Raw genomic sequence first — 72,089 nt, 5'->3', positions numbered from 1 at the left:
AATAAGTGTCAGGGGCCCGAGACTGTTCAACTGCCTCCCAGCATACATAAGGGGGATTACCAACAGACCCCTGGCAGTCTTCAAGCTGGCACTGGACAAGCACCTAAAGTCGGTTCCTGATCAGCCAGGCTGTGGCTCGTACGTTGGTTTGCGTGCAGCCAGCAGTAATAGCCTGGTTGATCAGGCTCTGATGCACCAGGAGGCCTGGTCACAGACCGGGCCGCGGGGGCAGAACTCTCTCCAGGTAAACTCCAGTCCACAAATTTATATATTTACCAGCATTCCTGGTGATGTATATTTCATTTAATTAATAGGTCCAGAGCAACTTGTGGATATGACAGTTGTAGGTATCGAAGTGGGACATTTTTTGCGACCTAGGTGTCCCAAATTCCTACTTGTCTAATTGATAAATAATAATTATCTTTGTTAACATTTACTTGTATGTATGTAATGAGATTCATCCAAGTGAATGCAATTTTCCACAAAGAGCCTTCTAGTTATGCAATGCATCTCGGGCGTGATAGCTCTTATCTGTCATTGTAAAATGTTACATATAGATTAGGGGTAACTCTGCAATAAAGTATATTTAATTTTTGTGGAAAATTTTTAATTTTCCGAAACTATAGTGCCTAATAGGTGTTTAATGTGTCGATATGAGTCAAAAATATATTTGACAATAGGATAGAACCAAGAGTTCCCTTTCGCATGCGCGGATGTGCGGGGGGAGAGGTCGACTCGGGCCATGGGGGAGGTGGGAGTGTTTTGAATATAGTGAGGAGGCTGGGAAAGCATGGAACCAGGAAATTGGCGTTCACAGCAGCCTAAGGATTAATATAGGCCTCATTTCATAATAGGAAGTGTCGTAACTGTTCCTGGTGGAGAGTGAGGGAACGTGATTTACGGGACCACAGTAATAAAGTGGTAAAATGAGTGAATAAGGGTAGGACCGGGTGACTGGCGTGTCACCATGGACTGTGTCCCGGGGAAAATTACCCTTGGTTTAATCATCACTCATCGGTCTCAGATCTTAATGGAGTGATCTCTAATGTGTATAATAATTATGAGACATTAAATCGTCTTGTGAATTGTAATGTAATTAATGATAATAACACTAAGTTAAGAGAATGCGTGAAGTGAAATAAGTCGCCTTGCTCCGAGTGAACACGTTAGACCTCGTTCCCGGGACGAGGATAATGAAGTTCATTGAGTCATGACTTCTAAACCGGGACAAACCAACGGATACCTCGTCCTGCTGGTATGAGAACCGTGTCGGTGTAGCAGGACATCGAAATGAGATGGTGAATGGAGGAAATAAGGAGTATCAATCACCCACAGTTAAGTAACCCTTCTAGTTATAGCAGACTGATACTGGCCAGTTAGGTATGTTGTAATTGGATAGGTTATGAGTGATCCAGCTACATCAAGTGACCACCAGAGAATATCTGGTAAGTGGAGAGATTATGTACAAGTGTTTTTCCTTGATGGATATATCCATGTGTAACCTACCCCCCCGCTTCATTCAGTTACACTAATATAATCTATACAGTCCACAATTAATTAGTAGCACCGTACTTGTGGGTGCTATCCAATCCATACTGGTCTCGGATAGATATGGATAAGATTGTGAGGTCGAAGGGACCACCTGCCGTGACCAGGGGTGGTTAAGTTTTCTCACATGTCTACACGGGGTGACTACGGTAAACAATATGGTCTCCCAATGAGATTACTTGTATGTATATAATGTTGAGGTACATACAGGTAATCACCCCTAGAAAATTTTCCACATCTGCCCGCTGGTCCTTCCTGAACCGGATGCAATCAGTGAAAAATTAATTGAATTAATTACTTAATAATTAGTGACTGATTGAAGGAAGTGGGTATAGGGTACACAAGTTTAATCGATCGTGTGGTGGATGATAATTAGCCCAATTAATTGCTAGCACATGTGTGGCTAGGATTTATACAAGAGTAAAGTGCAAGAATTACTCTTATAAGGCGCCTACTTAAGTTGTATAATCAGTACTTAATAATTCTCTAACCATGACTGGATCTAATGGAGTTAATGTGGCTGACAAGTCCGTGAATTTTAGAGTAATGAAAGCATCATTACAGGCTATTAAAAGCCATGTGACGAAGGCATTTGATTTAGTGAATCAAAGAACCGTGAACCCTAATGAATTAAAGTTATATTTAGATGTTTTAGAGAGTAGATTTGATTGGTACAAATTGTGGTTTAAAGACTGTAAAAGAGATCTGCTGGAGAATTGTGCAGATGGAATGGAAATGAATGTTTTAATTAATCAACATTACAAATTGGAAGAAAAACTGTCTTGTAAAAGTAAGGCTTTGAATAAATTAAAGGGTGTAAGCCAGGCAGTTGGTCAACCTATTAATGCAAAGGGTGGGTTTGCCAAAACCTCCAGAGTACGGTCTGGAGGAAATCAAACTAGGTCGGCAGGAATTAATTGTTCAATTGCAGTCCAGTCAGCCAAACAGTGTTAAGGATATAACACATAATGACTCTGAAGTATCTGTCAAGTCGCAAAAGGGAAAAATAATCCCAGTGGTAATAATCATAGTTAAGAGTTAAATAGGCACATATCAAGTCAGGAATCAGTAATAGTGGTTCCTCACATCAAGGTAAGAGGAATAAGTACCTCAGTAAGTGTAACCCAGTTAATAAGAGGTCAGGCAAGGAAAAGAGAGACTGCCTCTTCTGCCAGGGTACTCATTTCACTAAAAATTGTAATGCTTATAATTCATGGGATATTAAAGTGGAAAGAATGAAAGAACTTGACAGATTTATCAGATGTCTAGACAATCATAATGTAAAGGATTGCCATACCAAATTGAACAGTTGCTATCAATGCAACAAGGGAAGGCACCATACAGTTATGTGCAGGGTTGTATGTGATTCTTATAATAATGGTGACAATAATGATAATGTTAATAACCCTGACACTACAGTGACTGATGTAAAGGTTGCAGCTAATGGCAATAATGATGGCCTAGCTGAGGTAGCCTTGCCGGCGTTGGATGTAATAATTCAGGATAAAGGGCATAAATCCAAAAGCATGCGGCGTCACTCTCCTCAACACTGGTACGGGCCATGTAATATATGGCAGACTACCGCCTAGTAATAATAACTAGAAGTAGTGAATACAGTCACGGTGTCTTGCTCATAAAAGGTCAACCCAGTACAAGTATTCTTCTATCGAGAATGATGTTGAACCAGTCTAATTTGTGGGAGCTGGACAGCATAGGGATTAATATAAATGAGTTAAGTCCAAATGATTCCTTTACTCAGGAACAATGCCTGAACGATGTTAAATGTGAATCTGGACATTACTGGGTGCGACTTCCGTGGAAGCTCGACCGTCCAGAATTACCTACTAATTATAGGATGGCGTATGGACAGTTAAAGGGCCCAGCTCTGCGAACTGAGCAAGACACCAAAATTGTTGACTGCTTATAATGATATAATTAATAAACAGTTAAATAATAAATTGTTCTTACTTCAGGCGGCGATAAATGCACACCTTAAGTGCACAGGTGGTCCACTGAGCGAAGTAATTGGGTAAATAATCTTATGTGGACAATTTCCGGGCGTGACGTCAACTGAAGAGGAACTAATGAGGATATGTGAAGGGGTTAATGAAATAATGCAGTAAGGTGCTGGGACTGACTTGGGATACTGAGAGAGACTTGTTATTGTTAAAGTCTCATAATTCCAGTATGCCCAATAAATTAATCCAGGGAGCATAGGCTTATGCCCCTGAGAGAATGGAACAGTAATTAGTCCATTTTGAAGGATCAATAAATATGGATGGCCATGGAGTTGAAGTGCCTATGTGCAGTAATGTGCTGGGGCTGACTTGGGATACTGAGAGAGACGTGTTATTGTTAAAGTCTCATAATTCCAGTATGCCCAACAAATTAACCCCGAGAGTATAGACTTAGTGTCACACCTTACAATAAGAGGGAAATTGTTAATACCAGAAGCATGGAGGCTTGAGTGTGCTTTGGATGGAGCTCTACCTGAGGAGTTAACAGGTGGAAAGAATTAATGGGTGATTATGTAAATACCAATGTTGGAGTTCCCAAGCCAGGTGGCCAGTGAAGATGGGAAAATTGTACTCCACATTATGCAAGTCGTCTAGCAACGACCTCCACCCAGCCGCAGTGTAGAAAATTTTTAATTTTCCGAAACTATAGTGCCTAATAGGTGTTTAATGTGTCGATATGAGTCAAAAATATATTTGACAATAGGATAGAACCAAGAGTTCCCTTTGCACATGCGCGGATGTGCAGGGGGAGAGGTCGACTCGGGGCATGGGGATTAGATTTTTTTAGATTTTGCCACCAAAGTGGGTAGTTTATTGTGCACCCCATATCCATCCTATGGACGGTAGCGCGAGAGCATATGGATACACAAAAGGCCTAGGAACTAGGCCCCAAAGGGTTAACAGGAATACATATGGATTTATATCTACATATCTATAGTTCACTTATCTGTTACAAGCAAATTTAGGAAATTTGCTTAGTATATCTGGTATCTTATTTTCATTAATAAGATATCTTGACATGTCACATAGGTTATTATACTGTCTGTCTCTGTATTCCTCAATAAGTGGACAATTAAGCACATAGTGTTCAAGAGAGTGACCATATGCCTGATCACATAATTTACATTTAGTTTGATCATCATCTGTGTGTCTCCCAAACTGCCAGAAGTACTTGTAACCAAGCCTAAGCCTGGCCACTACAACATCAGTCAGTCTGTTCACATTGCAAGTTTCTCCATAAACATACTTATCTACGTTCATGTTATCATAGTGGGTTATAGATCTACTCAGGCTTCTAACTGCATTCCTATAACAATCATTTTCATTATTTACTTCTCTCCTAATATTATTCCTAATGCTAGACACAGTTATACCAAAGTTATATTCTACATTCTCCTTCTGGGTACTCTTCTTGGCTAACATATCAACTTTATCATGAAGGAGTAATCCAATGTGTGATGGGATCCATAGCAATTGTACATTAATTCCTTTGTCCCTAATTTTTGAGTATCTATACCTGGCTTCCCCAATGAGCATGTTGTTGGAGTCATTATATGAGTCAAGAGCCTTCAATGATGACATAGAATCAGTAATGATGATAGAGTCAAGCTCAGTGTCATAGGTTAGCTTTAGCGCCATTAGGATTGCAAACAATTCAGTTTGCAGTGTAGACGCCCAGTTGTTAATTCTTATGCCTAACTCAACAAATTTATTATCGTTCTTAACTAGGGAGGTGGCAACAAGAGAAGATGCAGCCCTGCCAGAAGACTCCTGTTTAGATCCATCAGTGTATATAACTTGTGATAACTTATTACTACCGGCTAGGTGAGAAATTTCTTCTTGAGCAGTTGCTCTAACAAGAGATTTAAGGAAGGGATTACTAGCAATGAGCTTCTTGGGAGGGACTTGTAGGTATGTGATATTAAATGAACACATCTTCCATGGAGGCGGGAGTGTTTTGAATATAGTGAGGAGGCTGGGAAAGCATGGAACCAGGAAATTGGCGTTCACGGCGGCCTAAGGATTAATATAGGCCTCATTTCATAATAGGAAGTGTCGTAACTGTTCCTGGTGGAGAGTGAGGGAACATGATTTACGGGACCACAGTAATAAAGTGGTAAAATGAGTGAATAAGGGTAGGACCGGGTGACTGGCGTGTCACCATGGACTGTGTCCCGGGGAAAATTACCCTTGGTTTAATCATCACTCATCGGTCTCAGATCTTAATGGAGTGATCTCTAATGTGTATAATAATTATGAGACATTAAATCGTCTTGTGAATTGTAATGTAATTAATGATAATAACACTAAGTTAAGAGAATGCGTGAAGTGAAATAAGTCACCTTGCTCCGAGTGAACACGTTAGACCTCGTTCCCGGGACGAGGATAATGAAGTTCATTGAGTCACGACTTCTAAACCGGGACAAACCAACGGATACCTCGTCCTGCTGAAATGAGAACCGTGTCGGTGTAGCAGGACATCGAAATGAGATGGTGAATGGAGGAAATAAGGAGTATCAATCACCCACAGTTAAGTAACCCTTCTAGTTATAGCAGACTGATACTGGCCAGTTAGGTATGTTGTAATTGGATAGGTTATGAATGATCCAGCTACATCAAGTGACCACCAGAGAATATCTGGTAAGTGGAGAGATTATGTACAAGTGTTTTTCCTTGATGGATATATCCATGTGTAACCTACCCCCCCCCCCTTCATTCAGTTACACTAATATAATCTATACAGTCCACAATTAATTAGTAGCACCGTACTTGTGGGTGCTATCCAATCCATACTGGTCTCGGATAGATACGGATAAGATTGTGAGGTCGAAGGGACCACCTTCGTTCCTAGGTTCTCTACACATATGCTGCTATGTATGATAATTCTATGTAACTGTATTGTGTATACCTGAATAAATTTACTTACTTACTTACTTACTTACTTACCTGCCGTGACCAGGGGTGGTTAAGTTTTCTCACATGTCTACACGGGGTGACTACGGTAAACAATATGGTCTCCCAATGATATTACTTGTATGTATATAATGTTGAGGTACATACAGGTAATCACCCCTAGAAAATTTAGAAACAACTCACTCAGAAGTGTTCAAGAAATGGCTAAGTATTTTATCCACAGTGGTATATTACAGACCATTCTGGAGAAATACCCTGACTTTGCTAGCTGTAAATAAAGCATTACCACATATATGCATGTGTGTGTGTGTACTCACCTATTTGTACTCACCTATTTGTGGTTGCAGGGGTCGAGTCATAGCTCCTGGCCCCGCCTCTTCACTGATTGCTACTAGGTCCTCTCTCTCCCTGCTCCATGAGCTTTATCATACCTCGCCTTAAAACTATGTATGGTTCCTGCCTCCACTACTTCACTTTCTAGACTATTCCACGACTTGACTACTCTATGACTGAAGAAATACTTCCTAACATCCCTTTGATTCATCTGAGTCTTCAACTTCCAATTGTGACCTCTTGTGTCTGTGTCCCATCTCTGGAACATCCTGTCTTTGTCCACCTTGTCTATTCTGCGCAGTATTTTATATGTCGTTATCATGTCTCCCCTGACCCTCCTGTCCTCCAGTGTCGTCAGGCCGATTTCCCTCAACCTTTCTTCGTAGGACAATCCCCGTAGCTCTGGGACTAGTCTTGTTGCAAACCTTTGCACTTTCTCTAATTTCTTGACGTGCTTGACTAGGTGTGGATTCCAAACTGGTGCTGCATACTCCAGTATGGGCCTGACGTAAATGGTATACAGAGTCTTAAACGAATCCTTACTGAGGTATCGGAACGCTATCCGTAGGTTTGCCAGGCGCCCGTATGCTGCAGCAGTTATCTGATTGATGTGCGCCTCAGGAGATATGCTCGGTGTTATACTCACCCCCAGATCATTTTCCTTGAGTGAGGTTTGCAGTCTTTGGCCACCTAAACTATATTGTGTCTGCGGTCTTCTTTGCCCTTCCCCAATATTCATGACTGCATTTGGCAGGGTTAAATTCAAGGAGCCAGTTGCTGGACCAGGCTTGTAGCCTGTCCAGGTCTCTTTGTAGTCCTGCCTGATCCTCATCCGATTTGATTCTTCTCATTAACTTCGCATCATCTGCAAACAAGGACACTTCTGAGTCTATCCCTTCCGTTATGTCGTGTGTGTGTGTGTACTCACCTATTTGTACTCACCTATTTGTGGTTGCAGGGGTCGAGTCACAGCTCCTGGCCCCGCCTCTTCGCTGATTGCTACTAGGTCCTCTCTCTCCCTGCCCCATGAGCTCTATCATACCTCGCCTTAAAACTATGTATGGTTCCTGCCTCCACCACATCATTTTCTAGGCTATTCCATGGCCTGACTACTCTATGACTGAAGAAATACTTCCTAACATCCCTTTGATTCATCTGAGTCTTCAACTTCCAATTGTGACCTCTTGTGTCTGTGTCCCATCTCTGGAACATCCCGTCTTTGTCCACCTCGTCTATTCCGCGCAGTATTTTATATGTCGTTATCATGTCTCCCCTGACCCTCCTGGCCTCCAGTGTCGTCAGGCCGATTTCCCTCAACCTTTCTTCATAGGACAATCCCCGTAGCTCTGGGACTAGTCTTGTTGCAAACCTTTGCACTTTCTCTAATTTCTTGACGTGCTTGACTAGGTGTGGATTCCAAACTGGTGCTGCATACTCCAGTATGGGCCTGACGTAGATGGTGTACAGAGTCTTAAACGAATCCTTACTGAGGTATCGGAACGCTATCCGTAGGTTTGCCAGGCGCCCGTATGCTGCAGCAGTTATCTGATTGATGTGCGCCTCAGGAGATATGCTCGGTGTTATACTCACCCCCAGATCTTTTTCCTTTAGTGAGGTTTGCAGTCTTTGGCCATCTAAACTATATTGTGTCTGCGGTCTTCTTTGCCCTTCCCCAATCTTCATGACTTTGCATTTGGCAGGGTTAAATTCAAGGAGCCAGTTGCTGGACCAGGCTTGTAGCCTGTCCAGATCTCTTTGTAGTCCTGCCTGATCCTCGTCCGATTCGATTCTTCTCATTAACTTCACATCGTCTGCAAACAAGGACACTTCTGAGTCTATCCCTTCCGTTATGTCGTTCACGTATACCAAGAACAGCACAGGTCCACTACGACAAGGTCCTAAATGCACTAGAAGACAAAAAGAATGCAGATGTAATATATACAGACTTTGCAAAAGCCTTCGACAAGTGTGACCATGGCGTAATAGCGCACAAAATGCGTGCTAAAGGAATAACAGGAAAAGTCGGTCGATGGATCTATAATTTCCTCACTAACAGAACACAGAGAGTAGTCGTCAACAGAGTAAAGTCCGAGGCAGCTACGGTGAAAAGCTCTGTTCCACAAGGCACAGTACTCGCTCCCATCTTGTTCCTCATCCTTATATCCGACATAGACAAGGATGTCAGCCACAGCACCGTGTCTTCCTTTGCAGATGACACCCGAATCTGCATGACAGTGTCTTCCATTGCAGACACTGCAAAGCTCCAGGCAGACATCAACCAAATCTTTCAGTGGGCTGCAGAAAACAATATGAAGTTCAACGATGAGAAATTTCAATTACTCAGATATGGTAAACATGAGGAAATTAAATCTTCATCAGAGTACAAAACAAATTCTGGCCACAAAATAGAGCGAAACACCAACGTCAAAGACCTGGGAGTGATCATGTCGGAGGATCTCACCTTCAAGGACCATAACATTGTATCAATCGCATCTGCTAGAAAAATGACAGGATGGATAATGAGAACCTTCAAAACTAGGGAGGCCAAGCCCATGATGACACTCTTCAGGTCACTTGTTCTATCTAGGCTGGAATATTGCTGCACACTAACAGCACCTTTCAAGGCAGGTGAAATTGCCGACCTAGAAAATGTACAGAGAACTTTCACGGCGCGCATAACGGAGATAAAACACCTCAATTATTGGGAGTGCTTGAGGTTCCTAAACCTGTATTCCCTGGAACGCAGGAGGGAAAGATACATGATTATATACACCTGGAAAATCCTAGAGGGACTAGTACCGAACTTGCACACGAAAATCACTCACTACGAAAGCAAAAGACTTGGCAGACGATGCACCATCCCCCCAATGAAAAGCAGGGGTGTCACTAGCACGTTAAGAGACCATACAATAAGTGTCAGGGGCCCGAGACTGTTCAACTGCCTCCCAGCACACATAAGGGGGATTACCAACAGACCCCTGGCAGTCTTCAAGCTGGAACTGGACAAGTACCTAAAGTCAGTTCCGGATCAGCCGGGCTGTGGCACGTATGTTGGTTTGCGTGCAGCCAGCAGCAACAGCCTGGTTGATCAGGCTCTGATCCACCAGGAGGCCTGGTCTCAGACCGGGCCGCGGGGGCGTTGACCCCCGGAACTCTCTCCAGGTAAACTCCAGGTCCTAGGACTGACCCCTGTGGAACCCCGCTTGTCACAGGCGCCCACTCTGACACCTCGTCGCGTACCATGACTCGTTGTTTCCTCCCTGTCAGATATTCTCTGATCCATTGCAGTGCTTTTCCTGTTATGTGTGCCTGGTCCTCTAGCTTTTGCAGTAACCTCTTGTGAGGAACTGTGTCGAAAGCCTTCTTGCAGTCCAAAAATACGCAGTCGATCCACCCCTCTCTCTCTCTTGTCTTACTTCTGTCACCTTGTCATAAAACTCTAGTAGGTTTGTGACACAGGATTTTCCTTCCCTGAAACCGTGCTGGTTGTCAATTATACACTTGTTTCTTTCCAGGTGCCCCACCACTCTCCTCCTGATGATCTTCTCCATGACCTTGCATACTATACACGTTAGAGATACAGGTCTGTAGTTTAGTGCCTCATGCCTGTCTCCCTTTTTAAAAATTGGGACTACATTTGCCATTTTCCATACCTCAGGGAGTTGCCCAGTTTCAAATGATGTGTTGAAGATCTTTGTTAATGGCTCACACAATATCTCTGCTCCCTCTTTAAGGACCCATGGAGAGATGTTGTCTGGTCCCACCACCTTTGAGGTGTCAAGTTCGCATAGCAGCTTCTTCACCTCCTCCTTGGTTATATGTACCTCATCCAGCACTTGCTGGTGTGCCCCCCTGTTCTGATTTCTTGGAGTCCTACTGGTTTCCACTGTAAATACCTCTTTAAATCTTGTGTTGAGCTCCTGACATACCTCTCGGTCGTTTCTTGTGAATTCCCCATCACCCTTCCTCAGTCTGATTACCTGGTCCTTGACTGTTGTTTTCCTCCTGATGTGGCTGTACAACAGCTTCGGGTCAGTCTTTACTTTTGATGCTATGTCATTTTCATATTGTCTCTGAGCCTCCCTTCTTATCTGTGCATATTCGTTTCTGGCTCTTCGGCTGATTTCTTTATTTTCCTGAGTTCTCTGTCTTCTGTACCTTTTCCATTCTCTAGTACACCTAGTTTTTGCCTCCCTACACCTTTGGGTGAACCAAGGACTCGTTCTGTTCTTCCCATTATTTCTGTTTCCCTTGGGAACAAACCTCTCCTCTGCCTCCTTGCATTTTGTTGCTACATAGTCCATCATTTCTTGTACTGGTTTTCCTGTCAGTTCCCTCTCCCACTGAATGTCTTGAAGGAAGTTCCTCATGCCTGAGTAGTTCCCCCTTTTGTAGTTTGGTTTTTCCCAGCCTATTCCTGCTACTCTCTCCACTTGGAGCTCAACTATGTAGTCGAAGCACAGAACCACATGATCACTAGCTCCCAGGGGCCTTTCATACATGATACCCTCGATGTCCGAACTACTCATGGTGAATACAAGGTCCAACCTTGCTGGTTCATCCTCTCCTCTCTCTCTGGTAGTGTCTCTAACATGTTGATGCATGAGGTTCTCCAGTACCACATCCATCATCTTGGCTCTCCATGTGTGTGTGTGTGTGTGTGTGTGTGTGTGTGTGTGTGTGTGTGTGTGTGTGTGTGTGTGTGTGTGTGTGTGTGTGTGTGTGTGTGTGTGTGTGTGAGTGTGTGTGTGTGTGTGTGTGTTTTGTGTGTATGTGTGTGAGTGTGTGAATGTGTGTGTGTGTGTGTGTGTGTGTGTGTGTGTGTGTGTGTGTGTGTGTGTGTGTGTGTGTGTGAGTATGAGTGTGTGTGTGTGTATGAGTGTGTGTGTGTGTGTATGAGTGTGTGTGTGTGTGTATGAGTGTGTGTGCGTGTGTGTGTATGAGTTTGTGTACTCACCTATTTGTACTCACCTATTTGTGGTTGCAGGGGTCGAGTCCTAGCTCCTGGCCCCGCCTCTTCACCGGTTGCTACTAGGCCCTCTCTCTCCCCGCTCCATGAGCTTTATCAAACCTCGTCTTAAAACTGTGTATGGTTCCTGCCTCCACTACGTCATTTTCTAGGCTATTCCACTGCCTTACAACTCTATGACTGAAGAAATACTTCCTACTATCTCTCTGACTCATTTGTGTCTTCAACTTCCAATTGTGGCCTCTTGTTTCTGTGTCCCCTCCCTGGAACATCCTGTCTTTGTCCACCTTGTCTATTCCACGCAGTATTTTATATGTCGTTATCATGTCTCCCCTGACCCTCCTGTCCTCCAGTGTGGTCAGGCCGATTTCCCTTAATCTTTCCTCATAGGACATTCCCCTTAGCTCTGGAACTAACCTTGTCGCAAACCTTTGTACTTTCTCTAGTTTCTTGACGTGCTTTATCAAGTGCGGGTTCCAAACAGGTGCTGCATACTCCAGTATGGGCCTGACATACACGGTGTACAGTGTCTTGAATGATTCCTTACTAAGGTATCGGAATGCTGTTCTCAGGTTTGCCAGGCGCCCATATGCTGCAGCAGTTATCTGATTGATGTGTGCTTCCGGAGACATGCTCGGTGTTATACTCACCCCAAGATCTTTCTCCTTGAGTGAGGTTTGCAGTCTTTGGCCACCTAGCCTATACTCTGTCTGTGGTCTTCTGTGCCCCTCCCCCATCTTCATGACTTTGCATTTGGCAGGATTAAATTCGAGAAGCCATTTGCTGGACCAGGTGTCCAGTCTGTCCAGGTCTCTTTGAAGTCCTGCCTGGTCCTCATCAGATTTAATTCTCCTCATTAACTTCACATCATCTGCAAACAGGGACACTTCTGAGTCTAACCCTTCCGTCATGTCGTTCACATATACCAAAAATAGCACTGGTCCTAGGACCGACCCCTGTGGGACCCCGCTCGTCACAGGTGCCCACTGTGATACATCATTACGTACCATGACTCGTTGTTGCCTCCCTGTCAGGTATTCTCTGATCCATTGCAGTGCCCTTCCTGTTATATGCGCCTGATGCTCTAGCTTCTGCACTAATCTCTTGTGAGGAACTGTGTCAAAGGTCTTCTTGCAGTCCAAGAAGATGCAATCAACCCACCCCTCTCTCTCTTGTCTTACTTCTGTTATTTTATCATAAAACTCCAGAAGGTTTGTGACACAGGATTTGCCTTCCGTGAATCTGTGCTGGTTGGCATTTATACTCCTGTTCCGTTCCAGGTGCTCCACCACTCTCCTCCTGATAATCTTCTCCATAATTTTGCATACTATACACGTCAATGACACAGGTCTATAGTTTAGTGCCTCTTTTCTGTCTCCTTTTTTAAAAATGGGAACTACATTTGCCGTCTTCCATACCTCAGGTAGTTGCCCAGTTTCCAGGGATGTGTTGAAGATTGTGGTAAGTGGCACGCACAACATATCTGCTCCCTCTCTAAGGACCCACGGGGAGATGTTGTCTGGTCCCATTGCCTTTGAGGTATCGATGTCCCTTAGCAGTTTCTTCACCTGTGTGTGTGTGTGTGTGTGTGTGTGTGTGTGTGTGTGTGTGTGTGTGTGTGTGTGTGTGTGTGTGTGTTTATGTGTGTGTGTGTATGAATTTGTATGTGTGTGTGTGTGTGTGTGTTTGTGTGTGAGAGAGAGACTCAGCAATCAACATTTGCACCAATAACTCACTACAGTTGTGACCGGGTGTGGAAGTGTGAATTGCTCATTACTCTAAAATTTGTTCATGATTGCAGCCATGTATAAACGTAAGTAACCATTCTTACAGTATTCATTACCTTTGTAACTTGTGAGTTCATTACCTTTGTAACTTGTGAGTTCATTACCTTTGTAACTTGTGAGTTCATTACCTTGTACCTAGTTCAGCCATCAAAACTTTGGAGCCCGGTCCCTGGACCCATTGTGTACCTCTGTAATCTGTAAATACCTTTGTAACTTGTCATGATTGTGACTAGACCTACCTGGAGTTCATTACCTTTGTAAATTGTGAGTTCATTACCTTTGTAAATTGTGAATTCATTACCTCTGTAACTTGCTCAGCTATCAAAACTTTGAGGTCCAGTCCCTGGACCAATTATGTACCTCTGTAATCTTTTGACTAACGCCCACAGGATGGGTATGGGGTGCATAATAAACATATTAAACTAACTATTAAACTAACTAAAAAAAATATTACTCTATAAATTAAGTTGGGTTAGGTAGGTAGCTGGAACTTTTGGGCATCTGACTAAGGCCTTCCACTGGCTTACCCCTCCACCCGTTTAAAAATTATGGTTATGATTATAACCATATATTCTGGCCTTATATAAACAGGTACCTCTTACCGGTTATCTTGATTCTAATCCTTAATTTTAATGTTCGTATCCCTTCAGCTCAGTCACTGACGACGCTATATAAACAGATTGCAGAAATTAATAATAGAAAAGCCATTGCATTGAATAAACTTAGTTGGTATTAGTTTTATAAGGAAATATTTATGAAATTTGCAAAAAGGAGAAGAGAAATAAATAGAAGATTGTTCTCAATGAGATTGAAATATAAATTCTCAGTTGATTGTTTATGACGGAGGCATCAGTGGAGTCGTGTTTCTCTGTTTATCTGGACGAAGCTTTTCTCTTGAGACTTTTATGTAAGAGTTTGTGTCAAGACAGAAGCTTGCCACAGGTACTGGATACATCAGAAGGAGCACAAAAAGCACGCAATCACCACCAGAGGGGAGACATGGACGACGAGAGTAGAACAGTGTGGGTGGGCAACTTCGACCCTGAGAGAGTAACGCAAGAACTTTTGTACGAGCTCTTCCTACAGGTAATATCTTCCCTTGCTCATTCAAGGGAGGTTCCTTGACGCCGGTGATGGGGCTCTTCATCTAAAGAACTGGACCTGAGCTCCTTGCAGCGAATCCGAATGCCTTCCATTCCCCCCCAGGCGTTGTATGATCCCTACGGGTTTAGGACTCCCTTTGGGTTGAAGTTCATTGTCTTGCTTTCCCCAGGCAATATACGACTCTCAAGAACGTTTTGCCATGAATAAAATAAAAAGCAATAACAAAATGATATTGACAGGTCTAGCTCGATTGTTAGTACACTCGTCTCACACTAATGAGGCATCACACTATGGGCCCAACATTGGCTTCAAAGCCGTGATACAACAGGACTGTCACTGAAAGTGTTAAAAATGATGTACCATTGAAGACGGTGCAACGAAAAAAAAAAAAAATGCCCCCACTCCATAAGGGCATTTCTCCCCAAATTAAAAATTTGACACCCTGTGTAGCCTAAAATCTTTGCCTTGGTATTAAGATGCTTGTGACAAAATTTGGCTGCACTGGCTTCTCTGGGGATTGAGTTATAAAACACAATCCAAGAAACACACACTTGCAGTTATATACAGTAGGGCCCCACTTATACAGCAGGATAGGTTCCAGGCTATCGCCATAAAGCAAAAATTGCTGTCAGGTGGAACGCCCTTTTTTTCCACTCATAAATGCATATAAATGCTAGATAACACGTTTACACTAACATATATTAAGTTAGCAATAGAACTAGGCATTAAAAACCAATAAAAAAGTAAAATACACATATAATACACTCATTACTTACCTTAAAATATTTGTAGTCTTAATGTAGGGTGAGATGAGTAGTATTTATTGTAAGAAGTCAGGTGTGGTAGTTATGGTAGTTAGGCCAGGCCACCCTGCCCACATGTAATATACTAAGACATTTAAAGTGTCCCTGAACAATAAAATGCATATACAGTTCACTCATTACTTATCTTAAAGTATTTGTTGTCTTAATGAGGTGTGAGAGGTGAGTAAACGAGATAAAACAAATAAACGAGAGAGAGGGAGAGTGAGTAAATGAGAGAGGACAAAGACGCGGACTATGTAAACAAACAGACGAATGCATGTGGGTTTGGTTCATACATGTTTGTATTATACCATAATACAAACACTTTACATTGTGTCCAACTTGTCTCCATGTTGGTATAGTAGAATATTCAAAGAGCAACACTCCCATTCTCATGTCACACCATTTTTAGAAGAAATGATGCTCTGAGTGGAGGCATATGAAAGGAATAATTTTCTACAGTTACCCCAGTAATATTATTGTGTACACATTTACTTTGGTGTTGAACTATAGAAAATGTTATTCTTTCTGACACTCTGACATGATGATTGGAGAAACATCTCATATTTATGTTAATTTATTCTACTGTGGGGTGTATTTGTCATGTTTATATGTTATGTAGTGTGCTTATTATATAATTTTGAAAAAAATATCATAGATGAATTAATGAAAATGTGTATATTAACCCTTTGACTGTTTCAGGCCCCTTTCTGAAACTGTCATTCTATGTCGCTCAATTTTTGAAAAAAAAAAAAAAATTTTTTCTTATGAAATGATAGAGAATCTTTTCCCGATGGTAATGACACCAAAAGTTCGAAATTTGGTCGAAAACTCATGGAATTATGCTCCCGCGAAGTTAGCGGTCTCGGCGACATATGCGTATCGGCGATTTCGCCGACTTTGAGCCCTATTTTCAGCCAATTCCATTGTTCCAGTTGACCAAACTCATAGCTATTTCTTTAGAACTCCATTTTATCTATCAGCTGAGTACAAGAAACCTCCCATTTACTAATTTGGACTACCCAATATGGTGGTCAGAAATTGGCAATTTGGCCAATTTCACGCAAACTAAAAAAGATGCCAATTTCAAAATAGGGTCCAGAATAAACAAGGTAGACATTCGTGGCACTAAAATAACATATGCTCTGTTCATTAGTCACATCTCTAGGCCCCTCTTATATTATTATTGCTTTCTATTTTGATTTTTTATTCATACAAAAAATACAAAATTTACTGTTATGCAGACTACTGCATTATTGTAAAAATGGTATAAATAATATCAGTGCACTAGTGAAAGAATATTAGACTCCCCAGTTGACGTGTATTGGACGTGTGGTGTGATTTATTTACTCCTGAACATTGGTAAAAATCGAACATTTCCGCTACTTTGAGCTCAGTTTCAAGGTCGTTTTCATCGTCAAAGTAATGAGAATCATCTCTATTTCTGTAATATGTTTTCCATTTTATCACCTAAGACCATGAAAACGCGAATACAACGATAAATACTATACGAAAATACACCTCAAAGTCGGCGTTTTATTCCAAAAAAACGATCAGTTTTTTTTTCTCATTACGCAATGTGTGCTGCAGGATTTTTTTTTATGTGGTGCACACTGACCACACAGACCCATTCTCTCACATGTGGGCCTACCAGCTTTCTCCCGCTTGATTTGAAGCCGCTAGAATTATTGAGTATATATACGTCAGAAACATTGGCTCGTAAGACGTATTTATACGTCGAAAACAGTCAAAGGGTTAATGTAATGTATGACATTTAATGTGCCTCAGAGTGATTATAATTATTATTGAGTATTATTATTATTATTATCATTATTAACCCTTAAACGGTCCAAACGTATATATACGTTCACTCGCGTAGTGCCCCAAATTTTTTGAGGAAAAAAAAAAATCTTTTTTTTTTAAAAGGAAAAAAGAGCATATGGTACCCAGGCATCCCCAATTATTTTAATATGGCACACAGTGAGTGCGCACACCCATTCTCTCATGTCTAGGTGACTCAGGCTTATCGTGGCAATGTTGAATGAATGACAAAGAAAACGTATATATACGTTTGGGGCGCTACGTGTGTGAACGTATATATATGTTTGGACCGTTTAAGGGTTAATATGGCATCCTCAAGACATAAGACACTTAGTGATTTTAATGTGTACCTGCATGTCAGCACAGTATGTAAGTTTACTTAGGTACAGGTACACATAAGTATTATTATCAGAGTGTAGCCTCTCCTCACTTAGCGACGTACTCGTTTACTGATGACTAGGACTTACACCGGGCTCTGACCAGTATGCATCCCCATGTAATGTATATTAGAGCTGATTTCCTGTATTCTGTTTATTACAATATACAGTACACTACTGTATAAACATTTAAAAATATACCAGAAATGTTATAAATGGTGCAAAGGTGACATTAAAACAATATCAAAGATGGTTGACAAACCCACTACCATTAGAGTATGCTCCTCACTTAGTGATGAATTCGTTTACCAACGTGGTCTTAGGAACGAAACTCCGTTGTTAAGTGAGGAGAGGTTATACGTATACACCTACCATCCGACTTACGACCAAGCTTGGTTCCGACCAACCAGTCGTAAGTCGAAATGGACGTAAGTCGAACCTTTGAAAATTGCCGACATATTGGGTAGGGCATAATGTCAAAACTTTCCTATATAAACTACCTACATAATACTGTAATGTAATGTACAATCATTATTTCATTCTTTTTACCATAATTTACTTCTATTGTTGTATTTTAATTATTTATGTACTGTATATAATGTATACATGGTAGTGATATGTATTGTAAATTTTACATCGCATGCAGTATCATATGTTACTATTATCTTTATGTATTGTCGACACAATGGAATGGGAGAATACCACTGGTAGTGTCATCCTGGCAGAATGTTGTGTAACCTATACCCTAAGTAAAGAGAAACAACTCTGGAACGTGTGTAATAAGTATCCGGCTGGCTGGCTGGGTCTGTGGCTGGCTGGCTGGATGGGTGGGGTGGCTGGATGGATGATGGGTGGCTGGATGGATGATGGGTGGGTGGCTGGATGATGGGTGGGTGGCTGGATGGGTGGGTGGGTAGTTGGCTGACTGGCTGACCGAATGTGGCTGTCTCTCTGTATCTCTCTCTCTGTATCTCTCTCTCTGTATCTCTCTCTCTGTATCTCTCTCTCTGTATCTCCTCTCTATCTCTCTCTCTGTATCTCTCTCTCTGTATCTCTCTCTCTGTATCTCTCTCTCTGTATCTCTCTCTCTGTATCTCTCTCTCTGTATCTCTCTCTCTGTATCTCTCTCTCTTTCTCTCTCTCTCTTTCTCTCTCTCTCTCTCTCTCTCTCTCTCTCTCTCTCTCTCTCTCTATCTCTTTCTCTTTCTCTCTCTTTCTCTCTATTTCTCTCTATCTCTCTCTCTCTTTCTCTCTCTCTCTCTCTCTCTCTCTCTCTCTCTCTCTCTCTCTCTCTCTCTCTCTCTCTCTCTCACTGGTACACGCAAGTCAAGTTATCATACATATTATAAATTACCTAGGATAACCCAAAAAATCCAGACAAAGTGCTATACAGTGGATCTGTGCTCCAGTGCCCTAAATTAATAATAATATTATTATTATTACAATAATACATGTGTACTAATATTAATATTATTATTATTAAGCTATAATATAATAATCGTGTCCACTCATTACTTACCTTAAAATATCTGTAGTTTTAATATAGAGTGACAGGTGAGTACCTGGAGGTTACCTGGAGGTTATTCCGGGGATCAACGCCCCCGCAGCCCGGTCCATGACCAGGCCTCCCGATGGATCAGGGCCTGATCAACTAGGCTGTTACTGCTGGCCGCACGCAGTCCAACGTACGAGCCACAGCCCGGCTGATCCGGCACTGACTTTAGGTATCTGTCCAGCTCTCTCTTGAAGGCAGCCAGGGGTTTATTGGCAATTCCCCTAATGCTTGATGGGAGGCTGTTGAACAGTTTTGGGCCCCGGACACTTATGGTGTTTTCTCTTAGTGTACCAATGGCGCCCCTACTTTTTATTGGGGGCATTTTGCATCGCCTGCCCAGTCTTTTACTTTCGTAGGGAGTGATTTCTGTGTGCAGATTTGGGACCATTCCTTCCAAGATTTTCCAAGTGTAGATTATGATATATCTCTCCCTCCTGCGTTCCAACGAGTACAAGTCAAGTGCTTCCAAGCGTTCCCAGTAGTTAAGGTGCTTGACAGAACTTATACGTGCAGTAAAGGATCTCTGTACACTCTCTAGATCTGCGATTTCACCTGCTTTGAATGGAGATGTTAATGTACAGCAGTATTCCAGCCTAGAGAGAACAAGTGATTTGAAAAGGAACATCATGGGCTTGGCATCTCTCGTTTTGAAAGTTCTCATTATCCATCCTATAATTTTCTTTGCACGTGCGATCGTGGCACTGTTGTGATCCTTGAAAGTGAGATCCTCAGACATTACTACTCCCAGGTTCCTTACAATATTTTTCCGCTCTATTGTATGGCCGGAGTCAGTAGTATACTCTGTTCTAGTTATTATCTCCTCCAGTTTTCCATGACGGAGTAGTTGGAATTTGTCCTCATTGAACATCATATTGTTTACCGTTGCCCACTGGAAAACTTTGTTTATATCTTCTTGGAGGTTAACCGCGTCCTCAGCAGATGACAGCCTCATGCAGATCCTAGTATCATCCGCAAAGGATGATACGGTGCTGTGGTGTATATCTCTGTTTATGTCTGATATGAGGATAAGGAATAAGATGGGGGCGAGTACTGTGCCTTGTGGAACAGAGCTCTTCACTATGTGACACCACCTATGACTGCTGCACCTCTCCTGCCATACGGTTTATAAGCTGCTTCTCCGCTCATCTGCCGTATTCTACTCAAGATTGATGGACTGAACACATCGACTCAAGGTTGAGGGACTGATTACCTCATTCTCCTCCTGTTCTTCAAGTTTCTCCTATGTATGGACTGATGAAGCCACTGTGTGGGGAAACGTTTCCTCAATAAAGATACCCAAGAGTTGCACATGTGTCTAATTTATCAACATGTCGGTTCTCTGAACCATTCATCTACAAACCTGTCAGACACTGCAACTTCTTGGGATCTTAATACTTAGGAATTCTTCGCTTGCCTAATTCTTGGGCACAACCTACTTCCTCATTGAACAAATGTGACACCACCTATGACTGCTGCACCTCTCCTGCCATACGGTTTATAAGCTGCTTCTCCGCTCATCTGCCGTATTCTACTCAAGATTGATGGACTGAACACATCGACTCAAGGTTGAGGGACTGATTACCTCATTCTCCTCCTGTTCTTCAAGTTTCTCCTATGTATGGACTGATGAAGCCACTGTGTGGCGAAACGTTTCCTCAATAAAGATACCCAAGAGTTGCACATGTGTCTAATTTATCAATGTAGAATGTTCACGAGTTATGTAAACAAACGTTGTTGCTGTTGTTGTTGTTACCAGCCCGGACACGAACGATTCCTGTTCACTGTCAAGCCGACCAGAAAAACATCTCATATTTGTTAATTTATATGTTATGTAGCATGTTTATTATATAATTTTGAAAAAAAAAATACCATAGATGGATTAAGCAAAATGTCTATATTAACGTTTTATGCACATTTAATGCGCCTCAGTGATTATTATTGTTATTATCATTATTAATATGGCGTCTTCAAGACCAAGTACACTCTTAATGAGTGGCTCTGAGACAGACAAGCAGACAAAGACAGACACACAGGTAGACAGAAAGACAGACACACTAGTAGACAGACAGACAAACACACACACACAGATACAGTCAGATATACAGGCACACAGATACAGACAGGTTTATGTGCAACAGTGAAAACAAATAAGAGAGTTTGAGAGGAAGAGCCTTTCTTGTCACAATCTCCAGTGCAAGATTCAGACTTCATCTTAGGGGCCATGGTGAAATTTACTGTCCAGTTAGTACAGTTAATACAGTATGATGCTGCTGATAGGACAGGGTTACTCAAACTGATGCTGCCTGCATGATGCATTGCCGCCGCGAGTACTGTCAAATATTGTACAGTGGTGTGCATCAGCCGGCCCAGCCCAGCTGCCAGATTCGTGGTCGTAAGTCGAGTGGACGTATGTTGAGCAGGTCGTAAGTCGGATGGTAGGTGTATATAAAATATGAAATAACTTTAAAACACTGGAAATTTTTGAAAGTTTCCAGACATAATGGAAAGACGCAGAGCTTATGGAGAATGTAGACAAACCAGTGACCGTATTAGAAAGTCAGGTGGGGGGGGGGCTGTAAAGTGAATTTTGGTCATAATTTGAAATGTCCATATTAGTGGAATGCCATAAAATGAAGTGTCCATATTAGTGGAATGCCGTAAAGTGGGGCCCTACTATATGTATAGGATTCTAATGTTAATTGAACAGTGTCAGGTAATAAACATTGGTGTGTCCATAACATCTGCCATGGTGTAATAGACATACTAGACATGGATAATTAATATATTAAATGGTAATTAAGGTTTATATACAGTAGAGTACATACATGTATATAGTACTGTATGTATTAATAACCAAATACATTACCATTCTGAAAGCTTTTTGGTGTTGCATAAAAACTGACTAGAATACATTTTTCACCATTTTTTTTTTTTTGCGTAATACTACTGTACATGACAAACATGTACAGTAGGGCCCCACTGCACTGCGTTCTGCTAATATGGCGATTTCAAATTACAGTGGACCCTTGGGTGAAGGCGTCATTGGCTAGCACCAAACTCGGCTAACAGCTCGCTTTGGCGTAAAAATATTGGCTCAGCTAACACCAAATAACTGGGCGAAGGGCTTTCGTCCCGAACGTGTCTGCGCGGCCTGAGCAAGCCCGGCCACTCCATACTCCTTGTACAGCCAGTGTGCCATTGTCTACAAAGCCAGTGAGGACGATTCCATGCATATACTATATGATATACAGTGGAACCCCGCCTTACGATGGCATCATGTTACGTTAAATCCGCCATACGATACATTTTAACGTAAAATTTTTGCCTCGCCTCACGCTAAAAATCTCACCTTACGTGATTCGTCCAGGACACATCCCACATGTGGCCTCAGCGCCAGTGTTTACAAGCCAGCCAGTGTGGTCGCATCTATGCATACATTCGGTACATTTCACATTATCACAGTGTTTTTAGAGCTTGTAACTGCAAAATAAGTCACCATGGACCCCAAGAAAGCTTCTAGTGCCATCCCTGTGGTAAAAAGGGTGAGAATTAGTATGGAATTGAAAAAAGAGATCAAGGAAATGTGTGCAAAGTGGCTTGAAGTGCAAACCTTTATGGATGAAAATCAACCTCACACAGCTATTGCAAGCCGTGCTGGTGACTATTACAATGACAATGTTGTGAACCACTTTAGACAAATCATAAAGGAACGAGAGGTACAGAGCTCTATGGACAGATATGTTGTGCGACAGAGGTCCAGTGACTCTCAAGCTGGTCCTAGTGGCATTAAAAGAAGAAGGGAAGTAACCCCGGAAAAGGACTTGATACCTCAAGTCCTAATGGAAGGGGTAAGTGTCATGTATTCTATTCTTAGTAGAGTATTAACTGTGCATCTCTTCTTCAGTTTGTGTGTATTAAAATTAATATTTCAGGTGGTAAAATAATTTTCATACTTTTGGGTATCTTGCACAGATTAATTTGATTTCCATTATTTCTTATGGGGAAAATTAATTCGCCTTATGATAATTTCGGCATACGATGAGCTCTCAGGAACAGATTAATATCGTAAGGTGGGGGTCCACTGTATTTTGTATTACATATTCCATTGTTTTTAGTGCTTGTAACTGCTAAATAAGCCACCATGGACCCAAAGAAAGTTTCTAGTGCCAGCCCTGTGATAAAGAAGGAAAGAAACAAAAAAATTCAAGAAAAAACTTGTAGCAAAGTACCAAAGTGGAGGAGGAAGAGAGGGGGTGAATGTGCCTTCTGCAGTGATACGGTGATTCTGCGATATGTACGATACTAAAGCAGCAGGTATCGATAAGGGCAATAGTGCCAACCAGTGATAAAGTGTATAATTAACAGTGTAGCAAGTAAGTTAAGTGAGTAAGCGATAGAAAAACGACACGAAAGTAACTCTCCAGTGTTGTTGAATGTGTATCGGGCCGCTGAACATACGCTGCCCTGCTACGTATCTTCGACCACCCTAAACCTCTGCCAGCATCTCCTCCATCAAACTAACTAATTAAACTAACATCTCCTCCAAGGTAAGTGTAAATATAAAAGTGTAAGTATAAAAGTAAATATAAGTGTAAATATAAAAGGACCTCAATGGAAATACGTAAGTTACTCTGACTTTTTTGGTTTATCCTAGGTACTTTACACATATGCTGCTATGTATGATAATCTATGTACGTAACTGTATTTGTGTACACCTGAATAAACTTACTTATTTTAAAATTAAAATGTAAATATTTTTTATTTATAAATTAAAATGTAAATATTTCTTATTTATAAATTAAAATGTAAATACACCTACCATCTGACTTACGACCTGCTCGACATACGACCACTTGACTTATGACCATGATTTTTATGCCAAATTTCTGGGAAATAAACAAATGTTTGTGTTGTACACAGTGTTTATCCTAAATCTTACAGTATAAAATACAGTACTAACAGCATAGAAAGTAAAGTAAAACATGAAATACCAAAATAAAACAAAGTCATTACAAAAATGTTATGTTGATATTCAGTAGTAAAGTTTGAGTTACGTCCATTTCAACTTACGACCAGTTTCTCAGAGCCGAACTCGGTCGTAAGTTGGATGGTACCTGTATTTCTTATTTATAAATTACATACATTGTTTAAGTGTGATAGTGGTGGTGGGTTCTGCTGGTGCCTCCACCTCCACGGCTTCCCTCAGTGGCTGTTATAAACCCAAAAACAACACTTACACCGTTTACTCCTCATACATTATGACATATTTTATTCATTCTGTGTTATTAATATTGTTTATAATGTCATATTAGATGAATTGTGATAGATAAATAAGCTGTAGAGGTGATATTAGCATCATATTGAAGCATAATAAACTTGCCTTCCTCTTGCCTCCTACATGTCTTCCATACACCAACAAGTCAAGTCAAGTCAATAAAGGTAAGTGTGATGTTAAATGTTCATTTATCCATTTTATTAGTGCTTTATATTTATTTGTCATTGTTTTCTGTATGTATACACCTACCATTCGACTTACGACCGAGTTCGGTTCCGAGAAACTGGTTGCAAGTCGAAATGGTCGTAAGTCGAACTTTACTACTGAATATCAACAAAACATTTATGTAATGAATTTATTTTATTGTTTTATTTTGGTATTTCATGTTTTACTTTACTTTTTATGCTGTTAGTACTGTATTTTATACTGTAAGGTTTAGGATAAACACTGTGTACAACACAAATAGTTGTTTATTTCCCAGAAATTTGGCATAAAAAACACGGTCGTAAGTCGAGTGGTCGTAAGTCGAGCAGGTCGTAAGTTGGATGGTAGGTGTACTTGTATTTAATCCTTAAAAAAAATAATTTTTTTTTAATACTTTTGGCTGTCTGAAACGGATTAATTGGATTTTCATTATTTCTTATGGGGAAAATTAATTCGACTAAAGGCTAAATCGGCTAAAGGCTAGCTCTCTGGAACGGATTAAAGGCATTATCCGAGGGTCCACTGTATGACCAAAATTTGCTGTATGGCGAGTGGTCTTTCAAATACGGTGCTCCCCACCCGGTTTGTTTATATTCTCCGTAAGCATATACAGTGGACCCTCGGCTAACGCTTTTAATCCATTCGAGAGAGCTAACCTTTAGTCGATTTAGCCTTTAGCCAAATTAATTTTCCCCGTAAGAAATAATGGAAATCCAATTAATCTGTTCCAGACACCCAAAAGTATTAAATAAAAAAATTTTTTTTACATGAAATGTACATTTTCCTACACAGAAAACAATGATACATGCACAATAAACAATATTGAAATGACACTTACCTTTACAGTGGACCCCCGCATACCTTCGGCATCACATAACGTACAATCCGCATACCGCTCGCTTTTATCGCAAAAATTTTGCCTCGCATACCGCTCAAAAACCCGCTCACCGCTCTTCGTCCGAGACGCGTCCAATGTGCGCCCTTAGCCAGCCTCACATGTGCCGCCGGTGGCATTGTTTACCAGCCAGCCTCCGCGGTAACATCCAAGCATACAATCGGAACATTTCGTATTATTACAGTGTTTTTGGTGATTTTATCTGCAAAATAAGTGACCATGGGCCCCAAGAAAGCTTCTAGTGCCAACCCTACAGCAATAAGGGTGAGAATTACTATAGAGATGAAGAAAAAGATCATTGATAAGTATGAAAGTGGAGTGCATGTCTCCGAGCTGGCCAGGTTGTATAATAAACCCCAATCAACCATCGCTACTATTGGTGGTACAGCTGCTGCTGCTGCTGTACCACTGTCAGCTGCTGCTGCTTCTGTAGTACCATCTGCTGCTGCTGTAGCATCGTCTGCTGCTGCTGCTGTAGCACTGTCAGCTGCTGCTGCTGTTGTACCACCGTCAGCTGCTGCTGCTGCTGCTGTTGTAGTACCGTCTGCTGCTGCTGTAGTACCGTCTGCTGCTGCTGTAGCATCGTCTGCTGCTGCTGTAGCATCGTCTGCTGCTGCTGTAGCACTGTCAGCTGCTGCTACTGTTGTACCACCGTCAGCTGCTGCTGCTGCTGTTGTAGTACCGTCTGCTGCTGCTGTAGTACCGTCTGCTGCTGCTGTAGTACCGTCTGCTGCTGCTGTAGCATCGTCTGCTGCTGCTGTAGCACTGTCAGCTGCTGCTGCTGTTGTACCACCGTCAGCTGCTGCTGCTGCTGTTGTAGTACCGTCTGCTGCTGCTGTAGTACCGTCTGCTGCTGCTGTAGCATCGTCTGCTGCTGCTGTAGCATCGTCTGCTGCTGCTGTAGCACTGTCAGCTGCTGCTGCTGCTGTACCACTGTCAGCTGCTGCTGCTGCTGTAGTACCAGCTGCTGCTGCTGCTGTAGTACCATCTGCTGCTGCTGTAGCATCGTCTGCTGCTGCTGTAGCATTGTCTGCTGCTGCTGTAGCATCGTCTGCTGCTGCTGTAGCACTGTCAGCTGCTGCTGCTGCTGCTGTAGCACCGTTGTTGGTGTGGCTTATTGAGAATACCAAGAAACAATTAACCCCAGAGGATTTGCCACCCAGGATAACCCAAAAAAGTCAGTGTCATCGAAGACTGTCTAACTTATTTCCATTGGGGTCCTTAATCTTGTCTCCCAGGATGCAACCCACACCAGTCGACTAACACCCAGGTGAACAGGGAAAAATGCCTGGAACTAGTGCTCATATTGGTGAATTTAAAGCCAGCAAAGGTTGGTTTGAGAGATTTAGGAATCGTAGTGGCATACACAGTGTGATAAGGCCTGTTCTGGAAGAAAATGCCAAACAGGACCTACAGTACTCAGGAGGAAAAGGCACTCCCAGGACACAGTGTCTCATCAGTCATTGCTGCATCTTCAATAAAGGTAATTGTCATTTATTCTTCATTTAGTAGAGTAGTGCATGCACAATATATATTGTGCATGTACTACTCTACTATTGTGCATGTATCCTTCTCTCTGTGTGTAGGAAAATGTATATTTCATGTGGTAAATTTTTTTTTTTCATACTTTTGGGTGTCTTGCACGGATTAATTTGATTTCCATTATTTCTTATGGGGAAAATTCATTCGCATACCGATCATTTCGCATAACAATGAGCCCTCTTGCACGGATTAAAGTCGCTATGCGGGGGTCCACTGTATTGTGGACTTGTTGATGAGTGATGAGATGGGAGGAGGGGAGAGGATGAAGGTGTTCTATTGTTTGGAAAGGGAATCCCCTTCCATAAATACTTCAGGTATCAAGTCCTTTCCTGGGGTTACCACCCTTCTTTGTTTTTTAATGCCACTATGACAGCTTGAGAGTCACTGGACCACCCTCTATCACCATCACAACCACTACCACCCTCTACCACCATCACAACCACTACCACCCTTTACCACCATTCTCAGTAGTAGTACCAGTTCCTAGTAACCAGTTACCAGTAACCACTACCACCCTCTACCACCATCACATCCACTACTGCCCTCTTCCACCATCACTACCACCCTCTACCACCATCACTACCACCCTCTACCACCATCACTACCACCCTCTACCACCATCACTATCACCCTCTACCACCATCACAACCACTACCACCATCACTACCACCCTCTACCACCACCACTTCCAGCACCACCCCCCTCCCCCCATCACTACCACCCTCTACCACCATTGCATCCACTACCACCATCACAACTACCACCACCTTCTACTACCATCACTAAACCCTCTACCACCATCACAGCTACCACCACCTTCTACCACCATCACTACCACCCTCTACCACCATCACTACCACCCTCTACCACCACCACTTTTGTATTTTTCTACAAACTTTTTCTTGAATTTTATCATGTTTCTCATATTCTTTACCAAAGGGCTGGCACTAGAAGCTTTCTTTGGACCCATGGGGACTTATTTAGCAGTTGCAAGCACTAAAAACAATGGAATAATACAAAATATATCGCATGTACACGTGGAATCATCCTCACTGGCTTTGTAAACAATGGCACACTGGCTGTACAAGGAGTATGAAGTGGCCGGGCCTGCTCAGGCCACGTGGACACGCTTAGGACGAAAGCCCTTAGCCGAGTTTTTTGGCATTGGCCGAGCCACTATTTTGACGCCAAAGAGAGCCGTTAGCTGATTTTGGCGTTAGCCGATGCAGCTGTTAGTTAAGGGTCCACTGTATCTCTATTATGTCTGGAAATTTTCCAAAATTTTAAGTGTTTTAAAGTTATTGCATATTTTATATGTACTCTGATAATTATACTTATGTGTACCTGTATCTAAATATACTTACACACTGTGCTGGCATGCAGGTACACATTAAAATCACTACAAGTGTCTCTACACTTGATGCCATATTAATAATAATACATGTAATCTCTTGGGCTCATTAAATGTCGTATATTACGCTAATATAGACATTTCTATTAAGCCATCTGTGATATTTTTTCAAAATTACATAAACACGCTATATAACATATAAACATGATACATACACCCACAGTATAAAAATTAACATTAATATAAGATTTGTTTATCAAGCGGTCAGAAGAATTACATTTTCTCTAGTCAAACACAGTAACTTAAGTAGAAATTTATTACTTTCATATGCCTTCACTCTATCTATAGCTATTCACGACCCTTGTGGGTTTAGCACTTCTTTTTTATTATGATTATAATAATAACTTGTAATAATAATAACTTGTAATAATAATTTATAAGGATAATTTGTCAGTACATCATTCCTTCTAAAAATTACATGAGAATGGAAGTGTTGGTCTTTATTTATTCTACTGTACCATTGTGGAGACAACTTGTACACATTGTAAGGTGTCTATATGAATGTTTATGAACCATAATCAGATGCCTCGTCAGTTTGTTTACATAGTAGGTGGGGTGGCCAGGTGGGCTACCCTATCCTACCTCCCATACGACTTTCTACAAATAAATGCTTTTCACCTCTCACCCTACATTTAGGCCATTAAGACTACAAATATTTTAAAGTAAATAATGAGTGTACTGTATATGCATTTTATCACTCTAGGGAACTTTAAGTGTTGCAGTATATTATGTGTGGGTGGGGTGGCCAAGAGGGCTACCACACCTGTCTTCTTTGCCCTACGTTAAGACTGTTACGACTTACTCTTTACCGTAACAATAGGGGTATAATTACTTCTCCAGTTTTTAAGTTAGTTTTATTTATTACCAATCATTAGTTTTATTGGTATCTGGTTAGTGAATTAAAATGACAATTCATTATTATCACTGAAATGAGGCTGTACAACGAGGAACCTAATCTTATGTTCAAATTCTTATTAACCGGGTATCATACAATAATTTCAATGAATAGTCAAAGTGGGAATTGATAGTTTACTAATCCCACCATTCAACATTTCTAGAGAGGTCTGGGGTAACAGAATAGTTGCCTTTCATAAGTGAAATGAATTACCAGACTTAGGAAATTAATAGCAAAGACATGGCAATGGACTTGATATAAAGTTCTAGATTGAGCTAAGAGCTCTGGGTTGAAGACCCAATCAGAGTCAGAGCTAGGAGCTGACTGACTTGCTCAAATACTCCATGGTCTGACGTCAGCTCGGTCAGAAGGCGACGCGTGGCGTCAATTCTGGAACCACCATTCGGTCCCTACAGTAGTGGTTACACATTTGTAATAACTAACCTATTATAATACAATACTAATACCTTACGAATAACAGACATCTTATTGAGTACAACCTTGCTTGAGAGTACCTTTTATGATTTATACCGTACCCGATAATAATACAGTGGACCCTCGGTTAACGAACTTTTTTCATTCCAGTAGTATGTTCAGGTGCCAGTACTGACCGAATTTTTTCCCATAAGGAATATTGTGAAGTAGATTAGTCCATTTCAGACCCCCAAACATACACGTACAAACGCACTTACATAAATACACTTACATAATTGGTCGCGTTTGGAGGTGATCGTTAAGCGGGGGTCCACTGTATATAGTCGAACCCACTTTATCTAACTAGTAATAAAGTGGTTTGCGATATATTATTACAGAACTTATTTTAACCAGACCTTTTTATTTTTTGTATACCATGGAGCATAAGGGAGTGGCGTGTAACAAAGACTAAAATATTTTGAGGTAAATAATGAGTGTACTGTGTGTTTTAATGTTACCTTTGTACCATTTATAACATTTCTGGTATATTTTTAAATGTTTATACAATAGTTTACTTCATGTTATAATAAACAGAATAGAGGAAATCAGCTCTAATATTCATTATTTTGGTATGCATACTGGTCAGAGAGCCCGTCGTAAGTCCTAGTCATCGGTAAACGAAAATGTCGCTAAGTGAGGAGAGGCTGTATTGTGATATGATTAAGAATCACATACGGATATTAGAATATCACCATTGAATTTAATGAGTGAGAAAGGATGCAGTTAAGAAGGACCTGTCTCTTCATTTGTCCAGTATGTGTTCAGAAGTGCATCTTGGTTTATAATACGAATATAACGCATTGTGTTCATAAATGGCAGTGTTATTGTATTCATAAAAAAGCACTTGGTTGTAATCCAGAGGCATCAGCTGATCACAAACTCTTCATTGTTTTTTAATGCCTGGTTCTATTTCTAACTTATTACAGTGGCACCCCGAGTTTCATATTGCTCCCAACTCGAACAGTTATGTAAGTGTATTATTGTAAGTGCTTTTGTAAGTGTATTTTTGGGAGTCTGAAACTGACTAATGTAATTTACATTATTCCTAATGGGAACAAATTCATTCGGTAATGGCATTCAAACAGCCTTCTGGAACGAATTATGTACGAAACTTGGGGTACCACTGTATGTATATGTTAGTGTAAACGTGTTATGTGTTATGTGTAGGAAAGAGGGAAATTTTTTCCCAGTAAAAGTAGGCCTTAGACAAGGATGTGTGATGTCACCGTGGTTGTTTAATATATTTATAGATGGGGTTGTAAGAGAAGTAAATGCGAGGGTCTTGGCAAGAGGCGTGGAGTTAAAAGATAAAGAATCACACACAAAGTGGGAGTTGTCACAGCTGCTCTTTGCTGATGACACTGTGCTCTTGGGAGATTCTGAAGAGAAGTTGCAGAGATTGGTGGATGAATTTGGTAGGGTGTGCAAAAGAAGAAAATTAAAGGTGAATACAGGAAAGAGTAAGGTTATGAGGATAACAAAAAGATTAGGTGATGAAAGATTGAATATCAGATTGGAGGGAGAGAGTATGGAGGAGGTGAACGTATTCAGATATTTGGGAGTGGACGTGTCAGCGGATGGGTCTATGAAAGATGAGGTGAATCATAGAATTGAGGAGGGAAAAAGAGTGAGTGGTGCACTTAGGAGTCTGTGGAGACAAAGAACTTTGTCCTTGGAGGCAAAGAGGGGAATGTATGAGAGTATAGTTTTACCAACGCTCTTATATGGGTGTGAAGCGTGGGTGATGAATGTTGCAGCGAGGAGAAGGCTGGAGGCAGTGGAGATGTCATGTCTGAGGGCAATGTGTGGTGTGAATATAATGCAGAGAATTCGTAGTTTGGAAGTTAGGAGGAGGTGCGGGATTACCAAAACTGTTGTCCAGAGGGCTGAGGAAGGGTTGTTGAGGTGGTTCGGACATGTAGAGAGAATGGAGCGAAACAGAATGACTTCAAGAGTGTATCAGTCTGTAGTGGAAGGAAGGCGGGGTAGGGGTCGGCCAAGGAAGGGTTGGAGGGAGGGGGTAAAGGAGGTTTTGTGTGCGAGGGGCTTGGACTTCCAGCAGGCATGCTTGAGCGTGTTTGATAGGAATCGGCCGGTGTGATAAAAAAAAAAAAAAAAAAAAAAAAAAACGTGTTATCTGGCATTTATATGCATTTATAAGTGGAAAAAAATGGCGTTCTGCTTTCCGGCGATGTCTGCTTTCTGGCAGTAGCCTGGAACCTAACCTGCCATATAAGTGGGGCCCAATTGTATTTCAGTGCCACATAAATTAATGAAATACTTTCTGTATTTAATTACAGAGAAGTACACTGTACAGAAATCACATGTCAGTACATGTATTGATAAAGAATAAATTCACAATAATGCAATGATATTAATAAAGAAATTAATTAATACATTTTTGTACAGTACAGCCTCTCCTCACTTAACGACGGAGTTCCGTTCCTGAGACCTCGTCGGTAAATGAATTTGTTGCTAAGTGAGGAGCATACTATAATGGTAGCGAGTTTGTGCCAGCCATCTTTGATATTGTTTTAATGTCACCTTTGCACCATTTATAACATTTCTGGTATATTTTTAAATGTTTATACAGTAGTTTACTGTATATTGTAATAAACAGAATAGAGGAAATCAGCTCTAATATTCATTATTTTGGTATGCATACTGGTCAGAGAGCCCATTGTAAGTCCTAGTCATCGGTAAACGAGTATGTCGCTAAGTGAGGAGAGGCTGTATTGTGATATTAAGAATCACATAAGGATATTAGAATATCACCATTGGAATTAATGAGTGAGAAGGGATGCACTTGAGAAGGACCTGTCTCTTCATTTGTCCAGTAGGTGTGTTCGGAAGTGCATCTCGGTTTATAATATCAATATAATGCATCATGTTCATAAATGGCAGTGTTATTGTATTCATAAAAAAGCACTTGGTTGTAATCCAGAGGCATCAGCTGATCTCAAACTCAGTTGTATGAAGGAGGCTCATAGACTACTGTTTCAGTGTTTTAATTGCTGCGTCTTTGATTTTTGCTGCCTTATTTTGTGTCTTCATTAGAAGTACTATTATTGCATTTGGAGACATAGCTACAACTCTAATGAGTCAATGCTGAGGAGAAATTATTGCAGTAAATAGTGGTGGTTTAGGCTACACTGCCATTCTTAGCTGTGTCATCAGTATGTATGCATACTCGGTTGTTCATCCACCACAAAACCACTACGTATCTGAGTTAATTTTGCAACTCTTAATTTATTATGATACATGCTTAACTAGCCAGTAATGCAGTTTAACCTTTACAACACATACTTAACTAGCTAATAATACAGTTTATTGGAGGAAGGGTACATCTAGTTACTAAAACTGGTCACCACCACTGCTATAACCACCCCGTGATTGAGAAACATGTGTACTGAATTTGTACTTTTGTTAATGAGGAAAGAGAGATATATGATAAATATGTGCTTGAGGGCTAGTCCCAAATTTGCACATTACTATAACAAAGTACTGGAGTGAGAGATATGGGAGGAAGTGTAAAATAAATGCAGGAAAAAGCAGTGGTATTATAATCATGGCCTATGGACTTTGGCTATTCATCTAGCAGATATCGTGAACATTTCCAGAACAGTTATAGAGGTTTTCAAGAGGAAACTTGATCACAACTTCTGCCAAGTGCCAGACCCACCAAGTTGTGAGTGATATGTGGACCATTTTGCTACTAATAGCAATGACTTAGTTGGCCATGAAAGTAGCAGACAAGCCAGGCCCCAGGCCAGGCTGTGGGAGTGGGAAGATTCGCAAAACTGGTCACGTGTATAGCACAAGGGTTGCGTAAGATACAACTGGAGGGAATGGGATTGAGGGAGGTTCAAATACAAAGACAAGTATTGTAGTACAGTACATTATGGTAATCCCATTCAAATTTGCAGGAGGTTATGTGCCTGGAGGTCCACAAACTAAAATCTGTGAATACAAAATTGTCAGCATAAAAAATGTTTCAAATGTGGGCTCAGTTTGCATTTCAGAGACCATATCTCTGTAATATATCACAACATTTATTAAGCATTCAGATAATCCAAATTCAGCAATACAGCTATGAAATTCAATCAGTTTTAATTAAGTCCTAGTTTTAGTGTGCCTGAAAGGCTCTGCGTAATAGGGACTTCTCATAATATTTGAAACGAATGTTACCATATTTATTATCACACACCGGCCGATTCCCACCAAGGCAGGGTGGCCCGAAAAAGAAAAACTTTCACCATCATTCACTCCATCACTGTCTTGCCAGAAGGGTGCTTTACACTACAGTTTTTAAACTGCAACATTAACACCCCTCCTTCAGAGTGCAGGCACTGTACTTCCCATCTCCAGGACTCAAGTCCGGCCTGCCGGTTTCCCTGAATCCCTTCATAAATGTTACTTTGCTCACACTCCAACAGCACGTCAAGTATTAAAAACCATTTGTCTCCATTCACTCCTATCAAACACGCTCACGCATGCCTGCTGGAAGTCCAAGCCCCTCGCACACAAAACCTCCTTTACCCCCTCCCTCCAACCCTTCCTAGGCCGACCCCTACCCCGCCTTCCTTCCACTACAGACTGATACACTCTTGAAGTCATTCTGTTTCGCTCCATTCTCTCTACATGTCCGAACCACCTCAACAACCCTTCCTCAGCCCTCTGGACAACAGTTTTGGTAATCCCGCACCTCCTCCTAACTTCCAAACTACGAATTCTCTGCATTATATTCACACCACACATTGCCCTCAGACATGACATCTCCACTGCCTCCAGCCTTCTCCTCGCTGCAACATTCATCACCCACGCTTCACACCCATATAAGAGCGTTGGTAAAACTATACTCTCATACATTCCCCTCTTTGCCTCCAAGGACAAAGTTCTTTGTCTCCACAGACTCCTAAGTGCACCACTCACTCTTTTTCCCTCATCAATTCTATGATTCACCTCATCTTTCATAGACCCATCCGCTGACACGTCCACTCCCAAATATCTGAATACGTTCACCTCCTCCATACTCTCTCCCTCCAATCTGATATTCAATCTTTCATCACCTAATCTTTTTGTTATCCTCATAACCTTACTCTTTCCTGTATTCACCTTTAATTTTCTTCTTTTGCACACCCTACCAAATTCATCCACCAATCTCTGCAACTTCTCTTCAGAATCTCCCAAGAGCACAGTGTCATCGGCAAAGAGCAGCTGTGACAACTCCCACTTTGTGTGTGATTCTTTATCTTTTAACTCCACGCCTCTTGCCAAGACCCTCGCATTTACTTCTCTTACAACCCCATCTATAAATATATTAAACAACCACGGTGACATCACACATCCTTGTCTAAGGCCTACTTTTACTGGGAAAAAATTTCCCTCTTTCCTACATACTCTAACTTGAGCCTCACTATCCTCGTAAAAACTCTTCACTGCTTTCAGTAACCTACCTCCTACACCATACACTTGCAACATCTGCCACATTGCCCCCCTATCCACCCTGTCATACGCCTTTTCCAAATCCATAAATGCCACAAAGACCTCTTTAGCCTTATCTAAATACTGTTCACTTATATGTTTCACTGTAAACACCTGGTCCACACACCCCCTACCTTTCCTAAAGCCTCCTTGTTCATCTGCTATCCTATTCTCCGTCTTACTCTTAATTCTTTCAATTATAACTCTACCATACACTTTACCAGGTACACTCAACAGACTTATCCCCCTATAATTTTTGCACTCTCTTTTATCCCCTTTGCCTTTATACAAAGGAACTATGCATGCTCTCTGCCAATCCCTAGGTACCTTACCCTCTTCCATACATTTATTAAATAATTGCACCAACCACTCCAAAACTATATCCCCACCTGCTTTTAACATTTCTATCTTTATCCCATCAATCCCGGCTGCCTTACCCCCTTTCATTTTACCTACTGCCTCACGAACTTCCCCCACACTCACAACTGGCTCTTCCTCACTCCTACAAGATGTTATTCCTCCTTGCCCTATACACGAAATCACAGCTTCCCTATCTTCATCAACATTTAACAATTCCTCAAAATATTCCTTCCATCTTCCCAATACCTCTACCTCTCCATTTAATAACTCTCCTCTCCTATTTTTAACTGACAAATCCATTTGTTCTCTAGGCTTTCTTAACTTGTTAATCTCACTCCAAAACTTTTTCTTATTTTCAACAAAATTTGTTGATAACATCTCACCCACTCTCTCATTTGCTCTCTTTTTACATTGCTTCACCACTCTCTTAACTTCTCTCTTTTTCTCCATATACTCTTCCCTCCTTGCATCACTTCTACTTTGTAAAAACTTCTCATATGCTAACTTTTTCTCCCTTACTACTCTCTTTACATCATCATTCCACCAATCGCTCCTCTTCCCTCCTGCACCCACTTTCCTGTAACCACAAACTTCTGCTGAACACTCTAACACTACATTTTTAAACCTACCCCATACCTCTTCGACCCCATTGCCTATGCTCTCATTAGCCCATCTATCCTCCAATAGCTGTTTATATCTTACCCTAACTGCCTCCTCTTTTAGTTTATAAACCTTCACCTCTCTCTTCCCTGATGCTTCTATTCTCCTTGTATCCCATATTATGGAAATAAAAGTTTTTTATGTAATACTATTTACCAGTAAGCCATTGATCATGGTTTAGGTGAAATCTCAAGTATAGTTAGTTTCAAATTTATGGATTGTATGTCAAGTTTGAAAATAATGGGCACCCGGAAATCAAAACTCTGCTAAGGAAGCCCAGAGATCATAGGGATGATTGAACAGTATGTATGTAGTTTAATTAAGTTTTCATCGTAAACAAAAAAACAAATAAATTAAATTTGAAAAGTTATTGTCCTTGTCTGAATCTTTAGTTTTACTATAGAAGTAATGGGGAATTGGGATTTTCTTAATTTTTGATTAATTAACCCTTAAACTGTCCAAACGTAGATTATATGTTTTCACTGCCAGCGCTCCGAATACTATTTTGAAAAATAAAAAAAAATATTTTTTTTTTTAAATTAAAGAGGGCAATTTTCTGTGTGTTATAAGACCAAGAAAAATATTTCAGGACTAGTACTTACTGAGATATAAGACCGCAAAGATGGTGTTAGATGCTCACCTGACAGCAACATCGATTCTTGCCGCTTGCAGAAGTGTTGCTGATATACCTTTTTTTCTCGTTTTTATTTTAATTTATATAATTTTTATGTTCTGATAATTACAATTTATAATAGTTCTTGTGATTTCATAGCCAATCTATGTTCTGACACTAATATTAGGTACTGAAATAGTATTCAGATAGTCACAGTCACCAGCAGGTGTACATTTTCACCTGTCTTGGTTATTTACTATTGTCTAGAAATATATACAAAGTATTTATAGGTCTCAGCAATGTTTTAGACATGCTGGAGTATATATGAAACTTCTGGAAGCATTGTTTATGACAAGTGTCGCTAAACTGCTGACAGGGTAAGCAGTGGAGTGATACAAAGATAGTGAACTGCTGCAGGGAACCTTGGCTTTATTTGTTTACATGGTTACACACAAACATGTATGTCTGTTTGTCTATCTCTGTCTATCTGTATGTCTGTCTATCTTTGCTTTCTCTCTGCCTGTGTCTGTGTCTGTCTTTCTGTCTGCCTGTGTGTGTCTGCTTTCTATCTGCCTGGGTGTCTCGGTCTTTTTGTCTGCCTGTGTGTGTGTGTCTGTCTGCCTGTGTGTGTGTGTCTGTCTGCCTGTGTGTGTGTGTGTCTGTCTGCCTGTGTGTGTGTGTCTGTCTGCCTGTGTGTGTGTGTCTGTCTGCCTGTGTGTCTCGGTCTTTGTCTGCCTGTGTGTATCTGTCTGCTTGTGTGTATCTGTTTTTCTGTCTGCTTGTGTGTCTCGGTCTTTGTTTGCCTGTGTGTTTGTGTCGTTTTGTCTGCCTGTGTGTCTCGGTCTTTCTATCTGCCTGTGTGTGTCTTTCTGTCTGCTTGTCTTTCAGTCTTAGAGAGCGGCTGGTAAACCAACAGGTATTACACACGATGCAGTAGTCACGTCTGATTCCTGATGAAGTGAAAATGTGCATTACTTGCCACTGAGTTGCCAGTCATGAATATTATGTCTTATATCTACAAGCACTGTATGGCACTTTGCCTGGAATTTTTGGGTTATCCTAGGTAATTTACACTATGTATAACTGTACTTATGTGTACATGTGACAGAGATATAGACAGATACTGACAGAGACAGCCAGTGGTATCGAAAATGAAGGATGTTGCACAGATGTTACACATGGGTTATTATCGAGGTTTTTGATATTTCCACGACCCCTTGTGGCCACATCCATAACTTTCCTCTTAAAAAGGGAGTGTTAATATGACATGACATGAGTGAATCCCTGGTGTTTGCAATGCTATTTTCTCTAGCTGGCCCTCAATTGAACTGGTGATCCCACAAGGTACTAAGTGCTTCCATATTTTTTTAATACTGCACACACTGAGCATTATGACCCATTCTATACTGACCAGGCATCTCAGGCCAATCATGCCAAATTTGGAGGCAGGAAAAATAAAACGTAGATCTACATTTGGAGTGCTAGCGGTGCAAACGTTCAGTTCAATTCAATTCAATTCAAAGTTTATTCTCTATAAGGATTACAATGCTGAGTTTACAGAATTTGGTTATTGTGTGGTTTACATGTAGTAAAATAATAATTACAGAGTGTACCACTAGAACACCTAGCATGGCTAGGCATTTCGGGCAGACTTACATTAAATCTTAAGTTTAAAATATTACAAAATTATGAGGTAAGTTGGTATTATGGCTAAGTGACTAAATACTAGTTGTGAGTTTAGCAATGTGAATGCTTTTGTTTTGGCACTATACATAGTTTCAGTATTGGAGTATCACAGGCCAACTTATGACTAGTTAAGATTCATTATTTTGAGATTGAGATTGAAATTTCTGTTTATGGTCAAATGGGTGAGTGAGTGTAAGTGTGAACCACCAGGTAGTATTCGTATTATTAGTTGACAGGGTGTATCAGGGAGATAAGATGTTTTCTGATGGTAGTTTTGAAGGTGATGAATGTGTCTGCAGTTTTGGAATTTTCAGGTAGGGTGTTCCAGATTTTAGGGCCTTTGACATACATTGAATTTTTGTAAAGGTTTAGTCGGACACGGGGAATGTCATAGAGATGTTTGTGTCTGGTGTTGTGCCTGTGGGTTCTGTCACAACTATCAAGAAAGCGTTTTAGGTCGAGGTTAATATTGGAATTTAAGGTCCTGTAGATGTAGATTGCACAGTAGTAAGTGTGGATGTACTGAACAGGGAGTAAGTTTAGATCTATGAAGAGTGGGGGGCTGTGTTGCCAGGGATGGGATTTAGTGATTATTCTTACTGCAGTTTTTTGTTGGGTTATTATTGGCTTTAGGTGTGTTGTTGCAGTTGAACCCCAAGCACAGATAGCATAGGTGAGGTATGGATATATAAGAGAATGGTATAGTGTGAGAAGGGCAGTTTGCGGCACGTAGTATCGTATCTTGGAGAGGATCCAAACCGTTTTGGATACTTTTTTGGTTATGTGTTGGTTATGGGTGCTGAAGTTCAGGTTGTTGTCGAGGTATAGGCCTAGGAATTTGCCCTCATTATGCCTGGCAATTAGAGTGTTGTCGATCTTAATGTTAATTTGCGCATCTCCTGTTCTGCTACCAAACATAATGTAGTAGGTTTTGTCAACGTTAAGCGTAAGTTTATTGGCTGTCATCCAAGTCGATATTTTGATCAGCTCCTCATTAACAATGGTGTTGAGGGTGGCAAGATTAGGGTGAGAGATGACATAAGTCGTGTTGTCAGCAAAGAGAATGGGGTTCAGGTGTCGAGATACGTTTGGAAGATCATTGATGTATATGAGGAAGAGCAGGGGACCAAGGACACTTCCCTGCGGAACTCCAGTATCAAGTGGCTGTGTTGTTGATGCTGTGTCTTTAATGGTGACATACTGATACCTATTAGTAAGGTAAGATTTGAAATATGCAAGCGCATGGCCTCTTATACCATAATGGTCAAGTTTGTGGAGTAGGATGCCGTGGTCTACTGTGTCAAAAGCTTTTCTTAGGTCAATAAAAATTCCTAGTGGATATTCCTTATTTTCCAATGCTGTGTAAAGCAGATCTAGCATTTTTATGATTGCATCGTTAGTGCTTTTATTTTTCCTGAATCCAAATTGGCAGGGGTTGAGTATGTTTTGTGACGTTATAAATGAATACCAATTATGTCTCCTGTGCACAAGTTTCAGTCAAACATACTTCTGATTTTGGATAGCAATGGTAAGTTTGATATTGGCCTATAGTTGTTTAAATCTGTAGGGTCACCACCTTTATGTATTGGTGTAACCCTTGCCGTCTTGAGTAATTTCGGGAAGGTGCTAGTTTCTAGTGACTTGTTAAAAAGTAATGAGATAATATGCGAGAGGACATGGGCCACTCTCTTGTACAATAATGGTGGGACATGAGACAGATTCCCTGAGTTATTTTTAAGTGACTTTATAATCTCGGTGACTTCCGTGGGCTCAGTTGGAGCAAGATAGAAGGAATTTGGGAAATTTCCATCTAGGTAGTCCCCGGCATGGGCATTGGTACGTGGGATTTTATTGGCGAGATTAGAACCTATGGTTGAGAAGAAGTCGTTTATCTTGTTAGCTGTGTCAGTGGGTTGCAGTGGTGTTTCATTAGGTTTAGTTAGGACAATATTCTTGGTTTTTTTTTCAGTTTGTGGGTCCCTAGAATCTGAGAGAGTGTTTTCCAGGTCTTTTTTATATCTCCTCTTGTGTCAGTGAATCTACTGGAGTAGTATAGTTGTTTGGCTTTCTTTATTACTTTGGTGAGGACTGATGAATAGTGTTTAAGAATATCTTTGTGTATTAAGCCCTGTCTATATTGCTTTTCATATTGGTGTTTCTTATCAATGGATTTCAGAATGGTGCTGGTTAGCCATGGGCAACCAAGCCGTTTGTTTGTGATCTGTTTTGTTTTTATAGGACAATGTTTGTTGTATAGTCTAAGTAGTTTGTTAAGAAAAATGTCTGTCCAGTCATCAATACCATTGGCCTTGGAGAATTCTGTAGGCCAGTCAACAGTCTCTAGGTCAGCTGTGAACTTCCTTATTGAGGCCTCATCATGGAGTCTAAATGAGACTTTGTTGTATTCAAGTGGTGGTTTACTAATGTTTGTCAAGAGGAAGGTAGGGTAGTGGTCTGTAGTGCTATCTGTGATTATCCCTGATTTAAGGGGGGCTAGTATATTGGTCCATATGTGGTCTATTATAGTTGCACTTGTTTCAGTGAGCCTGGTTGGTTTAGTTATTGTTGGTATGAGAAGTGTGTTGTTCATATTGTTGATGAAATCAGTTACAGGCTGATCATCTAGTAGGCCAAGGTTGATGTTGAAGTCTCCAGCTAAGAGAAGGTGGTGCTTATTCATTTGTCTGTTTGTTATTAGTGCCTTTAATTTCTCACTGAAGTTTGGGATGTTTGTGTGGGGTATCCGGTAAATGGCACCGATTGTTATAGGCGTCTTAAGGTTTTTTACAGTAAAATTAGCAAAAATGTATTCTCCATATTCATCACTAAAGCAATTGGTGCTAATACAAGATAATTGATTAGAGTAATAGATTGCAATACCACCCTCAACTTGGTATAGTCTGCAGTTGTGGATTGCTGTGTATCCTGGTAGAGGGTAGATATCTATTGTGTCCTGTTTAAGCCAGGTCTCAGTAAGAATAATGCAGGAGAAGGGTGTCTTTAGTGATTCAAGGAGTGCCAGGAGGTCATCATAGTGTTTGCTTAAGGACCTGATGTTGTAGTTAAGTACTGATAGACTTTTATCATTGTTTAGGATAGTGCTGGCTTGTGATGCTGTGTAGTAAAGGCAGTTACTTTCCAATAGGTTTTGATTGTGTGTCAGATTATGTACGTTTAGATCAGGGTCAATGTGATCAATCATCTTCTAGGTTTAAATTATGGTTATTTATATCCTGAGTTGTGTGTTGAGTTTTAGTACTGATATCTGTAGTGGTGGGAAGTTTGGACAAGTATATAGCTATAGCATTTTGGTCATGTAGAGTATAGTCACTAATACACATAATGAAGTTGGTATTGTCTATGTGTTGTGCTGGAATGAGCTAAAGTACAACTAGGTATAAACTAATAATATAAAAATACAAATTAAAAATAGCACAAGACTCTCACTAATTGTAATCTAATGTAATGACTCTGGTATAGTCTATGTATTGAGCTAGAATGAGCTAAGTACAACTAAATCTAATAATATAAAAATACAAATTAAAAATAGCACCAGGCTCTCACTAGTAATTACACTATGGTACTTTGGTACTGACTATGTATTGAGCTAGAATGAGCTATAATACAACTGAGTTTAATCTAATGATATAAAAAAGGCACAAGACTCTCAGTTGTAATTGCACTAAGGTGTTATATAAGTTGTTTACAAGAATTAGAGTATAACTAGATTTAAATTGATAAGATAAAATATACAAGTTTAAGGTAGCAAAAGAATAAAAAAAGTAGGGAAAAAAAAATATATGAGGTAGTTGGTACTAGTTAGCAAAAGATAGTTAAGGGCCTTGAACAATAATATAATTGAAATATACACTAATTGCACACACAATATAGTCACTAAGATATGAAAACAATCTTAGAATAGGACTTATAATATAAACTTATAATATAAAAATACAAATTGAAATGGTACTTGCAATTGCACTAGAGTCTGGTATAGGTTGTTGACAAGATCAAGAGTATAACTAGATTTAAATTGACAAAATAAAATTCACAATTAAAGTACCAAAAGAATAATAGTAAAAAATAACAATGGTAATGTCTTGGTTATAATATGATAGTAAGATGGTAGACAGGTACACAGGTACAAAGGATAATATAAAGGTTGGAGTTGAATATACAAACTTGAAAAACAAAATTTGGCAACTGGTAAAATGTTATGGGATACAAAAAAAGTGAAAAAGTAATGTTTATTTCATTCAGTATTGCACTGGTAGTTATACTTGAGGTTATTTGGCAGTATAAGGTAATTAAGAGTACTCTAAGATAGTAAATGTGGTATTAAAACAGGTAAAGGTAATTAGACAAGTAATGGTTATTAAATGTTAAAAATGTTAAGAGTAAATTGAAATTATAGTAAAAATGGTAATTATTAATTTTAGTAAGTAATATCAGTTGATAGTATTTAAAAAAATATGAGGTAGTAATATGGACAGAGAAAGTATCAATTCAGCTAATGTTTAAGCAAACAATAGTAAATAAGAAAATTACATAAGGTGACTTATGCTTACTAGTAAAATCACAAAATGAGGTAGTTGATTATTTAATTACTAAGAGATTGTACAATGAAATTTGAACAATAATGGAGCAAAACATACACTACATTACGTAGGCTTTTAGGTTGGACATTGTTTAGTTATTCTCTGTAAGATTAGTATCCCTGAGAAATCGTGATAGATCATTCTCATTCGTGATACGTGTACGTAGATCTAGGTTTGGACAGCTTAAGGGTTAATAAGCCATTTCTCCTATCCTTATCTCTCATTAAATGAAGATTGGCTGAAAAAATAAAATAAAATAAAATAAATAAAAATAAATATTGTAAAGATGATTATTTTTAAAGCTGGCACATACTATGTTTGGACATGTACTTAACACACTTTATTTTTTCAGGCTGGCCCTCTTCACTATGTTAGAATTCCTAAAGACAGAGCAACAGGAAAACTAAAAAATTTTGCATTTGTCTGTTATCGGCATGATGTGTCTGTGGCATATGCCATAGAGCTACTGAATGGAATCCAGCTCTTCAAACGCAATCTAAAGGTACAGAGTCGATACCTTCAAAATCTGCAACAATCAGGTGCTGCTTCAGGACCAGGAGGCATACATACTCTTGATCCATTTTGTTCAACTAATGCACACATTGCCATACCTCAGAGATGTGTGCAGCAGTCCCTCATGGGTGCTGCTTCAGGTTTTCTGGGAGCACCAGCAGGTAATATACCCATAAATGTTCTACAAATGGCTCAGAAACAGGTGCTTTTGCTTGCTGCTAATCAGCCTATCCTGCTCTCTGACAACCCAATGCTAAATGCTCCCAGGCATCAGACATTTGATAGAGATGGTTCAGTAAATTATGGCAGACATTATCCAAGTCAGAGAGAAATTCACTATGGAGGGCAAAATCGATATCATGGCAACAGTACTGGAAGGCCAAGATCTCTTGATAATGAAACTATGCAAGCTATGAAGTCTCACTTCAACAGACAAGCTGAGGATAATTCTAAAATGTTGGCTCAAATACATCAACAACAAGGTCGATTTGACTACAGCAGATTGGGCCCTCCGAGAACTGAGCACAGTAACAGGCAGAATGATGACAGATATAGCAGGCACAATGATGATCGGTATAGCAGGCACAATGATGATCGGTATAGCAGGCACAATGAAAGGCATGACAGTGCTTCTCGACACCAGAGGTACAGTGATAATTATGGTGGTTTTCACAACCACAATGACAGGTCTGGTAGGAATCGTCATGATCCATACAGTAGAAGTTCCAGACACTGATTTACCCATGCTTTTATTATATATTTTAATATTTTTGAGGACAACTTTGAAAAATTGTCAACTTGTATGGGAAAGGAAGAGGGGAGGAAGGTGGATTAGAATATACAGTAATACTCTATGGGTTACTCTTTAATTTCTTTTATTGTTTAATATGAATCATTTAAAGGCGAGAGAATTTGCCATGGCATTTTAGAGTTCGGATGTACATTTTTAATATTTAAATTTTTATTGCTATGTAAAATTCTGCCCACTGTGTGACTTTAAAAGGGCTAGTAATTATTTCTGATATGACATATGGAGTTACATGAAACTTCTATTGACTATAAGGAACAAAAAAGGCACAATACTGTGACTGGAACAATACACAAATGATCTACACATAGGAAAGAGAAGCTTATGATGATGTTTTGTGTGACTTTGTAAGTGGTCGAAGTTGGACCGAAACGTCATCATAAGCTTCTCTCTCCCTTGTGTGCAGGTTATTTGTGTACAGTGGAACCCCTGATTTAGGCCGTAATCCGTTCCAGAAGGTCGGCCTAAATCCAAAAAGGCTGAAAACCGAAGTAATATTTCCCATAAGAATTAGTGTAAATACAATTAATCCGTTCCAGACATCCAAAAATATATAAAAAAAAAAAAATACATTTTTTTTAAAGATTATCTATAGTTTTACATACACAGAAAAAATGAGAACTAAATAAAATGACTAATGGATAAATGAACATTTAACATCACATTAACCTTTATTGAAGATTCTTGTTGGCATATGGAAGACAGGGAAGAGGAGAGAGGGACAACTGATTATTGTTTGGAAGGGGATTCCCCATTCATAACGACTTCAGGTATCAAGTCCCTATCCTGGGTTACTTCCTTTCTTTGTCTTGTACTGGCACTAGGACCAGCTTGAGAGTCACTGCACCCCTGTCGCACAAAAAAACTGTCCAGAGAAGTCTGTTACTGGCGTCTCTTTAAGATTTATCTGAAGTGGGACATGGTTTTGTCACTGAATTCTGTTGTGTTTCTCACTTTCTTTACCAAAGGGCTGGCACTAGGAGCTTTCTTTGGGCCCATGGTGGCTTATTTCGCAGTCGCACTCAATAAACAACCACAAAAAAACAATGGATTATAAAGAAATGTTTGGGTGAATGTGTGGAGTGTTGCTCACTCACCGAGAGACACGGCCAATCTGACTCACGCATGCGACGTGGCGGGTGGACGTGTCTAATATGGCTGATTTTCAAGTTGCCAGCCGAAATCCAGGATAGAATTTCAGCCAAAAAAGCGGCTGAAATCCAATTTGGCTGATATCCGCACCGGCTGATATCCGGGGGTCCACTGTAATTTTATTGACTATGTTGCACTCGCTGTGTCGGCGGAACATTGTTGAATGAAGTTCAGTATTACTGCATGTGTGTCACCTTACCATGGAAGGCAAGTCAGAAGTTATTATATAACATCAATATATGTGGGTAAATGAAAGCCAGATTGGTATCGTGTATTATTTAGCTTTTATGGTACAGTACTGTATTGTAAGGAGAGCCTTGCAGTAATTATGGTAGTTCTGCAGTTTTTTAATTTACATTCAGTAGCTACTTTTTTAACCGTTAACTTGTTTAACACTGCAGAAGTAACTAATAGTAACATCTCTTATTCAGAATACTCTTAGTTGGAGATTATGGAAGATTTGGAATTTAAATTTGAAATTCGGAATGGTCTCTGAAATTCAGATTTTTCTGAAGAACAATTTTGAATTTCAAATTTGTGTCCAGTCTGGCAGTTAATATGCATTGGTTATACACATCCTAAACTCTTCATCTAAGTTTGCAGATGACTTTTATGTTGTGTCATATTGATATACGAATTTTGATATATTATAGAATTTATTATTGCTAATCCATATCTGTGCTGTATCTCAAGCATGACAGACTTTCATTTATGACATTTGTATTATAGGACATTAATAAACACAGTCTTAGAATACCAGATCTCTAGCAGCTATATAATATAAACAACATGGAAATGTTGCACAATTTCAGACATCTTTCATTGATCATTACAATATTGGTTTACAATACCAACAAGATGATGAATTAGACACATGAAACCTCAGGGTATCTTTGTTTGAAGATGTTTTGCCAGCCAGTGGTTTTACCAGTTCAGAACACAGGTATTTGAAGGTATTTCACCACCTTCAGATATTTCTGTATTGAGTTGATAAAGTCACAGGTTGGTGAAATGTCTTCAAGTAAAGATGCCCAGGTGTTGTGTGTGTGTCTAATTTCTCAACTTTTCATTGAATTTTATATAGAAATAATATATGCAGACCTGTAGGCTGAACAAATGCTTGGGGCAAACAAGATTGGGAAGGGAAGGAAAGCTACATTCTAAATACAGTAGACTTATTGCTCAAGTAACAGTAACTTAGGGCCTAAGTCTATAGACCTAATTTGTAAGCCAAGTTCCACTGTCAAGTGGTGCTGTAGGATGGCTTAATTTATTATGAAAATATATTTAATTTTTTTACAGATACACTTTTGGCTTCAAAATTCTAGAGAATGCAATTGACTTTCTTCTTGTGTATTTGAACAACCTGATATTACACTATTTCAGACTTTGAGCCAGTTTAGAATACAGTGGATGCTTGATTATCTGACCTAAGGTAGTTAGGGCTATATTAGGATATTAAGAAATTCATATATAGAACTGTAATAAAAAAGGGTTGGACCAAAATATTCTATACCCTTTCTTCAGACACCCTTAGTGTGTTAACTTCCCTGTCTTCAACTGCTGGTCTTTCTCATAACACTCAAGCCCCTAGTATACCGTGGTGGAAGCAGAGGTCCATCGGCACCCAACATTTGGGGGGGGGGGCCACCCCAGCCAGTGTGGGTCAGAAGATAGACCTTAGAATGGCTCTACCTGCCTGTGATATACTGTGTGGAACCATCTCATTGTCCTTTTTTTGTGAACATCTAGTGGTGTAAATTATATCTATCTCTCTTCAGTTCCAGTCCTTCTCAGAGCCTTTATTTTCCCCAGTATGGTGGTTGAGGTGTAAATTCCGTGTTTTCCTATCCTCCGACACCTAATGAAAGAGGACACCAAACCTGTGTTTCTACCCTTGCCATTGTTGAAAGATTAAATCTCAGAAGAGTTCTTTCTGCTTATTTTGCACTGCTGCCAGTACTTGGTCAGCTGCACCTACCTACTGTCTGTCATCACTAACTATTTGCTATTTTAAATGTTGTCCATGATGTGTCTGAGGTAGAGACTGGAAAGCAGTGCTGTTTTTGTTGAAGCTTGTAAAAATGTGGAGGCACTTAGGAGTAATCTTTTCTTTTCCTCTGAGTGAATAACTGTAGAAGGGTTACAACTTCCATGGCTGTGGTTTCATTGTTTTTTAATTTCTTTCCTTTGGTTTTTCTTGTCAGCATCCATATTACTAATTGGTGTTTTGTCTGTCCTTACACATGGATCTCTTCATGTATCATATGCTTTACTGTTACTTCCTGATTTCCCTGGTTTTGATTGATTTTTCAGTCTAGTCTATTTAGTATCCAGTGGATAGGAGTGAGTGGAGGCAAGTGATTTTTTTGACTCAACATGCTATTGGAGTATGAGCAAAGTAACATTTATGAAGAGATTTAAGGAAACTGGTTAATCAGACTTGAGTCTTGGAAGTGGGAAGTACAGTGCCTGCACTCTGAAGAAGGTGGGGATAATTGCAGTTTTTAACTGTAGTATCAGCACCCATCTTGTAAGACAGTGATACTGAAAGTGTTTCTTCTTTTTTTGGGGTCACCCTAACTTGGTGGGTGATGACTGGTATGTTAAAAAAACAATAAAAATATTCTAAAAATACTTCAAATCACAGAATGGGTGGGATTCATATCCATGGCAGGCGAGTCCTAAAATTTATTTATTTCCATGGGTTCAAATCACTTGTTCTGTTATTTGTTTGTAATCATGGTGATTACAATTTTGAGAGTCTAGAAACACTTCAGTTATTGATCACCCAGTTTTCTCGATTTATACTCTTAACCCCTTGACGGTCGCAACCCCAAATCCTAAGGTGTCTCCTGGTGTCGCAAAATTTCCGAAAAAAAAATTATTTTTTTCTTTTGAAATGATAGAGAATCTTTTTCCGATTGTAATGACACCAAAAGAATGAAATTTGATGGAAAACTGATGGAATTACGCTCTCGCGAAGTTAGTGACCTCGGCGATATTTACAAATTGGCAATTTCGCCCACTTTGAGCCCTATTTTCGGCTAATTCCATTGTTCCAGCTGACAAAACTCATAGCTATTTCTTTAGAACTCCGTTTTTTCTATTGGTTGAGTACAAGAAACTGCCCATTTACTGATTTCAACTATCCAATAATGTGGTCAGAAATTTGCCATTTGGCCAATTTCACGAAAATTAAAAAATATGACAATTTCAAAATAGGGTCCAGAATGAATAATGCAGACATTCCTGGCTCTAAAATAACATTTTCTTTGTTCATCAGTCACATCTCCAGGCCCTTCTGATATTACTCTTGCTTTCTATATTGAATTTTTATTCAAACAAAAAATAGAAGATTTACTGTTATGCAGACTTCTGCAATATTGTAATAATTGTATAAATAATGTCAACCCATTCATGACTGCATATTAGAATGGCTACTTGGACATTTATTGGAAAATGACATCATTTGTTTACTTTTGAACATCAGCAAAAATCAAACATTTTCCCTACTTTAAGCTCCATTTCAAGGTTCTTTACATAGTAAAACCAATCAAAATCACCTCTATTTCTATAATATGTTTTCCATTCTATCAAATGAGACCAAGAAAACGAGAATACAACCATAAATACTACACGCAAATAGACCACAAAGTCGGCATTTTAATTAAAAAAAAAAAGGTCAGTCTTTTTTTTTATTATTATGCACTGTGTGCTGCAGGATTTTTTTATATGGTGCACACTGACCACACAGACCCATTCTCTCACATGTCGACCTACCAGCTTTCTCCTGCTTGATTTGAAGCCGCTAGAATTTATGAGTACACGTATATGTACGTCAAAAATGGTGCTTGTAAGACGTATATATACGACCGAAACAGTCAAAGGGTTAAAAATCTGTTGACTCGTATCCTAATGCCTTGAGCAGTGGAAGTGCAATTCTTGTTCATGTTAGATCCATGTCCTCTTCATCTGAGTATGCCATCATTTCAAACAATTTCTTAAATACCCTCTTAGTCTTGCTCTTACCTCTGATGGTTCCACCCTTAGTGCAGATTTTTTTATTTCAGCACATGTGTGCAATAATTGTCAGGTTTTGCTGACAGCTAAAAATTTTTTGAGTGTTCTGTTTTTCAAAGTTCACACAGACCTCATTTCCAACCTCTTTTTCAATGCTTTGATGCCCTCACCTTGGCAGTCTTTCCCTTAAAAAGTGCTACCTTCAATTCAAATACTTTCTCTGCCTTCTTAACAGAAACTAACCTACACTTAGGAGAGGAAGCACTGTTAGTGTCAGTAAGGCACTACTTTGGTTAAACTGTTCTCTCTCAGACATTTAAGGAGCACAAGAGAAGTGTTTATTTTGCTGACAAACAGTGCTCTGCTGTCGTGTTTAGCAATCACAGCTATCCTATTAACTGGCCCTCTGCTATAGCTGTCTACTCTTCTATCCTTCACAAATGCTGTCTTGTTGAATCATCCCTTATACACAGCATTCCTAACATGAACCTTGCTCCTGTCTTTGTTTTGATAGATGCTAACCTTTCTCAATATATTGCCAAATACTCATCTTCTGAATAATTGTTACTTGACCTGATCTTTGCTACCTCATTTCCATTCCTCTTGATCTGCCTTTTGTATTTTCTTTGCTTTTCCTTTCCTCTGACTTTCCCCTTTCTTGCTCCTTTCCTTTTCTTTCATTGGCAGTTTACCTACTGCAATGCTCATGTTCCCTTGAGTACAGGTGTTAGAGTGCTAAGGTACTTTGATTACCTTGAGATGAATTTACTTTTATTACTCTGTTCAGTTACTGTACTACTACTGGTATTACTACTAGCAATTCTTTCACTAATGATGCTCTCTTCAGTACAGTGGACCCTCAGTTAATGGCGGCATCGGCTAACGGCAAAATTGGTTAGTGGCACGTTTTTGCGTCAAAATATTGGCTCGGCTAATGCCCAAGAACTTGGTTAAGGGCGAATGTGTCCGCACGGCCTGAGCTGCCACGGCTGCCTATCTCCATGTAGTGTGCCATTGTTTACAAGCCAGTGAGGACGATTCCATGCGTACATGCGATATATTTTGTATTATTCCATTGCTTTTACTGCTTGTAACTGCTAAATAAATGGGCCCAAAGAAAGCTTCTAGTGCCAGCCCTGTGGTAAAGAAGGAAAGAAGCACAATAGAATAAAAGAAACAACTCGTAGCAAAGTACCAAAGTGGAGGAGGAAGAGAGGGGAGAATGTGCCTTCTACAGTGATTCAGTGATTCTATAATATGTGCGATACTAAAGCAGCAGGTATTGATAAAGGCTATAGTGCCAGCCAGTGATAAAGTTTAGAATTAACAGTGTAGCAAGTAAGTTAAGCGAGTGAGTGATAGAAAAACGACACGAAAGTAACTCTCCAATGTTGTTGGATGTGTATAGGGCCACTGAACATACGCCGCCCTGCTACATATCTTCGACCACCCTAAACCTCTGCCAGCATCTCCTCTGTCAAACTAACTAATTAAACTAACATCTCCTCCAAAGTAAGTGTAAATATAAAAGTGTAAGTATAAAAGTAAATATAAGTGTAAATGTAAAAAGAACCCCAATGGAAATACATAAGTCACTCTGACTTTTTTGGGTTATTCTAGGTACTTTACACATATGCTGCTATGTATGATAATCTATGTATGTAACTGTATTTGTGTATACCTGAATAAACTTACTTGTTTATAAGTTAAAATGTAAATATTTCTTATTTTTAAATTAAAATGTAAATACAGCAGGGCCCCGCTTTACGGCGTTCCGCTAATACGGTCATTTCAAATTATGACCAAAACTCGCTATACGGCTCCCCCCACCTGACTTTCTAATACGGTCACCGCGCCCCACCTTGTTTGTTTACATTCTTCGTGAGCTCAGTAAGCACTAAGTCTCTCCATTTTGTCTGGAAACTCCAAAATTTCAAATGTTTTTAAAAGTTATTTCATATTTTATATATACTCTGATAATTATACTTATGTATACCTGTACTTAAATAAACTTACATACTGTGCTGGCGTGCAGGTACACATTAAAATCAGTAAGAGTGTCTTATGTCTCCAGACGTCATATTAGTAATGATAATAATAATCATCGAGTCTCATTTAAATGTCGTATATTATGTTAAATACACATTTTCATTAATCCATCTATGATATTTTTTCAAAATTATATAATAAACACGATACATAACATAAAAAGATGATAAATACACCCCACAATAGAATAAATAAACATAAATATGAGATGTGGTAGCAGACGACTTGCACAAGTGACGCCATATTAGAAATGCTTATGATAATAATAATCACCGAGTCTCATTAAATGTTGTATATTACGTTAATATACACATTTTCATTAATCCATCCATGATATTTTTTTCAAAATTATATAATAAACATGATACATAACATAAAAAGATGATAAATACACCCTACAATAGAATAAATAAACATAAATATGAGATGTGGTAGCCAGATAACTTGTACAAGTGATGCCAAGAATAACATTTTCTCTAATCTAACATAAGAGAAAATGTGTTACTGGGGGTAACTGTAGAAAATTATTCCTTTTGTATGTATGTAAGTAAGTTTATTCAGGTATACACAAATACAGTTACATAGATTATCATACATAACAACGTATGTGTAGAGAACCTAGGATAACCCAAAAAAGTCAGAGTGACTTATTTCCATTGCCTTCACTCAGAGCATCATTTCTTCTCAAAATGATGTTACATGAGAATGGGAGTGTTCTTCTTTATTTATTCTACCGTATCAATGTAGAGACAACCTGTACACAATGTAACTTGTACACAAACCAGACGTGTACACTTCGTTTACAAAACTTACCTTCGCCTGGTTTGTTTACATAACTGCGCCTGTCCTCTCTCATGCACTCATTCTTTCTCTCTCTCATTTATTTGTTTTATCTCATTTACTTACTCCTGACCCTACATTAAGACTACAAATATTTTAAGGTAACTAATGAGTGAACTGTATATACATTTTATCACTCTGGGATGCTTAAATGTAATAGAATATTATGTGTAGGTGGGTTGGCCTGGTATGGTAGCCCGGCTGACTACCATACATACCACACTTGATTTTTTACAATAAATACTACTCATCTCGCCCTATATTTTAAGGTAAGTAATGAGTGAACTGTATATACATTTTATCGCTCTGGGATGCTTAAATATCATAGAATTGTATGTGTGGGTGGGGTGGCCTGGTATGGTAGCCTGGCTGACTACCATACATACCACACTTGATTTCTTACAATAAATACTACTTGTCTCACCCTAGATTAAGACTATAAATATTTTAAGGTAAGTAATGAGTGCACTATGTGTGTATTGTACTTTTTTATTGTTTTTTGATGCCTGGTTCTATTGCTAACTTAATATATGTTAGTGTAAACTTGTTATCTAGTGTTTGTATGCATTTGTAAGTGGAAAAAAAGGGTGTTCCACTTTACGGAGGTTTCCGCTTTATAGCGGTAGCCTGGAACCTAACCAGCCGTATAAGTGGGGCCTTCCTGTACAGTGTATTTCTTATTTATAAATTAAAATGTAAATATTTCCTATTTATAAATTAAAATGTAAATATTTCTTATTTATAAATTATGAACATTAACCTTTTCGGGGTTTCGGCCGTACTAGTATGGCTTACGCACCAGGGTTTTTGACGTACTAGTATGCATAAATTCTAGCGCCCTCAAATCTAGCAAGAGAAAGCTGGTAGGCCTACATATGAAAGAATGGGTCTATGTGGTCAGTGTGCACAGTATAAAAAAAATCCTGCAGCACACAGTGCGTAATGAGAAAAAAAAAAACTTTGACCGTGTTTTTGGTTTAAAACAGTGACCTTACACTGTATTTTCGTATGGTATTTATTGTTGTATTCTAGTTTTCCTGGTTTCATCGTGTAGAATGGAAGACATATTACAGAAATTGAGATGATTTTGACTGGTTTTATAATTAAAAGTACCTTGAAATTGAGCTCAAAGTAGCAGAAATGTTCGATTTTTACCAAAGTTCAAAAGTAAACAAATCATGCTAAGCGTCCAATACACGTCAACAGGTGAGTCTAATATTCTTTCACAAGTGCGCTGATATTATTTATACCATTTCTACACTAATGCAGTAGTCTGCATAACAGTAAATCTTAATTTTTTTGTGAGAAAAAATCAAAGTGGAAAGCAAAAGAAATGTAAGAGGGGCCTGGGGATGTGACTAATGAACAGAGGAAATGTTATTTTAGTGCCAGGAATGTCTTTCTTGTTTATTCAGGACCCTATTTGGAAATTGGCATCTTTTGAAATTTGTGTGAAATTGGCAAAACTGCTAAATTCTGACCACTTTATTGGATAGTTGAAATCTGTAAATGGGTGGTTTCTTGTACTCACTCGATAGAAAAAACAGAGTTCTAGCAAAATAGTTATAATTTTTGTCAACTAGTACACTGGAATTGGCCGAAAATAGGGCTCAAAGTGGGCAAAATCGCCGATGCGTAAACATTGTCGAGACTGCTAACTTCGCGAGAGCATAATTCCATAAGTTTTCCACCAAATTTCATACTTTTGGTGTCATTATGAACAGGAAAAGATTCTCTATCTTTTCATAAGAAAAAATAGTTTTTTTTTTTTTTTTGAAATTTTGGTGACCCTGAGAACATGTCTCTGAGAGGGCCTGGTGACCCCCAAAGGGTTAAGTGTGAACAGTGGTGGTGGGTTCTGCTGGTGCCTCTACCACCACCACCACCACTATGTATGGCTTCTCTCAGTGGCCCTTATAAACCCAACAACAACACTTCCACCACTTACTCCTCACATACATTATGACATATTTTATTCATTTTAGAGTATATACATGTTGTTAGGTAAGACACATATGCAACAGTTAGACAACTTTATTCCGAAACGTTTCGCCTACACAGTAGGCTTCTTCAGTCGAATACAGAAAGTAGGCAGGAACAGTAGAGATGTGAAGACGATGTAATCAGTCCATCACCCTTAAAGTCGTAGAATTTGAGGTTGTCAGTCCCTCGGCCTGGAGAAGTTCAGTTCCATAGTCAGGAACTATCTGAAGATCAAGCGACAGTGCGGAGACTTAAATACTGTCGGAAGGAGAGGTGCAGGGTAGTAGTAGTAGTAGTAGTAGTAGTAGTGAGAGGCCACTGAGAGGTCATGTCCCTCTCAGATCCAACACTTCTCACTTGCAAAGCTTGTCCAAGGTGTTTTCTGTACCAAGATGCCACGTGTTGCAGTGTCTGACAAGATGAACATCAAAATGGTATACAATACCGACAGGTTGTTAGGTAAGACACATATGCAACAGTTAGACAACTTTATTCCGAAACGTTTCGCCTACACAGTAGGCTTCTTCAGTCGAATACAGAAAGTAGGCAGGAACAGTAGAGATGTGAAGACGATGTAATCAGTCCATCACCCTTAAAGTCGTAGAATTTGAGGTTGTCAGTCCCTCGGCCTGGAGAAGTTCAGTTCCATAGTCAGGAACTATCTGAAGATCAAGCAACAGTGCGGAGACTTAAATACTGTCGGAAGGAGAGGTGCAGGGTAGTAGTAGTAGTGAGAGGTCATGTCCCTCTCAGATCCAACACTTCTCACTTGCAAAGCTTGTCCAAGGTGTTTTCTGTACCAAGATGCCACGTGTTGCATGAACATCCAAGCTTTGCAAGTGAGAAGTGTTGGATCTGAGAGGGACATGACCTCTCAGATCCAACACTTCTCACTTGCAAAGCTTGTCCAAGGTGTTTTCTGTACCAAGATGCCACGTGTTGCATTTTGATGTTCATCTTGTCAGACACTGCAACACGTGGCATCTTGGTACAGAAAACACCTTGGACAAGCTTTGCAAGTGAGAAGTGTTGGATCTGAGAGGGACATGACCTCTCAGTGGCCTCTCACTACTACTACTACTACTACCCTGCACCTCTCCTTCCGACAGTATTTAAGTCTCCGCACTGTCGCTTGATCTTCAGATAGTTCCTGACTATGGAACTGAACTTCTCCAGGCCGAGGGACTGACAACCTCAAATTCTACGACTTTAAGGGTGATGGACTGATTACATCGTCTTCACATCTCTACTGTTCCTGCCTACTTTCTGTATTCGACTGAAGAAGCCTACTGTGTAGGCGAAACGTTTCGGAATAAAGTTGTCTAACTGTTGCATATGTGTCTTACCTAACAACCTGTCGGTATTGTATACCATTTTGATGTTCAGAGTATATACATGTATCATGTTTCTATATTATTAATATTGTTTATGTCATCTTAGATGAATTGTGATAGATAAATAAGCCGTAGAGATGATATTAGCATCATATTGAAGCATAATAAACTCGCCTTCATTTTGCCTCCTTTGTGTCTTCCATATACCAACAAGAGTCAATAAAGGTAAGTGTGATGTTAAATGTTCATTTATCCATTTTATTAGTGTTTCATATTTATTGTCATTGTTTTCTGTATGTATATCTATATTTAATCTTTAAAAAAAAAAAATTGTTGATACTTTTGGCCGCCTGAAACGGATTAATTGGATTTCCATTATTTCTTATGGGGAAAATTAATTCAGATAATGTCAAAATCGGTAAAAGGCAAGCTCTCTGGAATGGATTAATGCCATTAACTGAGGGTTCACTGTAGTTAGTAGTAGTAGTAGTATAGTAGTAGTATAATAGTAGTATAATAGTATGTAGTAGTATAGAAGTAGTAATATAGCAGCAGTAGTAGTAGTAGTATAGTAGTAGTAGTAGTAATAGTAGTAGTAGTAGTAATAGTAGTAGTAGTAATAGTAGTAGTAATAGTAGTAGTAGTAATAGTAGTAGTAGTAATAGTAATAGTAGTAATAGTAGTAGTACCACCACTACTACTATTATACTACTACTATTATATGACTACTACTACTATTATACTACTACTTCTACTATTTCTACTACTACTATTACTACTACTATTACTACTACTACTATTACTACTACTATTACTACTACTACTATTACTACTACTACTATTACTACTACTATTATTACTACTACTAGTACTACTACTATTAATATTACTACTACTACTATTACTACTACCACTATTACTACTAATACTATTACTACTACTACTATTACTACTACTACTACTATTAGTACTATTACTATTACTACTACTACTATTACTACTATTACTAGTAGTAATAGTAGTAATAGTAATAGTAGTAGTAGTAATAGTATTAGTAGTAATAGTATTAGTAGTAATAGTAGTAGTAATAAAAGTAGTAGTAGTAGTAATAGTAGTAGTAGTAGTAATAGTTGTAATAGTAGTAGTAGAATAGTAGTAGTAGTTAGTACTACTACCACCACTACTACTATTATACTACTACTACTACTACTACTACTACTATTACTACTACTATTACTACTACTATTACTACTACTACTACTATTACTACTACTACTTTTATTACTACTACTACTATTATTACTACTACTATTATTACTACTATTATTATTACTACTACTATTACTACTACTACTACTATTACTATTATTACTATTACTACTACAACTATTACTACTATTACTATTACTACTATTACTATTACTACTATTACTATTATTACTATTACTACTATTATTATTACTACTATTACTATTACTACTACTACTACTTCTTCTTCTTCTACCACTACTACTTCTACCACCACTACTACTTCTACCACTACTACTACTTCTACCACTACTACTACTTCTACCACTACTACTACTACTATTATTATTATTATTATTATTATTATTATTATTGTTATCACTTCATTTCTATTGCTACCATTGCCACTGTTGCCACCACTACCACTGCATTCCCTTGGTTTCTCCTCTCTCCTCCCAACCTGTCTTGTAGTCCTCTCTGTGTTTTCTCGCCCAGTTGTGACTTGACAGTCGTCCAGAACAATTGAAACACAATTAAAAACTCACTCACTCTCTCTCTCTCTCTCTCTATCTATCTCTCTCTCTATATCTCTATCTCTCTCTATCTCTCTCTCTCTCTCTCTATCTCTCTCTATCTCTCTCTTTTTTTTTCTTTTAGAAACTGACTTATTGCATTGACTTTAGCCCATGAGCTTGCCCTTCACATTTCTTTTCCTTGATGTTAGCACTTCTGCCATTCAGCACTGAATAACCCATACAGGTTTAGTATTTTTCGTGAATACACTATAATACATATAACAGTGCAAATGCTTACAAACAAAAGTGAGCCACATTTAGGAAGATGAAAAAGCCTAAAAATATCCAATAGATTTGTTACATAATACTGTTTACAATTCAAACTTTTGTAGTCAAGGATGTCTTCCTTTTTTACACTGACCCACATTTTGCACAAAAAAAAAAAAAGGTGAGGTACTGCATCTCCCATAACAATTGCATGTTAAGAACTTCCAAGCTTGATACCTACTAACCACATGATCAGTGTCCCTCACATGTATAAATGAGGCATTTGCTTCTTTGTTAAATTACTCTTGTTGTTTCAGATGAGACTTTAGAGATTTCCCAGTTTGTCTTACGTATACTAAATGACAATGTATACATAGTACAGAGTAAACACTCCTTAGTGTTACTAGAGGGGGATTTTTTTCTTAATTTGTGATTGTTGGCATTTACAATTTTAAAGGCAACTTTCAGAGCTTTCCACTTTGGGACATGTAAGGTGTTTTCTTCTCCCACCCTAATAGTTTTAGTAATATGTTTATTTGGTAGGCACAGAAATGAGAAAAAGACTCTAGTGCAGAACTAGCTCTTATTGTGACCCTGTACAGTATTGTTGAAGATTACATGGCAAACCTGCTCTTTTACACACTACATAATGAATTAATTGTTAGTATAAATGCATTTACAGCAAAGAAGAATCTTTTGTTTATGAAAGGTTTTGCCCACTAGGTGTTTTATCAAGTGCGGTACATGATAAACTCTCCGTAAGGTAAAATTTGTTAATAAATAAAAGGTACTTTGCTATACAGTGGACCCCCGGTTATTGGCCGTAATCTGTTCCTGAAGGTTGGCCGATAACCTAATTAATATTTCCCTTAAGAATTAATAGAAATAAAATTAATTCGTTCCCAACAAAAATATTCACAAAAAATATTTTTTTTTTACAATTTTGTAAGTATTACATACCTTTATTGAAGGCTAATGCTGACTTCTGGAAGATAGGGAGTAGGAAAGAGGGAGGAGTTAGTGTTTGGAAGGGGAATCCCCCTCTATGAAGACTTTAGGTAGTAATGCCGTCTCTGGGGTTACTTCCCTTCTCTGTCTTTTAATGCCACTAGAACCAGCTTGAGAGTCACTGGACCCGTCTAACAAAATAACTGTCCAGAGTGCTCTGTTTCTGGCGCCTCTTTAAGATTTCCCTGAAGTAGGACAGGGTTTTGTCACTAAACATGTTGCAGATATGGCTTGTTTCAGCTTTGTCTGGGTGGTGTTTCTCTACAAAAGCTTGCACCCTGGTCCACATTACACACACCTCTTTAATCTCTGAAGAAGGCACCTCCTTCACTCCCTCTTCCTCCTCCTCTGAAGCAAGTTCCTCAGCTGCAATCTGTTGCTGTTCAAGTTGAAGCTCTTGCAGCTTTTCAGTGGTAAGCTCTTCCCTGTGGTCCTCCACCAACTCTTCCACATCCTCACCACTCAACTCCCACCCCAGGGACTTCCCCAAAGACACAGTAGAGTCCACAGGGTCGGCAGGGTCAGGGTCACGGTCACGGTGACTCTCACACCCTTCAAATTCCCTTTCTCGGACACAATCTGGCCACAGTTTTCTCCAAGCAGAGTTCAAAATCCTGGAAGTCACTCCCTCCCAAGCCTTACCTATAAGGCTTATGCAATGGAGGATAGTGAAGTGATTCCTCCAGAACTCTCTTAGGGTCAACTGAGTGTCCGAGGTCACTTCAAAGCACTTTTGAAACACTGCTTTTGTGTAGAGGTTTTTGAAGTTAGAAATGACCTGCTGGTCCATGGGCTGGAGAAGAGGAGTGGTGTTAGGAGGCAAGAACTTCACTTTTATAAAACTGAAGTCCCTAAACACTTGGTCTTCCAAGTCTGGAGGATGTGCAGAAGCATTGTCAGGAGGCACTTGAGTGGCAATTTCTTTTCCAAGAGGTATTTTTTCACACTTGGGCCAAACACATTATTAATCCACTCTTTGAAAATTTGCCTTGTGACCCATGCCTTATGATTAGCTTTCCACATCACACACAATCTATTCTTCATGACATTGTTTTTCTTAAACACTGGAATTTTTTTGAGTAATACACAAGTAAAGGCTTCACTTTGAAATCCCCACTAGCATTACCACACAACAAAAGAGTAAGCCTGTCTTTCATAGGCTTGTGCCCTGGCAGTGCCTTTTCCTCCTGGCTAATGTAGGTCCTCTTTGGCATTTTCTTCCGAAACAGGCCTGTTTCGTCACAATTGAAAACTTGTTGGGGTTTGAATCCTTCAGCCTTTACATAGTCCTGGAATTTGTGAACATGCTGTTCAGCTGCACATTTGTCAGAACTTGCAGCCTCACCATGCCTTACAACACTGTGTATGCCACTATGCTTCTTAAATCTATCAAACCATCCTTTGCTGGCCTAAATTCACAAACTGCAGCACTTGTTCCAGGCATTTTCTTTGCAAGATCCTCATGCAACTGCTTTGCCTTCTCACAAATAGTAGAATCCACTGCACTGTCTCCCACTAATTCTTTTTCCTTAATCCACAATAATAATAATAACTTTTCCATCTCTTCCATTATTGGTGTCCTTTGTTTAGTTAGAAAAGCTACTCCTTTTGCAACATTAGCGTCTTTGATTGGTTCTTTCTTTGCCAGGATGGATGTAATTGTTGATTTATTCTTGCTGTACATCCTGGCAAGTTCCATCACCTTCATACCACACTCAAACTTTTTGATCACTTCACGCTTAAATTCCATGGTGTTTCTTACTTTCTTTACCACAGGAACTTTACTAGGAACTTTCTTTGGAGCCATGGTTACTTATTTCATAGTTGCACGGCAAGAAAAACTACTAAAAACAATGGTAAACAAGTAAAATGTTTGGATGTATGAGCAGATACCTCCTCAGCCACCGAGAGACAAAGCCAAACTGAAGTGCAAGCTGCCCCAGCCGGCGGATGGACGCGTCCAAAACCGCCGATAACTGAGCAAACGGCCAATAACTGGGCAAACGGCCGATAACCAAACCGGCTGATAACTGGGGGTCCACTGTACTTTCTTCATACTGTAATACCATTTTTTAAATGACTTACAGCCATTAAAAAAAAAAAAAGCCATTTCCCACTGAGGTAGAGTGACCCATAAAAATAAGGCAACACATTCCCCATCATTCATTCAGTTGCTGTCTTACCAGAAGCGTTCTGACATCACAGTTCAGATGACTTTTCAAACTGCAACATCCTCAACTTTACAGCCATATATTCACAGTTGACTCTGCTGCATCACCCTATGACAGATGTTACCATTCCATTTGTTTAATTTGACTATTGTTAATTAACTATACACCAGCTTTGGATAATTTGGAGTGAAATAATCAAACCTTACCAAAAATAATTTTGTATTGTTGCTTAGAGTGTTTACAAATTAAATCAGGTAAAGGTTTTTTGAAATGAATTGCTTATACTGAAGACAGGTTGAGAATATAAACTGGTATATAAAAATCTATCAATCTGGAAACTTGGGTAATTAATTTGGTCATCAGACTTGTCTTCAGGTGAATGAGGGGTCGTTGTCCAAACTGGAAAATGATTGGTTTAACTGATTCTGCTATGATGATCCCTTAAAAAAGGTTTCTAGATATTGGACTCATTCTCCCATTCTTCAGATCAAATCTTATTGCTTCTCATTCCCCAGGCACTGTATGACCTCTATGGGTTTGGTTTTCTCCCCTAAGTGTGATAATAACAATAATAATAATGATAATATTAATACTGGAAATACTAGTAATGATAATCTTGTTTATTGAATATCAGAAAATAGAGCATCCACGAGATTAATTCACATGCAAACAAAAAATATAGTACCAGTATATTTTTGCTGTACTGTATACCATTCAAGACCATGATTAATATGCAATACAGTACATATATTGTAATATATATAATATATATATATATATATATATATATATATATATATATATATATATATATATATATATATATATATATATATTTATATATATTTATATATATATAGATATAGATATAGTTTCAACCAGGCTGTCAAGTGTCAGTGAAAACAACACATGATTTTTAGTCTTCAGTGCCTTTCACAAATTTATGTAAATATTTGTAGTTATGGCTAGTAAAGGAATTTTTCTTATTGAGCTTTTCTTGATTGGATCCCAACACTTGAATGCTGTAACAAAAGTTAATTTGTTCTTGTACAAGTGCTAGATATACAACAGCAATGTTTGACTTGCATATCTAACTTTGTCAGTTTGTGTAGGAACCATGACAACACCAGTATAAGTAAGTCATACAACAGCAGCAGTGTTTAAATTGTGTACCTAACTTTGTCAGTTGGTGTAGGAGCTATGACAACACAAGTAACAGTAAGCCATGTCCCACTTTCATGGGTTGGAGAAATGCTTCTCAGGAAAAGATGGAGAACAAATTTAGGAAAAGTTTTAAAGGGTAAACCTAGTGATACTGTACCTGACTTCTCATGCCACCTCACTTGCTAGTAAAGTAACAAACTATCTACAGTAATTTAACCATGAAAACACCATCGATTACACCATACACAACATGTGACTATTTTGAGTGAGACTGTTATTGTAAACCATTGATCATTGCTATCATTAAAAAATGCAAAGCAGTGATGTGGCAAAAAGTTTAATTAATGTAGAATATACAGCATCAGTATAAATAAAAAAATTATTGATATCAGGACGTCTCCTTAAACCTAGTTGTATACGATAAATAGAATCATTAAGTTGTATGAGTGTAGTTTGATTGGTCTCTTAAAAAGCTGTCTTAATGTATAAGTAAAGTAAATCCTTGATTTATCTGACTATAATTTAACTGATTTTGGAAATACAGGACAAAATCTGCTGAGACAGTTAATTTGGAAAGAACAGACAAAATTTGTTAGTTACAGAGGTGTCCATTGTTATTACAATCATGGCAAAACATTCTCAGCTCTCTCTACCACAAATGCCATTACCAGCCACCCACTGTCCCCTATTAGTCCTTTAAATTGAGGGTTTACTTATTCTCAAGTTTTTATTTAATCTTTAAGATAAGACATACTGCAGAAATTTTTTTTATTGGACCAACTTTTTGCTTTGGGTAGAGTGAGATGTTGTCCCCAGTACAAACTTTTTCTGCAGCATGTGTCTTCGCTTTGCTATTGTTGGCAGTATGCCATAGGAATTATTTTTTTTATCTAATCTTGAAAAATGTAGGTGTACCACCATAACCTTACAGCTTTAGCCAATTCTTTTAAAAATACATATGGCCATATTTTTGCTTCTGTTTGCAGGAAAAAAAGAATAAATGTGTAGTGATAACTTCATTTCTTTGTATACAAGCAGCTGGTATCAGAAATCCATACACAAAATTTAGAGCTCTCGAATGTTTCAGTGATTGTACATCGTATATTAGAAATTGTTTTAGAAAATTAGTGTCCTGGACAGCAATAACAGCTTCTTGTAACTATACATGTACTCTGCATCTTTATTTAAAGTATAATTAAAACTGTGCCTTGATTTTCACTGGCCAAAAATATAGTTTAAGATCAATAATGGTAAATCTGAGTAACCTGATATTTGATATTACAGTCAGTAGTCAGATATGTAATTAATGGTTTAGTACAGTACACAGTTTGACTTTCACACATCTTTATATTAAACCTTTTGTTAAAAATTCACTTACTTGTTCACATTCTGAAGAAATGACACAGGTGATTAACAAGCTTTTACTGATATGTTTCTATATGTAGAACTCCACACAGGACAAAACATTGCAAGATAAAAAGATTGCTTCACACCTATGTTTTTTCATTACTATTGATAGTATGCCTTTGTATCTCGGTTACATCCTCTTTATTTCATACATTTGATATACATACCATCCAGGTAAGCTTCCAGATAACTAGAGTGAATTCTTATTCATGTAATAATTAGGGTATAAGTAAGATACCCTTGAGGTAAATTACAAACCCTTGGCACTTGAATTAATGTTTTTGTTAAGCTTACATTTCAAAATCTGGACATGTGTATCACTTGTATTTGTGAGTGTCTGTCCATCTGTACCCAACACTTCTGTTAATTTCACATGTTGAAGTTATGGGTGGATTAGACACAACAGGTATGTACATGTGACTGTTCTTACAATGTAGTATAGGTATTATTTAACATGTATTTCACAACTTAAACAGTCATTATTCAATTCTTACTAGGCAGCCCATATTTTATAGATGAAGGCAGTGTTAGGTTTCTAATTTGGCTTTAAGCTAGTGTCTGGAATTTACCAGTATTCCTACCAGCCTGTCATGAATTCCCAACTTGTTCACAAGTATCCATCCAAGTGTGGGAGGTGTACATTCCTGTCTTAGTGTTTTGTCGTAACAACTCCAGACCAAACACCAAGTTGACTTGTAAATATTGTTCCAGTCCCTGAGTAATGAATAAATCTTTGCTGTGGTTCTTCTTTAATTTTTTATTGAAATTTTGAAAGCACTCATGTTCACACCTATTGGTAATTTTAAGCACTGCATTCAATAAAGGTGTGGAAAAATAGTGAGCTACAGGGTGGCGTGTGACAGGTTATGGCAGTACCATAATAGTACAGTCGCACTTACCAAATATGCAGGGGATACATTTGGCAACAATAAATTTTATTGCAGATTTGGGCTCATGGACTGCAGAAGCATTCTCCTTTAAGTATTGCTCTAATCTTGTTAATATTGACAGTAATAAGAAGTCTCAGAAAAGAGAGATTTATGCTTGAGGAATCCTTTGAGCATATTTGAACAAAATCTTATGGATATATTTCAAATATGTCCATCAGGGCAGAAAAATGGGCACTGTGAAGAAACTTGGGAATAATTGAAGCTTTTGACAAAATGCCCTTCAGTAAAATTGTTGAAAAATTGTGATGTGTCAGCAGATGGGTCTATGAAAGATGAGGTGAACCATAGAATTGATGAGGGAAAAAGGTGAGTGGTGCAATTAGGAGTCTGTGGAGACAACTTAGTCCACGGAAACAAAGGGGGAATGTATGTGAGTATAGTTATACCAGCGCTCTTACATGGGTGTGAAACGTGGGTGGTGAATGTTGCAACAAGGAGAAGGCTGGAGGTAGTAGAGATGTCATGTCTGAGGGCAACATTTGTGTGAATATAATGCAGAGAATTCGTAGTTTGGAAATTAAGAGGTCTACCTGGAGGACATACCAGGGATCAACGCCCCCGCGGCATGGTCCATGACCAGGTGCAGGGTTACCAAAACTATTATCCAGAGGGCTGAGAAGGGGTTGCTGAGGTGGTTTGGACATGTAGAGAGGATGGAAGGAAATAGAATGACTTTGAGAGTGTATAAATCTGTAGTGGAGGGAAGGCGGGGTAGGGGTCGGCCTAGGAAAGGTTAGAGGGAGGGGGTAAAGGAGGTTTTGTGTATGAGGGACTTGGACTTCCAGCAAGCATGTGTGAGCGTGTAACATAGGGGTGAATGGAGACAAACAGTTTTTACGACTTGACGTGCTGTTGGAGTGTGAGCAAGATAACATTGATGAAGGGATTCAAGGAAACCGGCAGGCCGGACTTGAGCCCTGGAGATGGGAAGTACGTATAGTGTCTGCACTCTGAAGGAGGAGTGTTAATGCTGCAGTTTTATAACTGTAGTGTAAGCACACCTCTGGCAAGACAGTGATGAAGCGAATGATGAAAGTTTTTGTTTTTCGGGCCACTCTGCCTTGGTGGGAGACTGCTGATGTGTTAATAATAATAAAAAAAAATTAAATGCATGACTTAGGAGTCCCACAAAATTTTGGGGTTCAGCTGTATAACCAGATACATTGTGAGAGTTAATGGGTAAAATAGTAGTGGCCATTGTAAAGTTTGCAGAATAAATGAAATTTTAAATATTGTTTTAAGTGCAGAGACTTGGGGGAAGACATGGATGAGATGTGTTGTGCAAACATTACTCAATAAAAGACTAGACACTAAAGTACCGTATGGTACTGTACTTAGTGAGGGTTAGAGGACAGAATGGTCATAAAAGTGTATTGGAGGGAATCAAGTCAGAGGTGTAGAAGAAATCATAGGAAAGTCTCTCATAGTTGACTATAACAGTGAGAGGGATTATAGGGCAGTTCTGCATGGGAGTTGTGGGATAATAGACTTATGGATAGTGTAAATAGATACAGTAATATGTTGTAATTTGTTTAAACTGGTACATATTTCTTCTTTGTACTCATTTTCTTTGGCAGATTTATTTTTACTCTTATTGCATGTTGTACAGTATTATAGTTGCCACATGTAGAGACTGCCCCTGGTTATGTTGAGTGTTCTTAATAACTATTATCATTAATATTAATGGTGATCCTTCTGATGGACAGACACACACACACACACATGCAGATCCCATGGTCAGTGCTAAGACTATCTGTGGCAGCCTGTATAAAAGGTGCAGTATACACACAAAATTTGTGTATCATATCAAGTTAGATTTCGGCTAGCTTTTAGACACCAGATATGTACATACGGCATATTGTATATTTTTGAGCTTAGGATGAGTACCCCTTTCATATATCCCGGATAAAGACTTTAAATTGTACGTAATAATGTTCTGCATCTCAAATTTTCAATAGCAACCAATGGTAAAACTTCACATGTCAGAGTTAGGAGGAACCTGTTGTGTAATTGCAGGTTGTGAGTGAATTGTACCAGTTAGGAAATAGTAGAGGCAAACTCATTGCATGTGTTAAAATGTATGCACATATGACAGAACCCTGGGGGTTAGAGATGTGTCACTTGTTTAATAGTGATGAGTTTTAAATAATATTGTCAATAGTGTCTCAGGTTCCTGGAGAATATATTGACGTAAGGATTTTTTTTTTATATACACATTGAGTTGCTATACTGAAGTTCTGATGACTGAAATATCCCTGGTCATTAGGTAAGGAAGCATGTGTAACTCCATTCCTGTAAAATTGAGTTTTTGCAGTCCAAAACCTATTTTGTATGAGATGGTATATTTCTGATAGAGATAAATACAAAGACTGTAATAAAGTTGGTAGAATTGCCAACAATATGTTAAGTAAAGAAATATGCAACTAATGAGACATGTTATTGCAGCAACTTTATGCTCTTCAGGAATTTTGTCAGACATGATGTAACTCCTGGAGAGCAAAATGTTTCTGCAATAAAATGTCTCTTTAGTTGCTTGTGTCCTTTTACCTGACTTAGATGTAAGTTGCAGAATAAACTTTTGTTGAGATAATACTTCACTTTTTTGTTGACTTTAAGAAGTGAAAGTTATTGGAAGCATTCTGTACAGAGTGAAACATTACCCCAATAAAAGCTTGTGTCTTTATCTTTGAAGTACAGTGGACCCCCGCTTAACGATCACCTCCCAATGCGACCAATTATGTAAGTGTATTTATGTAAGTGCGTTTGTACATGTATGTTTGGGGGTCTGAAATGGACTAATCTACTTCACAATATTCCTTATGGGAACAAATTCGGTCAGTACTGGCACCTGAACATACTTCTGGAATAAAAAAATATCGTTAACCGGGGGTCCACTGTATTTTTTCAAAACTAGTGTCACACTGTATGTGAAAGAAGAAATACACACAAAAAAAAACAAATATAAATTGAGGCTGAACTTGAACATATGGCTGCAGTATAGTTTCCATACCTGAAGAAACACAAAAATATTCTCAGACAATGTATGAACCAAATTAATTCTTCATTTAAAAAATGTGAGCTACAGATTAAGAAAAAAAGAACAAAAGATTTGATTAGTAGATAGTAGGTAATTATTATATTTAATAAAGGTTATAAAAATACAGATAGATAAATCTAGCTGGAAGAACTAGAAGATACACACTAAAGTTGTAAAAGGATGGTAGAAAAGGCAATACAATTACTGTATGCACTAACAAAACTGGAAATAAAATATATATGATTAGCATAGGTGGATACCACAAGTCATAGCTTTGTATAACTGTTTTGAAGCCAGTTTTTATATCAGGTTAAATATGTTTTATTATATTTTCTATTTTAAACCATTAAATGTGTTTGACCATGAGCATACACTGTAGCAGTAACATGAAAATAAGCTGTATAGCCCTTGTGGCTTAGCGCTTCTTTTTGATTATAATAATAATAACATGAAAATAAAATTCTACTATACAGTAGCAAAAAAATGTAAACAAAAATGTAATAAAGGTGACTTTGTATTTTTAGCTTTGTTCTAGAATATTTTCTACCATTTTCTTCAAACAGCACAAGTTCATATATGACCTGCAGTGCCATTATTTTTTCATGAGCATCTTTTGGAATATTTGCTGTTCTTAATGTCAAAAAAGACAGTTGCATAGAGGAACTTTGAGATATTCTGCCTTAGGAACTTCAGTTAAAATACACTGATGCACAACAGGCAAATTTAAACATGTACAGTCAGGTGATAGGAGCACTGCAGGAGGCCTGCTGATTCTTCTGATGACTTGTTTATGTAAGATGAGTTAGGTTATAGGTAGAGATGGGACGATAGCAGAATTTTTGCTGATACCAATGCTCAATTTTAGGTTGATGCGACACCAGTACTTTTTCAGTATTTTTTTTTAACATGGCCGTCTCCCACCAAGGCAGGGTGATCCAAAAAAGAAAGAAACACTTTCATCATCATTCACACATAATCACTGTCTTTGCAGAGGCACTCAGATACGACAGTTCAGATGTCACTCCAAACAGCAGATATCTCAAACCCCTCCTTTAAAGTGCAGGCATTGTACTTCCTACCTCCAGGACTCAAGTCTAGCTAACCCATTTTCCTGAATCCCTTCACAAATTATTACCCTGCTCACCCATCTTAAAATTCACTCCATGTAGTGATCTCACTGACCCAACCACTCACCTGACTATGCTTGTATAAATTTGCTTCGTGCGCATCCCTGTATATTAACTGAAGGAGTGTTCCATAGGCGAAACATCACAAAATCCTTCTCTGCAACTGTCTTTTTCACTGTTTGTTGGCTTTGTGCCATGTGTTCCCATTTTAATGTCTTTCACTGTTTCCATGTTATACAGTCCATTCTCTCCTTTCCCCCTCCTCATGCATTCAGATGTATAGTAGCTATTATCTTTGCCAACCTTTTGCTGCTTATGTTTTCCAGCCAATGATAGCAACTTTCTACTCATGCAATCAACATATGATGTTTCTTCCTCTAAAGTTATTTTATTTCCTTAGTAAAAAAAATCAGTTATCAAATATTAAAAGTTAATTAGCCGTGCTCTTAATTTTTGTTTGCTTTCCAAACTTATAATTTTTCATGGGACTTTTTGAAGCATAAATAACTTTATCCAATCTTTTTGTACCTTATTTATTATATCCAGTATAATACTTCAAACTTCATTAACTAGATTTTTCAACAATGCTAATATTTACATTTCTAACCTAATCAAATTGTTAGTGCAAAAATTTATTTGCAGAAATAATTTTTTCACCGGATCAAAACATCATGCATATTAACAGTCTGCAAATTGATTTTAAAGTTTACAAGAATTTTTTTTTCTGTGTACAGTTGTACCCCGAGTTTTGGCCATAATTTGTTCCAGAAGGCTGTTTAAATGCTGTTACTGAACGAATTTGTTCCCATAAGGAATAATGTAAATTAGATTAGTCCATTTCAGACCCTCAAAAATGCTTACAAAAGCACTTACATATTATTATTATTATTATTATAATAATCAAAAAGAAGCGCTAAGCCACAAGGGCTATACAGCAGCACTTACATAACTGTTCGAGTTGGGAGCTGTACGAAACTCTGGGTACCACTGTATATGTTTAGCCATTCTAAATCAATCTGTATGAGACACTAATAAAGACAGTGCAAAAAGTGACATAACACCATTCTCTTTAATTTTCCCAAACTGTTCAGTTATATTACAATTCCTTCTTTACATTTATACTTTTTTCTTTATAAAATGAACAGTACCCCCTCAAGGAGGGTTCCTTGACATCAGTGAGGGACTTTTGACCTAAGGAATAAACCTAACCTTCCCTTTCCTAATTTGAAATGTGATTGCCTTCCATTACCCAGGGCACAGTATGATCCCTACAGGTTTGGCACTTTTCCCTTCCCTGTGAATGTAATAATGATAACATGGTTACAGTATTCAGAATCAGCATACCCATTTACAAAGTAATACAACCATTTAGTTAATGTTCATTGAAGTTGGTGAGGGGCTCTTGATTTAGGGAATTGGATCTGTGCTCCAGTTCCCCGAATTAAGCCTGAATGCCTTCCACATCCCCCCCCAGGCGCTGTATAATCCTCCGGGTTTAGCGCTTCCCCCTTGATTATAATAATAATAATAGTTAATGTTCATAACATAACATGTTAACCATTATTGTTAACTCACTACCCTCATTACTAGTTTTTATATACAATATTTTGCCACTATTCTTGTCAATATACAGGGGCACCAATCTGGTGCTCTCTTGGCTTATTTACTGTCATATTATAGATGCCATTAGCAAAATTTTAAGCCCATTAGTTGTAATGCAAACTACAGCCTTAATTCATTGCAATTCATATGCACAGTAAATTTTGATGAAAGGGAAATCTCCCCACTACTTAGGCCAAAAATTAGGTTTCTGAGTTCTTAGCCAAGCAACCAAGCTGTTTAAAATTTGGCACCGTGATGAGGTGGCTGAACATCAGGAGATATGTAAATAAATTTGAAGTGATAAATATTATAATAATTTTTATTTTCACAATTCTTACACAAATAACCCGTACATAAAAGAGAGGGGCTTACGATGATGTTTCGATCTGACTTTGATCTGACTTTACAAAGTCACACTAACAAAAAGGAGAGGAGGGAGTATATATAAGCCAACAGACAGGGATGGTAGAGAGGTAGTAGTGGTAGTGGAGTCAGTCAGATACTAAGAAAGATGAGCACTACAGTATAAGGGAGCTAGGGGCCCACAGAGGGTAGGAGCAAGAACACAGAGGGGGGAAAAATAATTTATTTATTTATTTATTTATTTAGAAATTTTAGCATACAAACAGAGGTACAAAAAATACAGGTAAGAGCAGCATGCCAAAGCCACTTATATGCATAGCATTACGGGCTGGCTTAAAATTAACTTAAGATTAACTAAGCAATGATAAAATCAGTGATAAGACATTATTGTAAACAGATAACTATAAAATACAAATGAGTATTACAAAGACAGGTCCAATGGTTGCATGCATTGCTGTTCATTCAGTAGAATGGAGTATTCTGTTAGGTAGTGTATTTAAAAAAAAATAACAAAGTTAGGTTTAACATTTGTGTGATATAATTGTGAGTAACATTTAGGATATACAATTTATATGGTTCAGTTATTCAGTATTTATTTGGTTTTGAGTGAGTAAGTGAACTTTGAGAAGAGACTTGAATTTATAAACAGGTAGTGTTTCTTTTATATTTACAGGTAATGAATTCCAGATTTTAGGGCCTTTTATGTGCATTGAGTTTTTGCATAGCGTGAGATGGACACGAGGAACATCAAAGAGTGATCTGTGCCTTGTATTATGGTCATGTGTTCTGTTGAGGTTGGCAAGGAGATGTTTGAGGGGAGGGTTAATATCAGAGTTAAGTGTTCTATGTATGTAATAAGTGCAATAATAAGTATGGATGTTTTGTATGGTGAGTAGGTTGAGTGTTTTGAATATTGGTGGAGTGTGCTGCCTGTAGTGAGAATTTGTTATCATTCTAACTGCAGCCTTTTGTTGGGTAATTAGTGGTCTGAGATGGTTAGTTGTTGTTGAGCCCCATGCACAAATTCCATAGGTGAGATAGGGGTAAATAAGAGAGTGATAAAGGGCCAGGAGGGCTGACTGTGGAACATAGTACCGTATCTTCGATAGTATGCCTACAGTCTTGGAAATTTTCTTAGAAATTTGTTGTATATGTGTATGAAATTTGAGTCTATTATCGAGGTGGATTCCTAAGAATTTTCCC

At 38.8% G+C, this 72,089-nt stretch overlaps 1 protein-coding gene across 2 annotated transcripts; it reads left to right on the top strand.

The window, feature by feature from the left end:
- Nucleotides 1–14,242: 14,242 nt before the first annotated feature.
- On the top strand, nt 14,243–67,749 carry LOC128686542 (RNA-binding protein 7). 2 transcript variants are annotated; one of them, XM_070084238.1, is made up of 3 exons: nt 14,243–14,654; nt 43,678–44,483; nt 60,842–67,749. In XM_070084238.1, the coding sequence occupies exons 1-3, from the start codon at nt 14,406–14,408 to the stop codon at nt 60,948–60,950; spliced, it is 1,164 nt and encodes a 387-aa protein (XP_069940339.1). In that variant the 5' UTR covers nt 14,243–14,405; the 3' UTR covers nt 60,951–67,749. The 2 variants fall into 2 exon arrangements, with proteins under 2 accessions (XP_069940339.1, XP_069940340.1); XM_070084239.1 differs by lacking the exon at nt 60,842–67,749 and having other exon boundaries at nt 43,678–55,330.
- The last annotated feature ends 4,340 nt before the right edge of the window (nt 67,750–72,089 follow it).

Source organism: Cherax quadricarinatus, chromosome 12 (genome assembly GCF_038502225.1).
Source record: "Cherax quadricarinatus isolate ZL_2023a chromosome 12, ASM3850222v1, whole genome shotgun sequence".
NCBI classification, from domain to species: domain Eukaryota; kingdom Metazoa; phylum Arthropoda; class Malacostraca; order Decapoda; family Parastacidae; genus Cherax; species Cherax quadricarinatus.
This window is presented reverse-complemented; position numbering and strand designations above follow the sequence as displayed.

Excerpts from the sequence above, each read along its gene's own strand:
- LOC128686542 (XM_070084238.1), top strand. The coding sequence starts at position 14,406 with ATGACGGAGGCATCAGTGGAGTCGTGTTTCTCTGTTTATCTGGACGAA. Across the intron at positions 14,655-43,677 it reads TGTACGAGCTCTTCCTACAG|GCTGGCCCTCTTCACTATGT; the intron begins GTAATATCTTCC and ends TTATTTTTTCAG. Across the intron at positions 44,484-60,841 it reads AGTGCTTCTCGACACCAGAG|GAACTTTACTAGGAACTTTC; the intron begins GTACAGTGATAA and ends TCTTTACCACAG.